The sequence below is a fragment of the Micropterus dolomieu genome, linkage group LG21, assembly GCF_021292245.1.
Source record: "Micropterus dolomieu isolate WLL.071019.BEF.003 ecotype Adirondacks linkage group LG21, ASM2129224v1, whole genome shotgun sequence".
In the NCBI taxonomy this organism is placed as follows: Eukaryota; Metazoa; Chordata; class Actinopteri; order Centrarchiformes; family Centrarchidae; genus Micropterus; species Micropterus dolomieu.
In genome coordinates, this window is record NC_060170.1 from 11,314,776 (window position 1) to 11,386,864 (window position 72,089).

General features: G+C 39.5%; 2 long non-coding RNA genes across 3 annotated transcripts; one reads left to right on the top strand and one right to left on the bottom strand.

Annotated features, from left to right (window-relative positions):
- Window positions 1-24,484: 24,484 nt before the first annotated feature.
- LOC123960672 lies at window positions 24,485-34,612 on the bottom strand. 2 transcript variants are annotated; one of them, XR_006822567.1, is made up of 4 exons: window positions 34,514-34,612; window positions 34,188-34,319; window positions 29,433-29,509; window positions 24,485-25,049 (listed from the first exon to the last, which is right to left on the bottom strand). It is a non-coding gene; the product is annotated as an uncharacterized LOC123960672 (long non-coding RNA). The 2 variants fall into 2 exon arrangements; XR_006822566.1 differs by lacking the exon at window positions 24,485-25,049 and having other exon boundaries at window positions 29,318-29,509.
- A 190-nt stretch (window positions 34,613-34,802) lies between these two features.
- Window positions 34,803-42,682, top strand: LOC123960677. The gene is made up of 3 exons (XR_006822568.1): window positions 34,803-34,910; window positions 37,419-37,959; window positions 39,950-42,682. It is a non-coding gene; the product is annotated as an uncharacterized LOC123960677 (long non-coding RNA).
- Window positions 42,683-72,089: the final 29,407 nt, after the last annotated feature.

Sequence of the window (72,089 nt, forward strand, 5' to 3'; positions counted from 1 at the left end):
TGGGGTTTTTTGTTCCTCTCCGTTCAAATGGATGTTTCACTAATGTCTGGACTGCTTCAAAAAAAGAACGGTGTGTTCATCACTACAGCATATCTTGGGGCAAATCTGATTTGGGAGCACTAGTATTTTCCAGCAGAGTTAAGTTGGTTTTCTGCTTAATAATATTGGATTTTAGGAATGTTGATTGTGGAAAATGTATTTTATCTCACTTCGAGCATCACTTAAGAGGTCATATTTATTTCTTTGTGTATCAATGTGGATTTTACTTAGCATTGAAGGCTATGGTTTGACGAATTCTCCACAAGCGTATACTCTAGATAACACTAGAATTACTGCTGTTGCCTCCACCAACCAGTAAAGTTTACATACTGTACATGTCTGTCCAGACTTATATAATATGTGTAGTGAATACTTGGAAGGAAATTAATAAAAGCTATAAAGTGTATTTTTTTGCGAAGTGAAAGTTATCACTTTTGATGATACATCTGCATCAGGGTGAAAACGCCTGGCTGTGGAAGCTTTGCAGCCTTTCAGTGTCTGTTAAAAAGGCCATACCTTGCTTTGATGGATCTGGGGCAGCACTTTGATCACTACTTTTGCACCTGGCCACCCGTGGTGCTTTGTCTTGACCTACCCTATCCAGTAGGCTGGTCTGTGGTGACACAGAGATGGTCTGCTCGGTAACTGGCCACGACTGCCTCCTCCCTCAGTTCTACCAACGTCACAGCCGGCTAAAGAATCTTGTCCAGGTCCTTGAAACAGCTCCTCATGCTTTTTATGATGGCATCAAGGAGCTGGCTCTTCAGTCTGTCAAATGTAATTTTAAATACTTTTGTCTTTAAGGCAGGGACACCTCTACACCACCACCATCTAATACCAATACAGCTTTGTTAGACCTTAAGGATTTTTAGTGAATAACACTTAAATAAATGACTTGCTACAGTGCTTCATTCTTTTATAACAGGCTATGTTCACTGATGAGATAACAAGATTTGTGATTGAAAACCTCACAACAATATGAAAATGTAGTAAATTTAGATGCATTTTTGTGAGTGGTGGCAGCTTTCCTTCAACTTATTGGCCTTAAAATGCCAGAAGGAGGTAGTGTGAGTAAGTAATGACAGTCATACTTAAGATGCAAATTGTTTTCTGAACGCATACATGAATGAATGCATGAATACCGTAGCCATGCTTTACAATTCTAATGACAACATGTTCCAGTTTACTATTACAGATGAGGGTGTTGTGGAGACATCTGGATGCTATTTATGCATACCGACCTACACACCGGGAGCTGAGGGGTTAGTGGCGATTATGACAAACACTGTGAGATGAGAAAAGCAAACATTATGCTGCCAGCAATTATACTTCCATTAAATGGCCAAATCGGATAATCCGTTTTCTTACGCATATTGCAGAGTTCTATTAATTCTATACTTCAGATGGTTTCTTCACAAACACTTAAGGTAGGCCTAGATTGTGAAGCTGTGCTTTAACCCAACTTTGTGCAGTTTTATTATACACTTATAATATACTATATAATATATATATATATAATATACTTATATATTTTATTACACCCCTTGGTCATGGAATGACTTGAAGTCTAGATTCAATCTAGCCTCCCTCACCTCTTTAACCAGTTTTAAACAAAAGCTAACTGTTTTTATTACAAAATGTTCTTTTCACAATGCATAATATACTTTGTGTTTATTGAACGCCTATTGTTGATGCATGGATATTAGCTCTTATTCTGTAACATGCTGCAGTCTCAGCAATGTCAACATTGAAAAAGATTTTATCCCAACTGGTTTATACCCGGTTAAATACAGATTAAATTCAATAAATAACTTATAAGTATGTGAACCCTTTAGAATTACCTGGATTTTGGCATAAATTGTTCATAAAATGTGATCTGATCTTCATCTGAGTCAAAACAATGGGCAAGCCTCCCAGCGCAGAATGCTCAGTATGGTTAAGAAGTCCAAGAGTGTCAGATGAAGACTTACAGAAATCTCTGGAACATCTCTGTTGATGACTCTACGTTATGTCAAACAATGAACAAGAATGGAGTTCGTGGGAGCACACCATGGAGGAAGCCACAGCTGTCCAAAAAAACCCATTGTTGCACGTCTGAAGTTTGCAAAAGAGCACCTGGATGTTCCTCAGCACTACTGGTAAAATATTCTGCGGACAGATGAAACCAAAGTTGAGTTGTGTGGAAGAAACACACAACCCAATGTGTGGGGGGGCACAGCACACAAACATCAAAACCTCATCCCACCTGTCACAGTGGGGATCACCAACATCAAAAGGTTTGGGGGCTGATTTGATGCCTCAGGGCCTGGAAGGTTTGCAATCATCGACGGAAAAAATTATTCCAAAGTTAATCAAGAAATTTTACAGGAGAATGTGAGGCCATCTGTCCATCAAATGAAGCTCAATAGAAGATGGGTGATGCAAGAGGACAATGACCTAAACCACAGACGTAAATCAACAACAGAATGACTTCAGCAGAAGAACGTACAAATTCTGGAGTGGTCCAGTCAGCGTCCCGATCTCAACCCGATTGAGATGCTGTGGCTTGACCTCAAGAGAGCGATTTGCATCAGACATCCCAAGAATATTGCTGAACTGAAACAGTTTTGTAACTCCCCCTGACTGCACGTGTCTAAACAGAAAAACTTTCCCCACCCTGCACAATGCACAGTGGGTTCAATAAAAACATGAAAACATATAACTGTTTGTGTGGTACTAGTTTAAACAGACTGTGTTGTTGTGACTTTGATGAAGATCAGATCACATTAATTAAAGCAGAAATCCAGGTAATTCCAAAGGGTTCACATACTTTTTCCTGTGACTGTACATCATATTAGCAATACATCAGTATCTCTTTGTTACATATTACTACCAGTGTTTACATCCCTGATGACAAAAAAACACCATGAAAATTAAACATCTACTTAAAATCTAGTGTGAGGCTAGATTTTAAGACGTTTTACAAACTGCTCTATTTTGGGTCTGTCAATCCTGTTTTTAAAAATGTACACTTCAAGTAGAAATATTTGTTTGGAACTTGACCATATAGATAAAAAGTCATATTTATAGACCTATTTTATATTCTCCAGATTTTGCTTACACAAAGTTTGGTTGTATTCATTTAATAAAATCAGTTCAGTGAGCAGCAAAGTGCCCATCTTTTTTTATAGGCCTCAGATTTCCTTATCACTTCGCAAATGAAAATCACACTTTTATAAAATGGAAATGGGTATGTCATTTTCTGCACACACACGAGCACCCTTCTGTGTCATTTCGTATATACTTGTATCAGTTCCAACACATTATGTTAATAGCCACCCACATATTCGCACAATATAATTTCATTTTTAGGTCATTACCTCTTCCAAGGAGGTAACACAATCCAGAAGCAGATAAATACTAAATACTTTTTTTTTATTAAAATAATATGTGTGAGTACTTTCTAGTTAATATTTTACAGCAAAACTCAGTACTGAAATTCAGTTTTCACAATATGGTTGGGAGTTTAGCTCCCATCAAAACTCAGGACAATGCGTGATTGTGTGTGTTTATTTGGCCATTAGCCTCAGCATACTTTGGCACTTTACTTAATTACTGTAAGAAACTTTTGAATTCCTTCAAGCTGTCCTTTTGTTATTTTCCACATATAACGTCAACACAAGATGGACAAAATAACAGAAACACCCCAGCTATAAAACAATTCAGTACAACACTGACACAAACTGCTGCCTTCAAAAATGACCATGTAATGGAATCAGCCCATCTGATATCATTAGGCTCCATTCACTCTCGCACTCGAGGCATTTACCAGCTGGGGGAGACAAACATATGCAATGATGAAGAAGAGTTTTCTGCACCTCATAAGTACTTGAATGAAATATTGTGAGGTTGTATAAGTGCGTTTGGAGAAGCAACGTGGAAAGTGGAAGAAGGAAAGAGTGCAGGCTGCTCTTCCAGGGCATGATAGCATCGGTAAATGTTTATATACCACATGGATCCCTCCATATCCCATGCCGCTCTTTCAGGGCTGTGATAAATGAAAGCAATATTAAGACAGAGTATGTAGCCATTTTTATTTGCTTCTTCACCGTGGTCTTTTAATAAAGACAATAGCTTACACAGGCAACTGGATTTTAAAAACATTCATCAATATTTTGTTTATCGGCAATTTCAAATGAGTTGACTTCATAAGAACATTTTACATATCCAACAATAGTGTGAATCAACCCTGTTTGCATGAGACCCAATGTATTTAATATTTTCTGGTTGTACTATTCACTTGCATTGAACTACTGTGTAGTGATTGGTTCAGAGACGCCACTGGGAACCTGCTGAGCCTCACATTGACATTGCTATGGGATTAATGATATGATTTAGCTCTCTGAAAAAGAAAAAAAACACTCTAATGGCATTGTTGCATGCTGTTCATTATAATTAGCTTTAAATTGCCTCTCTGTTCTCTGAGGGCATGAAGGAGTGTTTTGAGTTGCATTTTTCTTCACTGATGGATAGCCTTGGTGTTGACTGATTTCATGAGGCTTAAATTAAAGCAACAAAATAAAATCTTAAATATAATGTATACCAAGGTGCTGCAACAAATACACATATATAGGTCTCCTGTAATTCAGGATTACACAGAAGCCAATTTCTCTGAAGCAAAGTAATAAAAACACAACATATTTCCTCATAATCCTCACAGACTGTGGACTGTGGTTTTGCTCTTAAAGGAGGGGGTGTTATGACATTAGGGTCGTATGTTTGTTTTGGGGTGTGTTTCTTCTCTCTCTCTCTCTCTCTACTTTCTCAGGTAGTGGCCCTTCCCCTCTGCCTCTGTTGCATAAGAGAGTGGCAGCAGGTGTGCCTGATTACTCAAGGCCTGGATTTTAAGAAGGCTTGGATTTTTCACAGCAGTCTCTCTTCTTTCTTGCTGTTGAGACCACACTGCAGAACAGACCAGGAGCTGCAAACCAGTGAGAAGGTTGCCGTCATCCAGCTAGCCCAACGGATAGTGGACCGGATGGCAGACCGTAAGCCGGTGGGCTGAACGACAGCTTGGGGTGTGACACTGAGCTCAATGAGTCCAGAACCATGTGTCTGGGTTAGCCTCCTCAGTGGAGGGAGGACTTTAGTTGCATACTTTTTCAGTCAGTGTTGAACATAGCCCCTTTTTAGTTTTTAAACCTGTGTTGATTATCGCCTCACCTTGCTTTCTTCTTTTGAGAGAGTAGTTTTGTGTTGGTTTGCACTTTTGTCAATATTGTAATAAATATCTTTTTTGGTTTGCACGTGACCCTGGTTCCCTGTCCTCTTATGCCCTGGTTTTATTATACACATTATCGCTCCTCCTCCCTCTGGACTTTCAATCTCGAGGAACGTAACAGTAGGAAAGGCTTGTCAAAGCATATTTTCATGAAAGACTCTCCTTTTATACACAGTCCTCACACTTGTTATCTCTAACAAGTGATACATGCATACAACCATCACTAAGTTCAATTTTAAGGAGCACACATGGGTTTGAAGATGAGGAAAGGCAGCATGAAGGAGAAATAGCTACACTGTGTAAAGTACCATGTAAAAATACTTGTCATTAGATTCAATAAAGAACTTAAAATTAAATTTTTGTACAAATAAGGTATCTCAAGGAAATGGGATTTTTTTTTTAAATGCTTTTTTTTTTCCAATTCAATACATGTTGTGTTTGTTATTGTTCTGTCCGTAAGAGTAGTGTGATCTTATTATGCATTCATCATGACGTTTTGGATTAGAGTCCGACTGATAGAGGAGTTTTAGGACCGATACCGATTCTGATATTTGAGGATTTTAAAATATTTCAATATATCGGCGATATTATTATTTTCTTTGCAGAAAGACACAACATTAATAAAAATTATGCCTAACATGTTATGAGACCTCATCAAGATAACATGACATAATGCAGTTTAAAAATAAACTTTATTGTTGTTGTTATAAATAGTACTTTGAACAAAAGTTCAGCTGTGTTTGTTTGTGGTCCCAACAACAGGTGTTGCTAACAGTGGAGTTGCAGAGTGCCCTCTGGTGAACAAGCAATGCAACGACATAACACGATGAACATAAACATGAAGGATTTGGCTCTCCCTTTTTTAATTGCCATTTGTCAGATGTTAAAAATACTGATACAAATTTATGTGCAATAAACTCATATCGGCTGATAAAATTGGCACGGTGATTTATCGGTCAGGCTGTAGATCAACTAAGCACTGTACATGTCATGCATTATTTTGGCCAGTACTGTACTGAGGTTTGAGTATTTGATTTACACCGCACTACCAATGAGAAAAAATCGTTTAAAGCTGGTTAGGTAAGATAGACAGTAAAAACTTGAAGTAGGCACAATGGCTAGTGATTGAGACCATAAACTCATTAGGAAAGTGTTTGGTTAGGTAATGAATCACCTGAGAAGTAGGGTCGTTTTACCATTATTTCTAATGGAACCGGACTTTTTTTGCAACCAGAAGAGTCGCCCCCTGCTGGCCGTTCCACAGAATGTAGGTTTAAGGGAAAAATATTTTTGGCTGGTAAATTTTATCAGGTTACCTGCAATTGGCAGATGAGCCAACAAGTTCATTTTGGACTCAGGTCTGGTTTCTATATACAGATGAATTATAAGGTAATTTTAAGTTGACTTAAATGTGTAACAGTAGCACAGTTAAACCCTGGTGAAACAAAGGTGTATACTTTATTTCCCTATTTTTGATTTTTATCAGTTTGTTATTTTCTAAAAATTATCTTTTTTCTTTAGAGTAATCAAATATATTGTATATTATAATATCATACACCAGGTGTGACTGTGTCTTTCACTTCATTGTCCCCCTTGGATGGAGCAGTGACCCCATAGAAAGGCACTTTTGGACCCATTTGACCCCCTCCTGGACAGACTGGACTCAAACACTGCAATATTAGGCAGAATGTTTAAATTGATAAAAAAAGTAAATTCAGTCAAATTCTCAGGCTACCAAATGAATAAGATATTTCACATGTAGTCACGGTAAAGGGTTTCATTCATTTACATATGAAATATGAGCCTTCACCCTTGCACCCTCGCCCATCAGGCCCATGACACTGATCAGCCAGTACTGGTAAACCAAGAGGAGAGATTTATCTACCAACACCTTTTGAATTATTCCAATCTGCAGAAATAACTTCTACCTCCCTCAGTGCCTTAGAAGCATTTTAAAAAAGACTGGTCTCCTGCCGGCTTGGCTCATTCTAATCTACATGGATAATTGCACGACTTGAGGTCTAAATACAGACACAGAGGGCCAGCAGGGTGCCTATTCTTCTCATAGATAATAACAGTGTGCATATAAATATTCCTGTCACAGGCACTCAGTACGTGTTAGACAGAGAATGGGCTGAGGGTGAAGCAAAAGCACATGCAACGAAAGCTATGTTTGCGGTTTCAAATTGTGCTAGTTACTACTCTGCAATCCTAAGGAGAAAATCTATGGTTATTTATTGTGATTGAAAGGGAATTAAGTGATTGAAAAGGAATTAAGTGATCTATAACTCTAACTATCCTATTTATTGCGACTTGTACAAACTACAACAACAGTGTAATGTCTGTGGCATCTTCTTAACTGCTTCGCCCTCCTTGATTTTCAGTGGGTTATAATTGGTCCCAACAATTGAGCCCATTTTCATTAGACACAAATGAATCGGCTTATCACAGCAAATATACAACAGAAAGCTCTATAACGCAAATACTGGACAAACTTGCAATACACTAGTAATACTGCTTTGTGTTGATCTTTGGTGTTTGTCGACAACACTGTTAATCCTTCATGGATATAGTCATTTTGTGCTACAGTGCAGTAAATTGATTACTTTAAAGGATTTAAAGGATGAGCAAACACAGATTTCATGCATTTTGTCCTTACATCCTAAGACAGATCTATCTGCTTTCTTTGTGCGAATGAATGACTCCATTTTAACGCTATTACCTGTGTCTTCTGACTTAGCTGTGGTTTGTCTGGCTGACAACCAGAAACTCCACACTGCCACTAGACCCCTGCCAGACCTGGCGACAGCAGCGAGATTCAAGACCTGGCTAATTAGGCTTGGACTACACTTGCTCCAGGATCCCACTGGCATAATGATTACCAGTAAGTGTAAAGAGTGTTTTGGAAAACAAACTGAGCAATAATCAACTCCAACACTGACAAGTGTTTTATTTATTTAACTCCAACAAAATAAGAACCTAGTATTCATGCTGCATCATTGTTCTCACTGGTATAGCTTTTGTTTAAGTTGGTCTTTCTGTCTCACAAAGGTGACAATCTGAATCCAGGTTAAGTCTGTTTTGTTTAACTCTTAAGCCTGATCATCCTTGACTCATTAAACTATTGAGTTTTAGTATTTAGTATGTTCATTTATTCAATTCCTCTTGTGTTTTTTTAAAATATCTGATCTGCATTTATTCACAGTTTTAAATGATTATGGCCTATTGATGATCCCTTTGTTAGAGGTGTACTCCAGTGATATACTGTAATTATAATACAAAATTCAATGGTTGCTAAATTTCCAATGATGAAACTCAATAGCATCTTTTCCATGTCTGGGAATGTGAGGCTTCAGAGAAGTGGGTATTTACCAGTTTGTAATGCAGGCTTTCTATGAAATAATTTAAGCCCTCAAGCCCAAGCAAAAGTAACCGTAATACTGTACCATTAACTTGTAATGAGAAAAGCCACCTACATGTGTAAAATCAGTGAAATGCCCCTTTTCCAAAAAGGGAAGTTAGCCTAAATGTAAATATTAACAAACCCATTTAAAACCAACAAAGCTGTATCATCCATGGATGAACACTCCATTTGGTTGTTTCTATTGTTAGCAACAACCAAATGAAGTGCATATGAAAATTAAATACTGGTCACTAAATCGGTCATTAAATCATAAAAATGTAATAGTTTATGTGACTATCGTCTTGACTTATATATATTTTCCTTTGTTTTTGGCTCCTGGTAAACCGTGTGTGTGGTACGTTCAGTTCAGTTGTGAGATGAGCTAGATGCTCAGGTGGCAGCCTAACAGTGTTAAGGTTATGTATTGTGTTCGCTGCTGCAGAGGAAATAAAGTTACTGTTTACAGTGTGAACTTATCCACTGGTTGCCAACTATGTACTATACTACTCTCTGTGTGGAGGTGCCAGCTACGAGCCATGCTGAATGAGTGTAAGGAACCAGTGCACTCCCAACTACGGTTTGGACATCTGGAAAAGGTAACACAGTTAAAGCTAGCATATTACCAACTTCAACAACTATTCAGTCATTTGAGAGTGAAGCACTTTCGCTGTATGTCTCTCTCTCTTTGTGTGCGTGCATAGTTGGGGAGAGGGTCTTTCAAGAATAGTTGAACAGCTCCCTGTGACTATTGGATTTTTAGTATTTTTGCTTAAAATCACCATCCCTACTCTAGACTGAAAACACTTCTTTAAAAGCTTCTTAAAATGTTTTTAAAAATGATCCAATTAAGTAGGGAACTGTCTTCCGCTAGACTGAGTAGGCCTACACATTGTGTCTTTGGGTCAGCTGCTACATTAGCCTATTTTCAATTACAATTTCTAATAAACAGGCTAATATTTCATGTTGGAGTCAGAGCAGATCTGTGCTTCTGTATGGAAACATGGCAATGTTGCAGATTTCAAACAATACCAGAAACACTGACTGCTGCTGTGAACGCAGCTGGCTGGTGATGTGCTGGTTGTGTGGGGGTTTTTTCTCCCTCCATTTGGCCACATACCTGAGCCAATGATGTGAAAGAATGTGCAGCTACTTTGATGGAGAGCTTAATGGTCTCTGTATTTCATGTGGTACAGGTATATAATGCCTCCCTGAAGCGAACCACCAACTGTGGTGCACAAAATAGCTTTGAAGTGTTTCCAGTAATTGTTCCTGCTTCACACAGAGACGAAAGGCAAACATTTGTAAGACGAAAGATTTTTCCCTTGAAAGGCATGTATACGGTTTTCTTTTCACATCTTGTGTTAAGATCCTGATTATAAAAATTTGCCTGGATGCTGTGGTCTTGTCTTTGAGGCCATAAGTACACAAATTGACTCAATTTGAAAATGAAAAATGTTTACTCTTACAGGAACTCATGCTTTGCTATTCATCAAACATCTTGCTTATGACTTTGTATGCTGGCTCCATTTGTCTTCACACAGCAGGCAGAAATTAATAAGTCAGTCCTTCTTACTTTCTGGCACACACCTAAGGATATTACTGAGCTTGCATGAAAGACACGGAAGACTGATTCAAATGGCTAATAACTAAGTAAAAAGTGGAAACTGTTTATATGACCATAATTATTTATAAAAAAAAATGTTATATCATAAGAAATAATTACAAAGCAGCTTGTACACGATGAGTAGGTCCCAAACAAGTGTTTAATGAGACATTCACTTTAAAGCATTCTGATAGTTATCATGAAGGAAATTCAGCAATTTTCCTTACATACTATTCTTTGGAGAAACCTTTCAACTTGTTAATTGATTATTTAGTGATTATTAACCTTTTTATTTTCAACAGAGCTGCATGTTAAACCAGTTGCGATGTACATGTCCCGCTCTTTAAACTTTTGGATTTCACTTTTAAGTTTAGCTTTGTGACTTCTTGTCCACAGAGAAGAACTTTTACCTTTACTCTTAACCAACACTAATACCTTTCGACATGTTGGATACTACATCTACATCTACCAACCCAATCACTGTGATTTATTTGTTGTTCCCTTGGTTGTCTCTTTTCTGTTGAGTGTTTAATTCTTCTCTGGGATGTTTGTCCATCTTGTTTTTCCTTATTATCATTTAATCAACCTGGTCTCATGGGATATACGTACATATGACTACATTTTTGCAGCGCCACACGTACCCTCAGGTACATTTTGCCAGAGTTTTGAGAAACAAATGTCCACAGGGGATGCTAAAGAGAAGGACTGTACTGGAACACTACGATCACATTGCTGTAATTGACTTTTGCTGTAGTTGACTTTTTGATTTCTATTATTAAAAAGGCCTTAACCTTTAGACAAGATAGATAAAACAATTTAACAAATAACAACTACTACACTCAAGTGCACCCCCTCCAGCTGATTTTAGTGCTGCAGTGTGTTTTGAATAGCCTGCATACAATAAACACAATTGTGAGAAATGAATTCATACAATACTTATATGGCCTTAGCATCTTTCGATCTCTGAAAGCACTTTATAATAGATGTCACATTCACCCACTGACACAAGGTGGCAACTGCTCATCAAAAAGGAACTAATCATTCACACACATTCACAACAGGCAGACTTAGGAGCCGGGAATTGAACCAGCACCCTTTTAGTTAGTAGACGACTGCTCTACAGCTGCCAAACTATCCCTTCAGGGTAAAAAAAAAAATGTGGCTACTGTTGGCTTTGAAGTGTCATGAAACAGCCGCCTGGATGAGGTGAAAAAGTCAAACCACCATCAAACGATGATCATTATTACCATACGGTGCAGGCAGCATATCTGCAGTCGCCATACACCTTTTGATTATTTATCCACAAATATGTATTAATTACAAGTTTCATGAAATAATAATGCCCCAGTTCAGAAGAGGATTATGTTGCTGTGGTCCTGAGAAGTTTTGATGTTTACCATAAAACTAGTTCAGCACTGAGATCCATTGAAGCCATAAATACAAGCTGACCACAGCTGTCAGCCTCAACAAAAGAGCAACAAAAAGAGCCACACACTTTTTAAATCTACCTTTTTAAAAGGGGAGAGTGTGGCAGTGGAAGTTCTGGATGATTTAAATCGCCACCAATGGGCCAGAATGGGGCCGGCATTTCTTTTAGAGGTAAAAGGTAAAATATCACTGAAGCTAAGCAATCAATTTAGTAGTGGTATGACTGGTGTGAAAATTGTGAGAATAAGTATAAAGTGGGACACTGCTGGTGTCATATATACATTTTTGGATAAAATTGATAAAAAAAGAAATAACGTTTGACATTTCAGTGGGAACGCCCCCTTAGGTTGGACCTGGAAAGTCAGGAGAGCCTCACTAACCCCGACCTAAAAATCCAAGATGGCTGCTCTGAGCACCACCAGTAGTGAAGCTGTAGTACTGTTTATCACACTTCTGTCTTATTTGTGTCTCAGTAAATCAGTCGTACAAACAGTACTGTCCATATCAGCTGACATGTTGCTACGGTGTTTGTATGTGCAAAATACAGCATAATGCATTGTTATCAGCTGGTATTGTTAGCAATGGCAAGAGGCGTCCATCTTTCCAACTTAAATCTGTTGTTGTATTGGAACGTAGCCAAATTGAACATGATGTCATTCTTAGCTCCGACTTCTGAGGTAAATGGAACGTAGAATTAAACTGTATTGTAAAGAAAAATACTAAGCTTATAGTACAAAGTAAATACAATTAAAAGTTTACATTAAAAGGTATCATTGTGTGCATCAATACATGACTTGCACCTTTCTACTTGGCATACAAAAGAAAAGGCTATAAAATAAATGTTATTCAATGTTATTGGAGATCATTACTGCAGCTTAACAACAAAAGCAGGATGAATGTGTGTGTGCTCATACATAACCATTGTAATTGTGTCACCCTGTGATGATGTGAGGCAGGGAACAGTAACAGTTGTTTAACATTATTTTATGCCTCCTTCACAGTAGTCTAAGAAGGGTGTGTAAACTGATGCAGTCCCCACGTAATGAGAATATCCGGTATTATGAAAGCTTTGCATGCCTCCCGAGAATTGCATGCACCTCTAAATAATGCTTTTAAACGCTATAATATCCTTTGTGGGGTTCATCAATGGGGATAAATGATTCTAAGTATATAGCCTATTCTTAATTAGCCTATTCGAAATTAAGGATTTTTTCTGGAGTCCGACTCGACTTTCCAGGTGCCTCTCTTCGGGTTGGCCCATGCAGCGCTGTAGAGATCCATGTCGCCTGACCCAAAGGCAGTGTGCCTTTCCTTTAGCAGATGCTGGACCACTGTGGTCATCCAGGGGTTCTGATTGGGATAGACCTGAATGTGTATCTCCACTGTAACAATATCTGTACAGTTCTTGATGTAGCACAGTACAGTGTTGGTGAAAACCTCCAGGTCTCCATGTTCAAATAATTCCCAGTTGGTGTTGTCGAAGCAGTCCTGGAGCTGCTGAGATGCTTCATCAGGCCGAGTCTTAACAGTCTTCATTATGGTAAGCAGTTTTGATAAGTATGGTATATACAGGGATTAAAAGCAGTGACAAGTGGTCAGTTTGGACCAGGTGTCGTAGTGGTCTAGCTCTATAGCCCAGCACTGGAAATCTGGAATTATGATATAAATATTAACATTTAAAGATTTTAAAGCTGTAAATAAAAATGTGAAAAGAGAGAAGTTTTCAATAAATATTTTTAAAGTGCGTTTTTAATTTCAAAATTGTAACCCTAAGATTCAGTGTGTAAGATTTAGTGGCATCTAGTGGTGAGGTTGTGTATTGCAACCATCTGTCCAGTCCACCACTGACCCCCAACCTTTCAAAGAGCGTAGGACAGCTACGGTGGCTGACACAGCACATAAGGTGTCTCATCTGAGACAGCAGAAAGTGGCCAGTCAAGAAATTAGGTTTCTTGAGGTATATTTATTAAGAAATTATATTTACTTGATTATTCAGTAAAACCAGATGTTATTGCAACTGACAACATGGAAAATGTAAGCGTGCCAAGAGAGTGGAACACTGTCACTGTTTCTGCACCACAGTCCATTATAAACCACACATTAGATAAAGTTTATACAAACACTGACAAGAACGTAGTGACGAAACGCGCTATGTAGCACTGTTTGTCCGTTTTAGACTACTGTAGAAACATGGCAGCACACATTGCGATGTCCTTGAAAGGGGGGACCCGCGGTTATGTTGATTGAAATTACTCATTCTTAGGTAATAAAAACATGATGGTTTATTATGTAAGGTCTTTCCACACCACTGAAAACGCAGTTATAGATCTTATATTGCATTTCTGTCTATAGATCCTCAGAAATATTACACACTGGACCTTTAAGGAAAGGGGTGCACATGTGTGGGCGTATATATGGATGGTGCTGCGCTGTTAGCACAGATCCCACTAGAGGTCGTTGGGCTTTCATGACAGTTTGGTCAGAAACTTGCACAACAGTAGCCAGCTCGTGGTTATTCTGTAGGGCTCTGGCAGTGTTCCTTCTGTTCCTACTCTCACAAAGCAGAAGATACCAGTCCTGCTGCTGGGTTGATGCCCTTTTAAGGCCCTGTCCAGCTCTCCTTGTGTAACGGCCCATCTCCTGGTATCTGCTTTATGCTTGTGAGACTGTGCTGGGAGACACAGCAAACCTTCTTGTGACGGCACACATGGATATGCCATCCTAGAGGAGCTGGACTGTTGTACTGTGATGATTAAGTGTTCCCTTAACTGTTTTGAACAGTGTATATTTTGGATATTGGAAAGCTAATTTTTGGTTTTCCAAAATTAAAAACAAATCCTGAATGCAGGAAATAAGATAAGATAGAACATTATATATCCCGAGGGAAACTGTTATGCAGCAGTTGCAATACAAATGCTAGCGCACATGTAAAAAGTGCAAAATATAAAATGTAGTCTAATATATACACAAGGCCTAAAATATAAACAATGTTAACTGTTAACTGTACTCATATTTAAAGATAAAATACTGGATCAAGATACACAACAAACAGAATCACTTCATTACTCCATGGCCTCATTTTCCATCAAAATTTACTGAAATCTTTTACTTTTTTTTTTTTTTTTCTTTTGTTAGGTGTCCTTCTAACAAACAAACTGATGGCAGCATAGAAATCCAACCACATGAAACTATTGTCAGATTTGCGTGTTTAGGCTCAAAATCTGTGTTAATAGCATCACAGTAATAGTGCCAAGATGACACTAACAAGGAATCTGATCTTTAAAGAAGTAATTTAGAGCAAACACAAGTCAGCTGGTGCCCCCAGCCAGTCTGACATTTATAAAGTGGACATACTGACACAGAGTGCATTCACATGTGCACTGATATTTGATTTGTATTTGATATTAATTAGTTTTAAACAGCCAGTTGTGTTAACAATAAGCTCATATCCTGAAAAGAAACATCTGAATATGATGGCTTTCATATGAAGTCTGTAATCTGGAATTTGAACTGTATCTTGTTTAATTTTGGGTTTGGCATTAGCATATGGAGTCACAAGGATCAAAATAACAGTCCACTAACGGACACAGTTTGAATGTCAAACGGTAGAAAATTAGACTATCTCTGAAAGAACTGGCCAGAATTTAGTTTTATATTTGGAATATCAATATGTATATAATCACACTTCAATTCAATTAATTACATGTTTGACTTTGTAATCCTAAAAAAACATTTTACATTCTCATAACTCATGCTTAATTGTCACATAGTATCATGTTAAAGCTAGAGGGGAAAACTGAAATCCATCTACTCAAAATGTAAACAAACACAGCTGTGTAGTGATATGTATTTAACAGTTTAATCCAAAAATTCAGTTAAAAATAAAACAAACTACTGTGGCTAACTTTTATGGTTTTCAAAATAAAACAAACGTGCAACAACTCAGCTTAGTCCTGAGTCACAATGATTCAATGATGGATCAGGAATCCACTATTCAACAAATAAGGCACAAACACTTACAAAATGTTTGAAACAACAAAACTGTATATTTTAAAGCCCCTGTAGTTCAACCACACAGGTGTTTTCATTTTTCTTGACCTCTTCTCAGACCACGTTGTGAGCCTGTATGTAACATCTTGTTTCTTTGCTCCTGCTACAGTTGTACAAGTTATATTTTTGTCAGTCTTATTAATACATACATACATAAATTTTGAATGACACTGCCAATTAAGTTTAACAAAAAGGAAGCATGTTCTTCCAAAGATTTAATACCTGTTACTGAAGCTTTCTCACCACCATACATAATAAATACATTTTTAAAAAATGGAATAAATTTTTGGAGTGGACTTTTTTGATGTACTTTTGTCTTTTTTTTCCCACTATAAACACACACCATATTCAACATCACCCTAGAATTACAATAGTATGGATTTGGGACATAGCTATACCTAATGCTTTGTGTGGGAGTTCCCATGATTACCACTTTCTTACTAGTAAATACCATTCACATCAACATTCAAGTCATAACTACGTAATTAATAATAATTAAACTTGGTGCAAAATATGTTACCCCACGTGACCTGAATGCAGCATAATACTGTCAGAGATGAGATAAGAAGTTCTCATGTTTACACCTTGGTCATCTGACAGTTTTCCAGCTGCAGAGTTGGTCAGGCCAGGGTCAGAAATACTGTGAATAGACAGTGTAGCACAGTACATTTTTGTACTGATAAGCCCCAAGTCTTGGATGATGAATGATGTGAACAGTCAGAAACTGGTAATTACAATAAGTCTGACATGACATGACATCATACTCTAGTCCTGCCCAACTTCAACCTGAGCAGAGGTCTAATCAGCCAGAATAATTAAAAACACCCGTGTGGGTTATAACTGACAAAAGATACCGGATCACAGATACATGCAGAACTCACAATAGCTTTAAAATTGATGCTATTTGGAGCATTACTTAGCTTGGGTACATTCAATAGTGTAAATTAGCGTTTAATGTATTGCATCTTGCCAAGCTGCTCTCATTACACATAACTTCTGAGAAATGTTTTGGAAATCCTCTCGTTTAGTTTTACCTTGAACTGTCACCGTGACAATTCCTTGGCTTGGCGCCTGTAGCGTTGGCTCAGTTCATTGTTGTCCCTGTGCAAATCCCAGATAATGGAAAATAGGCATTTTCCAGTTTGTTCTCTTCTCTGTAGTGTGTTAAAAAGAAGCAGAGAGTCTGGGGCGTGATTATTGAACATTTTATTAACTGAGCTGTTGTTGGTTCAAATTCTCCTTAATTTTAACATCCTGTGTGCCCACCCGCTCCAAAGCCTTTGTAGTCCATAATACCCTCTTGGTGACCTGCCATTACCGACTGCTTTAAATTCAACACCACTCCACAGTTGTTTTCTTTCATATTTGCATTTCATGGCTTTTCTTTTTACATTTTCACATAAACAAATATCTGTTTTGTGACTGTTGCTGAGTGATAAAACACAGGGATGATTCAGCCCTTAAACAGTTTGTGAAAGCTATTACTTTTAGTTTTCTAAACATACAGTGTCTGCGAAGAAGCCTTTGTTGTGTTGCATCCAGACTATGTTTTTTTAAAATTAATATATAAATAAAGTTAGCATGGGCAATAATGGCAATGGCAGAAATTAGCATCATCTATCTTTTATCCAGTGAGAATTAAGTAGGTGACGAGTGATCAAATATTTCTAAAATCCCCCCTCTAAGGAACCATTTCAGCCAACTGAAAAATGAACACAAACATCACCCCTTTTTAAAGTCAGAGAGAGATTAGGCAAATATTTGCATCCACAATATCAACAGTCCACCTCCCCCACTGCTACCTTTGCCAGCAGTATGCATCAGATTTCTGTCCCACATTATACAAATACCTTTTAATATTCACAAGGAATCCGCACAGTAGCTGCTTGGAAATAACTTAATTCAGACTCCAACTGCTGTATAATTCTGAATCTCAAAATGCAATTAACACAGAGGCCAGCCCTATTATTTCTTGGCAGTCCTAAAGTATTTCTCCGAAATTAGAAGATTGGCTGATATGAGGAGCTGTAAGATATCCCGTGTATATTAGCTGCAGTATTTACTGCATGCACCTGTAACTGTGACTTTGGGAGGAGGGGGAGGGTAGGGCTACTTTCCTGTTTAAATCTGTGTTGGAAGATTCATCTTCCTTCCTGAAGGGTTATGTGTGTCACTGAAGAGGAAATTATTAGTTATCAAGAAACCTTACTGAGCCTTCATTTAATGGTATAATGCCACTGAGCAGTGGTGATGATGAGAACCAGAGAAGCATACAGTATGTTGGTTATATAGGTAGACTGTGCATATAATTCTGCAGCAATGTTTTTTTCTTTTCTGTGTGTGTGTGTGTGCAAAAAAACCCCAATTTTTCTACCTTTAGTAAAATTATAGTGTTGTGAGTTTACAGTTGTCAAGAGAGGCACTTGAAAGAGAAATACCGTCTTCTGAACAACACAGAGGAGGTGCTCTCTCTCTCAGAGAAAGTCGGACTCACCCATGTTAGATCATGTACTTCTCTCATCTCTTTGGGAGAAAGTGATCACAGACTGGACAGGTGGGTAAACATGAGAGTTCAAAACTTACTATCAGGGTAAAATTTCGAGTACATGTTTTTTTCTCATGAAAACAGGTTAATTATCATGTAAATCTAAGATAACCTCATTCGGTTTGTTGAGATAATGGGATAGTATAACACTATTATATAACTCTTTTGTATTCTTGAGGTAATTACTTTGTGATTTTGAGATAACAGGATTAAGAAATAGTTGCAGCTATAACTTTTTACGACTTCAATACTAATGCAACGTGTGTACTGCATATAAAAGTGGAAACAATTATTCTATAGATACACAGTTTTTCAAAATGGATGTTTAACATTTTGATATAATATATTCACCTTCTGCATCTGATACTGCAGAAACATTCGGCACAAACAGCCAGTGGGTTCGAGGGGAAAGTAGAAGATAAGTGGACTAGAAGGATGAGTTGTCTATTTTTTAATTCAATCACACAAGAACATATCACACACACACACCACATTATTTTCATTCTGCAGTGTAAAAACTACAGTATGTTCTTTCCTATTAACTACAGCAGAGATAAGATGTATCTCTGCCCTTAATTAAAATGGCAGGATGGAGAATTTCAACTACTTGAGCAAGTTTTAACCCTCATAAATTTGCTCAGCTCTCTGCTAACTTTTTAAGCTAATAGCTTTAACTATGAAAGCGCAGGCCAATTGGTTATAAATTCAATCTTACAAAACTGCCGAAGACTCTGGAATCAGGTTATGAGACTTTAACATCGACCAGAGAGCTATACTTCTCTATTTCTATCTAACACTTATTTTACTTTAAGATTGCCAATTAGGAATGTTAAAGTCAAAAAACCTCATTGCTCCACAACACAATTTAAAAATAATCATGTGCCAAATGTCCAAACAACAATCAGCCTCTTTCTAATGAAAAACAAACTTGTATGTTCATGTCTAGTGTTTTTCCTCTGGCTACAGAATATGAATGGATATGCTCCCAATAGAAAAGCATTCACCAGTGTGTATGCTTTGTTCAGTGGCACTGGGGTGGAAAGTCAGCACCAGTGAGTAACCATCCTATTTCTTAAGGGTATGAACTTTCAGATGGACTCAAGACTCTTTGGGTTGTTCACATTGTAGTAATACTGGGACTGAAAAAGCAGAGAAGAAATAAAGCATGATGTCTTCCATTATATAAAGTTTTTAATTTAAACAACACCTGTTTTATAGGTTGAAACCGCAAAGTTTGGCTGTAACAGAAATAGGTCCTGTCTCTGTCACTGTTTTTGCTTAACCATTTGATTAGATTAGATTACATTCAGCTTTATTGTCGTTGCTCATGTCACTGGTACAAAGCAATGAAATGCAGATAGCGTCTAACCAGAAGTGCTTAAGCAGTAATTAAAGAGAATATGATATATTATTATACAAAGTGTAAGGTATGAATGATATAAATATATGTCCACATGAATGTTTATTGATACAGGTAAGTACAGGCTATGAACAGGTTATGACTATGGTAGTACGGTATGAATAACTATACAGTATGTACAGTAGTGCAAATGTGATTATTGTGGGTATTATACAATATGTACAGTAGTGAAAGGGAATGATTTACAGTATATTATATATATATACACACAATTCACAGATGAATAAGTTATGGTACACTATACTTGTCGAAAGCCATTCTAGGAAATGTAGGAAATCACAGGGCAGAGGGAACAAAGCTTCATGACAAATAGCTCTTGCAGTGTGATATACAGCATCATCACTGTGTGTGACATTTAGTGTACACCAGTTGTTCAGTGTGGAGTTTACCTTTTAGAGGAATATTAGCTGTCCTAAAACAAGACAAAAATCTGCAGCAGTGCAAGAGACTCTGTGAACAGCTTTGAGCTAAATGCTAATATCAGCATGCTAACATGCTCACAATAAAAATGCTAACATGCTGGTGTTTAGCAGGTATAATGTTAACCATGTTGCATGCTAATAATTGGCACTCGTGGAAAGTTTTGCAGGTATATGGTCATACAACTAAAGTGTTGGACTAGAGTTTTGACCTCATGGTGGCCATTGGCCATAAACAAAGGTACTGGAAAAAGTTAAAGCTGTGGTAGGCAATTCCTTTCAGAAGCATTTGTTGAAATTCTCTTTACATGTGGCTGTCACAGGACTGTAGTAAGCACGGCCAGCGTTGCCTACCCTAGCTTTAAGGGATCACTAAGGAGAATGAGGAACACCCTGACAGAAACATGAACATCTGTACCAAATTTTTTGACAATCCATCCACCAACTGTCGAGACATTTTTCTCAAAACAATGTCAGCCACGTGTTGAGGCCACTGCAAAAACAAACTACAAAAAAACCTTCCCTGGTGTCACGAAACAATAATTTCTCGGTACTAAAGGTTGCAGCAATAGTTTTCTCTTCTTTCTCTCTTTCTCTGGAGCTGAAGATGTTGTTGATGTTCTGCTACAGTTCAAAGTGGAATTATGTCATGACATTATCTTTTCTAAATTGTTCCCAGGATTTCGGTCAGTACACCACACATGACAGAGACTATAACAATGAATCACTCTGCTGGATAATGAGGAGCTGGATCCCTTCATACTCACAGGGTTTGTTGTAGTGAAGGGCAAAGTTGACAGGGGGAGCCAACATTAAAATCAATCACGGGCAGAAACTGATCGATCCGGCCCCCTCCCACCTCCAGTGACACAGTCACTCATACAGGAGTATGGATCAGCTGTCATCAGTAGGATTTGTGGGACCATAATCAGTGAAAGCACGAAGACAGTATATTTTTTCATAAGAAGAGCCAGATGGCGAACAGCTTTCATCTGTATCAGTCCAAATAAGTATAGACGTTGTTGTGCATCTCAGTTCATTTTTTCTTGTTTTGCTATTTGACCAATAAAGCTTATAAATTAGCAGGGTATGTAGAGATAAAACCTGCTGCCATAATTAACATGTATTTACATTCATTCACAAGTGTATCTGAATTGGATCAACTGTCTTCTTATAACACTGTGTTAAAAGGTCAATGGTTTAGTTTGGTCCTCTGGTGTCTCTGCAATGCACTTCTCAGCAACAAGTTCTCAAAACTAAAGAACTGAAATATGTTGTTTGTCATTTTCTGTCAAAACAACACAAATGAGCAAATGCTTAACCATGACATATGTTTGCTTCCCATTTCCTACCAACAATCACACATAGACAGACTTACCGGAGACCGCTTCACACAACATGCTGGAAATTCAGGTAAAGTCCCACTGCAACAGCTTGAGGTTGAAGTAATTCATGATCGTTACATGATAATATTACATTTACTGCATTTAGCGAATGTGATAGATTGTGATCAAATGTGAGCTCGCCTGCCTGTTTATCAGTAACTAAAATTACTATTTGTCTTTTACAGGAGACTCAGCAATGTGAGCAGAGCTAGATGTATTGGATTATAACGAAACTGTTGGTGAGCTAAACTGAATATTATAAATGAGATTGTTGCTACACTTTATAACAGTTAGATCGCAGTAAGTAACATTACTGTAGTGAATGGGTCTTCCACTGTGTTGTTGTCCTGCACCGTTATGTTGCAATATTGTATATTAGGTGGGTCACATAAGTTACAGCGACTGAGGCCAGTGACTAAGCTATATACCCTAGTATCAGTAAAACGTCAGTAAGTCTAAATTGAATGTTATGAAGCGAACAGCGGCAGGTCCGTGCTAACGATCGCTCCACATTTGCTTGTTACCTAAAATCAACACTGTGACATAATACCGGTGGTACACGGGATCGTAATATGGGTCATGTTAGCTGGTGAAGAATTTAGAAAGCCATACAACTATACTATTTTGCACCGGGTAACGTTAGCAACTGTTCGCTTCACTATATATTATACATTTTATGGAGTTACTGGACTCATGGCCGAGCTTCTCACCCTATCTCTAAGGGAGACACCAGCCACCCGCCTGAGGAAACCCATTTCGGCTGCTTGTACCCGCGATCTCGTTCTTTCGGTCATGACCGAGCCTTCATGACCATAGGTGAGGGTAGGAGCGAAAATCGACCGGTAGATCAGGAGCTTTGCCTTGCGGCTCAGCTCTCTTTTCACCACAACGGTGCGGTAAAGCGAGTGCAATACCGCCCCCGCTGCTCCGATTCTCCTGCCAATCTGAGAACCATGGCCACAGTTTTAGAGGTGCTAATCCTCATCCCAACCGCTTCGCACTCGGCTGCGAACCGATCCAGTGAGAGCTGAAGGTCACGAACCGATGATGCCATCAGGACCACATCATCCGCAAAAAGCAGTGACGAGATCCCAAGCACCCCGAACCGCAGCCCCTCCTCGCCACGACTACGCCTTGATATCCTGTCCATGAATATCACAAACAGGATAGGTGACAAAGCGCAGCCCTGGCGAAGGCCAAACCTCACCTGGAAAGAGTCCGACTTACTGCCGAGTACTCGGACACAGCTCTCGCTTTGGATGTATAGGGATTGGATAGCCCTGAGAAGGGCCCCCCTCACCCCATACTCCTGCAGCACCTCCCACAGTATCTCCCGGGGGACCCGGTCATACGCCTTCTCCAGATCTACAAAGCACATGTACCTCTCCGGGAACCATCACCTTACCGTGGTGGAGAGGTTTGCATGCCCCGGTGAACCTGGAGGCTGTGTTGTCGGGAGCTTAGTGCTCCTGGTAGGGTCTCCCAAGGCAAAGTGGTTCCAGGTGAGGGGCCAGACTGAGAATGGTTCACAAAGACCCTTGATGACAAATCGAGGAAGAGGAGGAGAGACCCTGCCCCCGTCTGGAGCCAGGCCCAGAGGGAGTGCTTGTCGGAGAGCGCCTGGTGGCCGGGTTTGCCACGGAGTCCGGCCGGGCACAGCCCGATGAAGCAACGTGGCACCCCCCTCTCCATCCTTTGGACCAACCATCCATCGGAAGATCCGCAGGGGTTGGGTGCGCTGCCACATGGGTGGCAGTGAAGGTCAGGGACCTCGACGGACCAGACCCGGGCGGCAGAGGCTGGCTCAGGGGACGTGGAACATCACCTCTCTGTGGGGGAAGGAGCCAGAACTTGTGCGGGAGATGGAGCGCTACCAATTAGATCTGGTGGGGATGACCTTCACGCACAGTCTCTGTTCTGGAATCGTACTCCTTGATAGGGGATGGACACTAATCTTCTCTGGAGTTGCTCAAGGTGTGAGGTGCAAGGCGGGTGTGGGGATACTCACAAGTCCCCGGCTGAGCACCGCTACGTTGGAGTTTACTCTGGTGAACGAGAGGGTCGCCTCCCTACGCCTTCGGGTACTGGGGGGGAAAACTCTGACGTTTGTTTGTGCATATGCATATGTTTAGAGTATTCGGCCTTCTTGGAGACCCTGAATGGAGTTCTGTATGGGGCTCCAGTAGGGGACTCCATAGTTCTGCTGGGAGACTTCAACGCGCATGTGGGCAATGATGGAGATACCTGAAAAGGCGTGATTGGGAAGAACGGCCCCCCTGATCTGAACCCGAGTGGGTGTTTGTTGTTAGACTTCTGTGCTAGTCATGGATTGTCTATAACGAACACCATGTTCGAGCATAAGGATAGAAAAATTTGTTCTATTTAAATTAGGATGGAAAAATCAGTCAGACCAGGTTGGGTCGTACTTATACTGTTAACTGTTTCTATTCTGATTAATAAAAATATTGGGTTACACTTTACAATATGGTACACAAAATTGTGTGTACTTACTCTGGAACAAGTGTGGAATTAATCTTGATAATGAATTAATTGTTAATAAGTAGTTCCTGAGTATCTCAGAATCAAGGAATGTATAGATGATTGTGGAGAGTTACTAGAGAACAGACTACTACTGATACTGTATCAATGAATCATCAGATATCTGATCACTCTCTTCATGACTAGTTCCTATAGACTCTGAACCAATTACTGAGCAGCACATAACTAGTAACAACTCATGAATTACTCATTACCTAAGCAGCAGTTACTTTTTCTTTTTCATTCACTGCAGAATATTATTTGCAGACTCCTGCAGTATGCCATTACTACTTCTTCTTCTTCTAACATACGAGTTCAACATAGTGATGAGTGTCTACACTGCCTGAATTCTACCAGAAGTAGAACAAGAACAACATAGTGACGAAACGTGCTCTGTAGCGCTGTTTGTCTGTTTTCAGCTACTGTAGAAACATGACAATGCAACGTGGCGACGTCCATGGAAGGGGGTTCCTGCAGTTATGTAGATATAAATAGCTCATTCTAAGGTAATAAAAACGGTAATAATAACGGTTTATTATGTCAGGTCTTCATACACCACTGAAAACATAGTTATGGATCTTATATTGCATTTCTGTCGATAGATCCTCAGAAATGGTACACACTGGACCTTTAAGGTTAAGTTATGGTCATGTAACTTTTTGTGACCCTCTCAAGAAAAGTGGTGCATGCTCTATGTACCACTTTACTTTAGGGGGGCCTAAACATTGAACTAAGAGGAATTATTTAGTTGTGCTTAGTAAGATATTGCAAACAGGGAAAAAAGATCTTTCAGGTCATTTTTTTTCCAAGCAGAAGAAGCATCCCTGTGTGGGAGCGAGTTATTTGGAGTTCTTCAGGAGAAGATAAGGTGCACTGTGCTTCCTACCACCTCATAGATACAGGACCTCCGTATCACTGGAGTCAAATCTCAGTCAGCTCTGCTGGCTGCCTGGAAATACCTGGGGAGAAAAAGAAAATCAATGCCTGCCCTGGTTCCCTGTACACCTTTGCGGTTTTTCATTTGATCTCTATCACATCTTATTAACTTCAAAATATGTTTCAGAGACTTAATATCATAGAGGCGCCACGCCATCCTCTGGTATCTCCTCGCTGAATTCAAAGGAGGTTTAAAATCCAGTTTTCTGAATCCTAAATCTCCCTCTTTCTATCTTCAGTGGTAATAAAAATACTTCACATTAGACTGTTAATCAAAAGTCCAAAATTCTGCCATCGACAGGTGAAAAGTCGAGCGGGACATTGCCATCAGTCAGTATTGCTCCAGCATATCGTCAACATTACAGAGACACATAACTGTGTTAAGGAGGTGATGCTGCTAAATAGGAACAGAATTGTTCCAAAAGTGCAATCCAGCTGTGAAAAGAAAATAGACAGCTGGTAAACAGAGTATCCCATGTACATAAATGCACATTTAAAATAAGCACAACACCTGCAAATTTGCATTTTGGGTGCAGTCATTAAATGACATCCTGGATTTGAATGTTATCCTCAATATAAGCGTACTTCAGTGAAGTGCTGGAATACGCAGATTCACACACATGATGATGACCAACTGTGTGGAAAGTTTTCAATCTGACCCTGAAGCAACTTAAAGTGATAATATTTAATATAGGAATTAAGTGCTGTGTTTTGAAGGACATCTTGTGACTGTGTTCATTGCCTGAATCCTACCTCTATCAACCAGTATTTGATAGGCTGGTGTGCTAGACATTAAGTTCCATGCACAGTGACTTGAGACTCGACTTGAGACTCGTCCGCAAAAGACTTCAGACTCGATTCGGACTCGAGGTGTGGGACTTGTGAACAATGTTTATTTTTAGGAAATATCTGATGAACTTGCTGTTGTTCCCCTCACTCCGTTACCTATAACCTGCCTACATAACTCAACTACGATCAGCTGCGTGCGGCCACACGTGAGAGAGGACAACAAACACCGGCAGCTGCTGTGCATTCATCATTCACTTGGGCTTTAAAACTTCATTCAACAAGGCCCAAACAAAGAAGTGCTGAACGCGAAATAGGTTAGTAACATGAGGTTAGTGAACATGTTAAGCTCAACATTGGCCATCTAATGCTAGCTTGCTTCTTGCTTTAGCTACGACCTACCGGAGGTTAACTCCGACTGTCGTACGTTATGAAAAGATGAATCAGCGTTTGTTTACTTGCCATACTTGTGGTAGTCGATTAACGTAATAATTTATGTCCCGCTGGCTGCCATCACGTGGTTGTGCTCTGTAAGTTAAAAACAGGTTACGGTTACAGAATTCCTTATAGCTAAGCACCATGAGTGGCTAGAGACTTGACTTGGACTCTAGCTCAGTGGCTAGAGACTTGACTTGGACTCTAGCTCAGTGGCTAGAGACTTGACTTGGACTCTAGCTCAGTGGCTAGAGACTTGACTTGGACTCTAGCTCAGTGGCTAGAAACTTGACTTGGACTCTAGCTCAGTGACTAGAAACTTGACTTGGACTCTAGCTCAGTGACTAGAAACTTGACTTGGACTCTAGCTCAGTGGCTAGAGACTTGACTTGGACTCTAGCTCAGTGGCTAGAGACTTGACTTGGACTCTAGCTCAGTGGCTAGAAACTTGACCTCTAGCTCAGTGACTAGAGACTTGACCTCTAGCTCAGTGACTAGAGACTTGACCTCTAGCTCAGTGACTAGAGACTTGACCTCTAGCTCAGTGACTAGAGACTTGACCTCTAGCTCAGTGACTAGAGACTTGACCTCTAGCTCAGTGACTAGAGACTTGACTTGGACTCCAGCTCAGTGACTTGACTTGGACTCTGGCTCATTGACTTGAGACTTGACTTGGACTCTAGCTCAAAGACTTGTGAGCATCTCTGGGAGGCAGTTAGCCTTAGGGAAAAGTCATATACAGTGTATACTGTACATCTACCAATACCTCTAAAACAAACTAATTAACATGTATCTAGTTTGTTTAATCCGTCTAAAAACACACATATATTAACTGCAAGTTGTGGTTTTAGAGGGTTACGTGCTTCAAATATTTCCTTGTGAACAGTGGTCGAGAGCAGTGACAACAAGCTACAGGCTGGCTGTTTCCTGCTGCTTTCACTTATGCTCAGCTTTGCTGATTTCCTGGCCCTAGCTTCAAAACTTAACAGACATGTTAATCATGAGAATGCTATTGATTTCCTCATCTAACTTGGTATTAAAAAAATAAGTCTATTTTCAAAAATGTCCAACATTCATCTTTTCCTCTAAATCCATCCTAACACAATGCTTTCTAGAAGTGAAATCTGTCAAAATGTCATCAGTAGGGTTGTCTTAATAATTCTGTCACTGTACATAAGCAACCACAAACACCTGCCTACACACACACACTAATAAAGTGCCAGTGTAAAAATTGCAGACTTTAAGAACTTGAAATTACCTAAATGCCATTTATGAGTCTAGTTTTCTTCCAGGTATGTTATGATTAATTCACAGAATGTTCTAATCTGCTTAGACGCTGTAGATGTATTTATCTCTTTGCCACCGGTCAGGATTGTTCCCAGCAGAGCCAGAGGTGCTAACAGTCAAATCGACGCGTTGCAGGGAATGGTAATGTAGCATTAATTCAAATGTATTTTTTCCTCTAAAATCCACCACCACACTTTATGAAAATGACTTGTAAAAGCACACTTTAGAGTCAAATAAAAAAATCCTTAAATAACCCAATAAAGTCTTTTGTGAAGTCAGGGGAAGAAAGCTGCCTACCACTGCATCAAGTTTGTGTTTGTGTAAGTCAGTCACACACTGCAACACACACAGAGCTGCATCAGACTCTGTTGTGAAACTAATCCTGTTACAGTGTCTGGAAATGTGTCTGCTCACGCGCACTGTAACCTTGATTTTGCTGAGACGGAGTCGCCCTGGTTACAAAATCAGTGTTTTTTTATCCTTCTCTTTTTCCCTTTTTCCTTTGTCCTTTTATTTTATCTACAAGTGGCATGTGGTTCCCGTCACTGGGCATCCTTATCAATGGCTGTCCAGAGCCCCACCACCCTAACCATCCCTGGCCCCAGGAGCGAGTGCACTAGATGATTCCACACACACATCCACACAATATAAAAACACAAATACAAACTCATCTTCCATGGTTTTATGCGTATGAGAGGCTGAGGGGTTGAAATATGGTGCTCGGAAGATTTTGTGGTCCAAGGTTTTGTCCCAATTCTCAACTCAACCCATCACTTCATTTCATTATCACCCACAGTTGCACAAAGGTGCAACAGAAACAGTCACAAGAGAGGCCATTACAAAATAATTCCACCCAGAAACACTCATGATCTATACACATCATTTGATGTGCAAAACTGGACCATGGCTGAGAGAGCTTAACGCACTGCAACTGAAGAAAACACAAGCAGGTAGACAAAAAGCTGAGTATAAGACTCGCATTATTACTTTATATCTTTCTTTTTGGCTGGCTGGTACTGGGAGTAACTTATTAATTAACCTTGGTGTATTAAGTTCTCATGTGTAGCGGCATTGGGTGTCAACTTTGTTGAGCTGGTTGGACAGAGAGAACCTAGACCTGTTTGCTTACTTTGCTTACCGACCACCAGCAACAAAACTTAAATGTCTTTAACAAACACAGTTTAGCCTGGCTGTCTTTGCGGCCTTTGCTTGAGCTAGCTGCTGATGCCAACTTGGGAACAACCCACTGCCAACCAGCCTTTGAAATGTTTCCTTCTGTCATCATTATTTTCTGTCACTTGCACATTTTATGTTAGAGAGTAACCATAAGCCTAGACACCAGTAACCATTTTCCAGTCATTCTTGAACGTAATGATGATGAGTTCATGAAGTTCGCCCTACAGTTCCCTCATGCTTTGAGTGACACAAACAGGAAGTATAATTTGCATAAGCTACACCTGAGCCCTGATTATTTTCATCTGAAGTTGTAACATTGGAGCAAATCTCCACCATGCCGATTGAATTACACACAATCAAATGGATTACTTTTGATACAGAAGAAAAAGTCTAAATTATGTTAATCAAGCTTATGTTAGTGATTTTTCATGAAAACTACATAGATCAGGATTTAGGACTTAGTGATACATCCAATTTAAAATTACATTACCATCCTTTGCTTTGAGCTGCTCATAAGATGTTATGGGTATTCATGCTAGGTGTGGTGAAACAGAGCAAAAAGGATGTTTCGATGTGGAAAAACCACTACAGTATGTTTGACACAAAATCGGCAGCATCATGTGTTTTTATTTTTGTGTAGCCTGTTAGTGCATAAATGTACTAAATGTACAGTCAACATCAATGTGGGCATTCATATTTCAGTGTAGAAGAACTTGACATACGTCAGTCAGCTCTGTCACCTCTGGCACAGACGTCTTGATCTGGTTCACCCTCAAGCACTCTGACTGACAGTTCTCATCTGTGGTGGGAGAGAGAGAGAGAGACATAGAGGATAAAAATGTAAAACACAACCAGTATATACAGCAGAGTATACAGACACTCTGTGTTACAGGTCATATCGTTTTTGATGTCAACCAACATCTCTGCTGGTTATGATAAACGTTCTTGCTCAGATCTGGGGGTGTAGACTGTGAGGCATAGTTTCACAAGATAGTCCAGCAGCAAGCATGTGACCCTGTGACATTGATGACTACTCTGACACACACTGCTTAAAAAAATTAAGGAAACATTTAATTACACATCAGATCTCGATGAACAAAATAGTTCAAAGTTCAAAGTCTTTACTGCACATAGTGTAATTCGTTGAGAATAAAATGACATAACAACAGTCGATGGAAAATCACCAACCAACTGAGGTCTGGATACAAAATCACACCGAAAATCAAAGTTAAAAAATGGAGATCACAGGCTGATTCAATCTGCCGCAACTCATAATGTGACTCAGTTGTGTGTATGGCCCCCATGTGCTTGTATGCACTCCTGACAATGTCTGGACAGGCTCCTGATGAGCCTGTGGCTGGTGTCCTGGGAGAACTCCTCCCAGATCTGGATCAGAGCATCAAAGAAATGTTGCAGGCAGCAAAACGTTCATCACGTCTCCAGCGTCTCCAGACTCTTTCACAAAGAGTCTGGAGACGCCGTGAACGTCACGTGTTCAATGTGAACCGGCTCTCATCTGTGAAGAGAACGGAACGCTTATGGCAAACCTGCCAATTCTGGTGATCTCTGGCAAATGCCAGCCGAGCTGCACAGTGCTGGGCTGCGAGCACAGATCAGACTAGACGATGTAGGGCTCTGGCAGTGCACAAAGGAGTAAATATCAATCCTGCTGCTCGGTTGATGCCCTCTTATGACCGGCCCGTCTCTTGGCGTCTCCTCCATGCACTTGAGACCTTTTGCAACAGCAGGTATGGGTGTGCCATCCTGGAGGAGCTGGACTACCTGTGCAACCTGAATGGGCTGCAGGTACGGCCTCATGCTAGTAGTGACAAGGACACTAGTAAAACACAAAACTAGAGAACAACCAGTCAGGAAGGATAAGGAGAGAGCAATTGTCTGTGGTCACCACATGCAAAATTGTTGCCTCTCCAGTGCACCTGCTGTCACTTTCATTTGCACCAAAACAAGTGATTCACAATCACTTATGCTCCCTCACTGGACAGACAGGTCTACATTTCAAAAAACATGCCACACTTCTAGTCAACTGAGGATCTCATCTCCAATAACATGAACAGATATGGCGTGTCATAGCTCTTTTTAATAACTATTTACTGTTAATAACCGCAAATTGTTGCCACAACAGTGCTTGATGTGTTTCAACTGATTTGATTGGTCTGAGGTTGCTAAGGTGGGTGGGGAAATTCATTATATGGACACTGGTGGGCAAAACAAAGGGTGAGCGTCTTGACATGTGAAATTACATTTACTTTTCTATAAAAGGTTGAGACATTCTTAAGAAATGAAATATAATATAGATAATGTATCATTAATATTCCAGTAATGTCCTGTGTCACAGAAACATGGTATAGGTACATAAATCAATATATATATTTTTTAGATGTTTTTTGTTTTAAATTTGACAGTTTCATGAATGTGGAACAATGATCTTGTTCCGTGAGAAACGTTTCATTAAATGCAGTCCATTAAAATGTCTCTCTTTTTGGAGACTGCTAACGTACGGGATTTTTTTTTCTTGCAAATTAGGATAATAACATTATATTATAAGCACATATTCCACATGTCCTGTAACGAGTTATCTTAAAGAGTTGTAAAATACTGCACAATGATGAAATGAAACCAAGGTTTGTGCTGCATATCCTCAATGGATGTTACATGCCAGAAAGTCAGCCTGCTGCTCCTGCTTGTCCTCAGGCTGTATGAAATGACCTTTTTGTGACACCCTTGTTGTAAACACAGGTCACTGAAAGATCAACTGAAAGTTGACCAGCAATATTTCCAAGCACCCTGATGTCAAGGAGGCCTTATTAAGACTATAACTCCTTGTACCTGCCAACAGCGCTATGAGATAACTGTTGTTGTGAATTGGTACTATATAAACAAAACTGAAAATTGAATTGAACAGCCTTCACTTCCAGCTGTATTGTGGATCTCACAAAAGTAAGGAGATAGTTGATGCTCAACACCGTGGATTACAAAATAATTTATTTAAAATTGCGGACGTTCCAATGCATTGCAGGAAATCAGAAAACAACAGTCTGCAGCCTAAATCTGTAGAAAAGGTTGGTACCTTGTTTTTTGCTGAATTTCCAAAACCAAAAACACAGGAGCAAAAGTTAAATACATGTTAAAAAAAAAAAAAAAAAAAAAAAAACACACAGTCTGGCCTCACCGATTAAAAATCCAAATATAGTTAGCTAAGCAGCCAGTTATGCTTACTTTTCCTTAATCCTTTTTCAATACAAGAACAATGGTTTCTATATTTACATGTCATGCATATTGCTTTAGCCTAACTCTTTTGGCATGATATTAAGTATGTAGCTATCAAGGCCCCTTTTCCAGAGTTCTCATTCTCAAGTCTGTTGGAGACAGCTTTTTCTAACTCATGCGAGCTGATAAAATCTGCCAGTGACAATTCTCATTTCAGCCGGCAAAATCTATAACTGCCCAGTAAAAAATGCAAAGCCTCCCTCTACCTAACATAAAGGGCATGTTGTTTTAAAAACAGATATCTACATAAGAACGCAGAATGTGCAATCTCGGAATCCATCGGTTATCATCTGCTGATTTTGCTTTTTATAAATCTTGGAACCCCACAGAGGAACTTGTTAACATTTTAATAATATAATAATAATAAAAATATATATAATATATCTGCGTTCAAATCATTGTCATACGATGGCCGATGGGTTCCGAGATTGCTAATTGGACTGTAAACAACGACCGGAGCACACAAAAGGAAGTCTGTCAGGAATTATGCTAGAACCCAGATGCAGACCAGGAGACAAAGCAGTAGTTTAAACAGTTTGTTGATGAAGGCGGAGTGGGTACACTAAGGCAGGGTGAGGTCACAGGGAGTTTCCTTCCAAGTAGGGGAGTGAGGGCTGGGGCTGGTGGCTGGAGGGTGGCAGGAAGGGTTGGATCTTCTAGCGGCTCTGGGGGTTTGGAACCTCAGGCAGGCTGAGCAGATTGAACGGGCAATCTAGAGACTGGGAGACAGGTATTAACTAAGGCGAACAGGTTGCTTGCAGGGTTGGGAGGGTTACTTTATAAATGTAATCCGGTACAATTACTAATTACTTGTTAAAAAAATTTAATCAGTAACGTAATCCAAGTACCACAAAATAAAATTAATGTAACCTGATTACTTTTAGTTACTTTTGGATTACTTCAATACCAAATACGCAAATAAAGACTAGGGAGTATCAAAGATGTGTTATCTGCTCAGTGTATTTTTAAAGAAACATAATTATAAAATATCCCATTCCCATGAAATGAAAATTGATATTTAAATATTTTTATATCATATGCCTTGTACGGGGCCTATACATGGGGCGGCATTAGCTCAGTCTGTTAGGACTCGACTTGGAAACCGGTGGGTTGTCGGATTGAGTCCAGCACGACCTATGCCGAAGGTGCCCCCTGAGCAAGGCCCTAAACCCTAAACTGCTCCCCGGGCGCCGTACGATGGCAGCCCACTGCTCCTAAATAGGATGGGTTAAATCCAGACAACAAATATCCCTTTCCCCCTCCCTTTTGGGGCGGCAGTAGCTCAGTCCGTAAGGATTAGGCTGGGAACCGCCGATTCGAGTCCAGCTCGGACCAGAGTTGTGGAGCGGAAGCTGGAGAGGTGACAGTTCACCTCCCAGGCCCCCTGAGTGGCAGCCCCGTCACTCTGACATCTCTCCCTGTGTTGTTGCATGTACCTGTGTGTGTATATTAATAACAATAATAACACCAGAGTGAGAACATTGAATTTCCCCTTGTGGGATTAATAAAGTAGGTCTTCTTCTACGTCATATGGCAGGATCTGGCCCATCAATGAAATAAAATATTGTTTTGTAGGTATTCTTAATGACAATTTAGTGTGCACCATTTCCTGGAAAATGATTTTAAAATGTTGATGATCATCCTGGATTAATTTAGTGTCCAATGAAAAGCTTTCTTAATTTTTATGAATAGTGTTTCTGGGACGGGCATCACTGATTACTGAACAAAAGCACAACTTTATTCACTGATTTTACTGAAACTGGATCATATTTGATGGAAAATATTTTTCCAGATGTTTCCCGGCTCTGCCTCAACCCTGTGATTTGCTGACTCTCCTGATGGACACATAGCTTTACTTGTTGCTATAGCAAGTCAGCTAAGTGCTGCTAACTAGCTGCCATTGTCAAATTAGCCTGCAGCTACAGGTCAAACTAGCTTACTCTGCCCGTACTGGGAGCTCGGAACACCGGATTGTGTGTTTAGGTTTACACCTTTACTCAAGCACTGGAGGTTTTCAGGCCAGGGGCGGGGGGACCTGGCGAGGAATGATTGCAGGGAGCAGCACCGGGCGAGTGAGCAACGAAACTGCGCTCAGCAGGCTCCAAATCAACAGGACCGAACACAGCCTCATTAGTTGACTCAGCCCCGAGGTGACAACAGACAAACCGGCAAGAAAACCCCCTTTGTACCTCATTCCCAGTGGTGAGACTGGCCTCCGTCGGTCTTGGAGGCTGTGTGCGGTCCTGGATCCGGCTGCCGAGTCTGCATGACGGGGTGTGGCCGTAACCACATTCAACAACTGGCTACACGCCAATCAGTATCTGAAACAAATCCCTCCGTAGCTTTGTGTTTTTACAGGAAACATACACGTAAATAGCAAAAAGCAAATAGTACTTAGTTTTCTGTTTCATGGAAACTTTCTGCTTAAAGTAATCCCTGTGAGCAATCCCTGTTTTTACAAAATGTACCTGTAATCCGATTATGTCTTTATTTACTGTACTGTAACGGAACTTACTTTATTTTTGTATCCTGATTACGTAACGCCGTTACATGTAATCCATTACTTCCGAACCCTGGTCACTTGACAAAAATAGGCGCTGAGCTAGATGTTAAGGCTTAACCTATGGCACCCAACTTAACAATCCAGCAGGGAATGGATGTCACTCCTTAAGAAGTGTTAGGGATGGCTGATCAGGAACAGGTGTGTGATTTCTAGCAGGCGCCACCCAGGAAGCCAGGCAGGCCCAGGACTCTGAGTGAAGGGAGGAGAGAAAAAACAGACCAAACAAAAACACACCAAGCATGCCTCACTCACCCAAAGGGAAGAAACAAATCAAAACACACTCACTCAGTTTCAAACTCAGGTGTCAGATGCAGGAGCCATGACAAAGTCAAGTGAAGGTCACTGAGGGGTGAGTTTTCCTAAAATAGTGCAGAGTGTGTCAAAAACTTGAATCTTCCTCTGTCATTGAGACTGAGTTAGTGCTCATGACGAGCGCAGTACCTACAGTACCTCTGTTAAAGAGATCAGTAAAGTGCACACGCCATTATCAGAGCCCAGTTCCTGTTTGCAATGGATACCAAACTGAAATCAAGTGAAGCAGACGGGGGGATGTTTGATTCGTCTTATACCCTCAACTTCCCCATAGATAAGCTGTGCAAGCGGAAACAAAAACTCACTTAAACATCAGGAGGCCAGGTCAGTTATCAGTATGAAAACAATTTAATTCCTACAAAGATAGAAGGAGACGTTTGCATTAATTCTGACAATGAGAAACCATTTTCTTTTCAGTAACATGAGGTCCTTAAAATTGACAGTGGAAAAGAGATTTTCATGTGGAGATAAGTGGATAGGACTGTAGATTTGATGATAAACATTTAGAAAAAGCAAAGAGGTCATTGATGTTGGGGTTTAATAGCATTTTATCAAATCCAGTACTGAATTTTGCTTATCATATCCAAGTCCCTTCAATTTCCTGGGTCCTACAGCTTTCAATTTTGTAGGTAAAAAAAAGTTTTAAATAACTAAACGTCAAAGATCCATTTGAGATCTGTCATTGTGGTTTTTGACTGACAAAAATTTAACAAAACCAGTGCATCAGGCTCATGACCTTCAAAAGCGTGTTGTTTCATTATCTACACCATGCGTTTGGTCATGTGTGCGCGTGTTTATCTGTCTACAGCTAATCTCACCACCCCCATCAGCAAATTACTTTTCGTACACATATATGAATGTATGCTCTAGGGCAATGGTCATGGACGTGGTCAATGTTTTTGTAAATCCTACTTTACTGACTGAGCCTATCCTAAAGCCAGAGTAGGTAACTTTGGAAATACTAGCAAGAGAGCACACAGGTAGGCAGGCAGACAGGCGAATTAAATGATTGGCCATGCTTATTAAAATCCTGGGACGGATATTGCATTTCTTCTCATTTTTGTGTCAGAGCATTTCATTTATTGATTGTTGTTACATATGATGTAAAGCGAATTTCAACAAATGCTTTCAAAGTTAATTGCCCACTCTAGCTATAAACCTCAGACTCTTATTTTTTCAGTAATATTCGCCATTTTACCTTTTGCGCTGCAACATAGCAAAAGGGCATTTCTAGCAGTTGGGTAGGTTAAAAACAAGACTTGCCTAGTCTGTTGCAGGCCACATTTTGTTGTGGCTCAAAAACTGACATCCATAGACACGTTTGGTCTTAACTTGAACAGGAGCCTCTGCAGATTCATTCCATACTCAATATGTTATAATGCACAAAATTTAGGCATAATACGAGACGAGCAAATCCCTGTTTTTGTTCTTTTCTCTGCCATGTTTAATGTAAGGGAGCAGGGAACAGTTGAGTGGTGTGTTACCAATAAAAAATTAAACATTGCACTCCTTCATTCCACTGCTCTCAGGCATACACACTGGACACACAGCCTGCCCTGCGGTACCTGTTCACCCCCCACATGCCCCCAGGCACACCTGGTGGAGATCTGCACTCTACTGAGGCCTAGTCCGCACGTACACGAGTATTTTTATAACCGGAGTTTTTCCTCCTTCGTTTAAAAAAATAAATAAATCTATGTCTACATGAAAACGCAAAAACACGCTATCAAGCGCTGCCAAGAGCATGCCAAACCACCAGACGGCGATATGACCCTAACCGTAAAGCCACGTGGGCCAAACAGAGACTAATAAAACCGTAAACAAAGCAGGCAGTGGCGCACAATGTAACATCAAACACAGCAGAAAACGACGCACAATCTAACGTCGCAAGGCAAAAACCGGTTTTACTGTCTACACGACAGCACTGCAGCTGGCGTTTCTTAAAATCTCCGTGTAGACGAACGCTCAAACCGCGTAGAAAAAGTCACCCGTGATCCTGTAGACAGGGCCTGAGTCTTGTCATGATCAAAAGGAATATTGAACTGCAGGTACCTTCAGCAACAGTACTTTGCTTCATGTAATGTCACCAACTAATTCTGGAAAAATGGAAATAACCGAGTTGAACTGAACTGATAAAACTTTCACAATTGGTTGGTGATTTAAACACACCTGCTTTTTTTCCCTGAGGTAGGGGCCGTCATATAAGTGTGATAATACACTGAGATTTCTGATACAGAAATAATACAGTATGTCGTGGAAGTCTTGTCACTGCTGAAACTGTTGCAAAGGTTGTTCTTGTTTGAATAAAGGAACATCAGGATACATCCGAGTCTAAATCATATGTAACTGACCATCAGAAAACTCAGCTTTTTTATTTATTTCTTAATTTTATTCCTTCCTTTTCACTGTAATTATGTCACTCGGAAAACCTCGCCAGCCTCTTTGTTTGTCACTTAAATATCTGAAAAGGCACCATTTTCTCTGTGTACAAGTGATTGATGCTTGCACATTCCACAATAATTTCTTTTGCATGTGTTTGTTTCAGATGAATTTCACTCTGGGCAGTGGTGATGAATTCTGATGAATGCTGGAGGTAATGGCAGATGACAGCCGGAGTGGCCCTTGCGCGAGATGAGTCAGGGAACCCGCCAGTCTTTTCCCCAATGATGACATTTGATTTTGTCTGGTGCTTTTTCTTTCAGTATGGCAAGTGCAGAGGCGACAATCAGTAGCTCTCTCTTGTTCCCACTTTCTCCCCTCTCCATCCCTTCGCCCCTCCCTTTCCCCTTGTATGTGTCTGTGCATTTTTTTTCCATCTCTCCGGCTCTACTGAGCCCTCCTTTCTCATTCTTTTGTGTCTTAGCTTATCTCCTACTTTCTCTCTTTCGCTCTCTCTGTCTCCTTCCTTCTTGTCGTCCCCTTGCTCTACCATGCTTGACTCTCAGCGGCACATATCTGTGGATAACTAATGATAATGGACTTTGCTCCCTGATGTGGGAATTCTGCAATCAGCCACACTGCATGACATATGCGTTGATGGCTTTAATTTTCTCAGACGTGACTGCCCCTCAAGATCATCAACAGTGGTGAGACAGAGCACACAAATAAACACTGCTAACAACAAAAGAGTGATTAATTCTGCGATAGTGCACTACAATGATGCCATAGTGATTCAGTCAGCTCTGGAAAATACTGAGCATATACTACACCATGAAATCCATCTCGTAACCATTATATCTTCCTTTGCTGACTTCACTAAGATACAGATACCAGGGAAAGTTAGCAGATTTTGTCACCAATGCTTGACTAGATCATGACACATTTCAGTGTGATTTTCTCCTCAAAGCATCATTCATTAATGTGTCTAGTGTAGATAACTTGTGGTGACTCATGCAGTCCTACAGGGACAGCGTATGAATTTATCAGGCACTGATATTTTAGAAGTAGTATTTATCTTTGGCACATGCATAGAAACATACAGTCATCTAGAGAGGCTCGTGATGCACTTAATAACAGAGTAAACAAAGTGATGTACTGCAGTAAACGAACACAGAGAAATATTCCTCACCTCTCCCCTATTTGCATATTGTAGTAGAGTTTGATCGTTTTCTCTCCTAATTTTCAAACTCAAATACAATGCTCAGAGACATCTCAGAAAATTGTTATTAAAGTGTAATCATATAGAAAATAAAATGTCATGCCTTTCTAACTTGTCTCAAACACTTCTAACACTTAATGCAGATGTACAGCATTTTCTCTGCCCTGCAGGTACACTACATATTGCTTTTAACTGTTGTTTTAGGAAAGAAAGTAAATAATTTTTTATTGCCTCTGCGTTTAAAAAGTGCTTTACAAAAATATGAATTGCTTTCCCTGGCTTCAGTGTTGATACAGGACATCACATCAACTCATCACACAATTGAACATCAACATGTTATGTTTGAGTGTTGTTATTTAAAGAGGTGGTATTGTGCTTTTTGGCTTTTTCCTTCTCCTTTATTGAGTTATATACCTTTTTTGTGCATGTAACAGGTTTGCAAAGTCAAAAAGCCCAAAGTCCAGGCCAAAGGGAGTTCCCATCTCCCACAGAAAACACTGCTCTGAACCGCCTGAAAACGGCTTGTTTGTAGTCCAGCCGTTTTCCTTTCTGTGACGACACAGTAATGAAAGCAAAATGCACCTCATATAATGCTCGCCAAGCGGCTACTCCGGCACGCCATCAAAAATACCTGTTGGAAAAACATCTGTTATACACCACACAAATTCTTATACATTTTACAACTATATAGCATAGTGTTTCGCAGGGACATTTATTACTGTCGCACATCGCGCTTAAGCTGTCAACACGACGTGATTATAATGGAGCTGTTTGCAAAGTGGGGGAAAAGAGAGAAAATAGCGAGGGACAAAGAAGAAAGTGTCCAAAGCATGGGATTATTTCAAGCGCCGCCACCGCCAAGCAAAAGTACTTCTTAAACGACGCATCGATGAATTGTTGAAATAATCTATTGAAGCTTCAAATACTAAAATCATTGTTAGCTGCAGCCCAACACTTAATGGACATACAGTTGTTACTGTGAGACAGAGCTCAGTTAAAACTTTATGGATGAAAGATACTTTTGTTACAGATAAATAACTCACCACTCTGAAACTCTTGCTCCAGTCTATGTTGCCAAGCTGGTGGGCAACATGTATAGCTAAACCGAAGCCGTGTTTACCAGTTTCTCATTGGCCCGCCGGTCTCTGCTTCTGATTGGCTAGTAGTTCTTAACTAGGAACTGCGCATGTGCAACTCCCAACAAAGATCATTTAGAGACAAGATGTATCACTCCATAGCTAAGATGAAGCGTTCAACACAGGGTGAATAGAGGAGCTTGCAGCAATGTGCAGTATGACAAAAAATATGGTATTTTTTGAAAATTAAACCATGTAAACCTGTTCTGGTACAACCGCTAAATAAGATTTTGAACCTGAAAATTAGAAAAATACCACCTCTTTAAAATGACTCTGTCTCTGTTTTATTTCCGAGGGACTCCATCTGAGAGTTGCTTCTGTTTCACCTGTCTCTGGTACCAGGCTCTTTCTACGAACATGAGTGTAAGATGAGTGCTGCTTCTGTGTCCAAGTCCTGGAAGAGCTGCTGTTTCTGCAGCCAGGGAAAAGAAGCTTGAGTACCGGGCAGAACAACAATCCAGCTCTCCACCCCGCTCCACTCCAATCACCACGGAGCAGAGCCAGCATCAAAGCCAGCTGTCCTGCTTTAATCTTCTGGACTGGTCTTGCAAGGATCCTGTCTGCCCGACTGGCCTGACGTTGCCATCCAACCTGCATTTATGTCCCAGTGGACAGAGAGGAAGCGTGAGAGCTGTGGATGGATACCTCTTAACTTTCTCCTCACACAGACTTCTTTGTTTCTATATTTCTTTCTTCCTCTGTCATGCATCTTCAATCTGCTTGTCCCATTTTGTCTTTAATCTCCCTGTTTATCACTCCGCTGCGCACATCGTCATGCACATTATCATCACTGGCAGAAGATAACGTTGGACATGCGATCGCCCAGGGGAGGAAGCAGGAAAATGTTTGTGTGACACCACATAGGAGTAATGGCAGCTAATCAGAGGCATCTGCTCTATCATGATGCCAGCATCATCGCAACACAACACAAGCCAAACTGGTGAAGAAGTGAAAAAATTACAAAAATATCTCTTCACTTTTATCACCTCCAGAAAATAGAACCAGCACATGGTCACCGTTGGCTTTTTGATTGCTGTATTTTCAGTGTTCAGCCACCAAGTCTTAAAACAAATCAAGAAGCCTCAGGCAGCATGTTATTTCTCTCCGCGACAGTGAAAACACATGTCCAGCTACTAAACAACTGTTCTGTGAATGCTGTAGTTTGTGACTTAGCAAGCTTTTGTGTAAGATACAATCCTCCAACTCAGTCCACTCCAGCAGAAAAACATGTTGTCTGTGATCATTGTTGAGAAGCGGGAATGTGACATGAAGGAAAAGGGCATTGGGAAAACAAGAAGTAATTTGCCTTGCTTCCTGACTCTGATAATCTAAAGTGAGATAAACCGTTCTGACTTTATAAATTTAGCTAGTTTAGTCACATACACTTAAGTCAAGGAATTCACATTTACTGCAAAGTTAATACAGATAGATTAAGCAAAAGCTCTGCAGTTAACAAGGACTCTGTTTCGAGAACTAATCCCCCTAACACAATACCAGAGCATGAATCGCACGAGGAGGAGTGGAGTGCCCACACTTGTATGAATGTGACTGGATCTTACTAGTCAGCTAGTAGAAAAACAGATGAAACATTTACTTATTTAACTGACGCTTTTATCCAAAACGACAGAAAATCGCATGCCTCTGGAGGACTTTGATACTCCGCTTGAACAAAGGCAAGCTCAGTTTGAAATTCTCATTCCTGCCCTGTATTTCTTGTTGTAACAGGAATTTTAATCAAACCCTTTTCTTGATGCCAAAAATAATCCTCAAGCTTGATCTCATTTGGCAACAGCAAAGTGCAGAATTGTTTCTTCAAACTCCCGCCTGAATTTTTTAACAAAAAAGAACAGTTTTAAAATGATCAGTTAATTTTGATAACATTAGTTTTACAGTGCAGCACTATTCATTTTCTATGGCGAGTAGGAGATCCGCCCACGCTGGTGTGTGGATTTTGTGTCTGCACCATAACTCCTTTATCAAGCAGAAACCCTGAACGTTTTATGTTTTAAACTGCTCAGATTTGAGGATTAGTGGTTTTATCAGTTTTAAACAATTGTAAATTAAATATATTTGGATTTTGGACTGTTGATCAAACAAAAACAAGCCATTTGGATTTGCCACCTAACAATGAAAGTAACTGATAGATGAAGCTTTACAAAAGAAATGCTCTGTGTACATTTCAGCTCAGTTTTCTTTACAAACCTGTTGTATGATTTTGTTCAATTTAGATTTTCCAATAAAACAGCATGAGTGTAACACCGTTTATGCACTGATTTGAAAGTCCTGGATTTCTAGCGCTGTCTCGTGGGCAAAATGTCAGCATTCATATTTCTTGAAGCTCATATTTTTATACTGTACATTAAAACATATTTTGTGGGTGTCAGGGATAGATTTTTATTTTTTGGCTAATGATGTGTGTGTGTTATAATGATCACCTCAAGGCAGAATTCCCCTACTAACATCACCCCATAATGTCAACTTATAGTTGGAGCAAAGGATATCAGTACACAATCTGTGTGCAACATTTAAAAAAACATGTTGCTGCAATCAGCCAAATATGCCTCAAAACAATACCTCCCTCCAATCTCATTGGCCGAGGTGAAACATGGCTTCACGCTCGGATCATCAGCACACATGCAGGGTGCAGGGGCGCTAGTCTCTAAAAGCCAACAGAGTGTGAAGTGTGCTTTGGGGCTTCTGCCAGGTTTTAACTGTAACTTGGAAAGATGGTTGGTAGCTCCTGAAGAAAACGCTTCAGTTACTGTATGACCGTTCATTTTTATAATCTGTATGTGCAGGCAACTGGTGTGACAGGTGAATTAAGGTGTAGAATAGGAGCCGAAAGAGGGAAGACACCAAGAGTTAAAGGTGGTAGATGGAGCTACGACTGTAAACACATTCAGTGTAATCACCTAATAATTCATTAAGTCTTGCTGCAGTGTCCCATCGCAGAGCACAGATGGTGGTGAGCTGGGAACAGTGTCTTCCCTGCAGTTTTATGTTTTTATCTGGTATGAAACCAATTATGCCTGACAGATTTAATATTATGAGATTTAGTCTGGGTGAGGCACAAGACTATAACTGTTCCCTGTGCATTTGACATGTTATATTTGTCATTGCATCCAGTGAACATTTTCCGATTTCAGGATATTAGATGGAACGTGTTAGTTAAAATGATCTTTCTGCTGAGAAATGCAATAAAGTGTTTGCATTGGAAAACAAAGAAAGTGTGAGATATTTCTTGCCTTCATGGTATATTGGTAGTTGATAAACTGACAGGTTGGGTTTTTATATTTACCCAGAGATTTGCTATGTATCTGATATATTTATGAAATTCTGCTTAATGACAGTTTATAAGTTTTGACTCTGTAGTGGATCTGAAATAAAACTATGACAACTTCTATTTGTTTATGAGAAATGCTGTTTTTTCTTTTATATTTATTTGGATATATTTTAGTTAGTTACATACGTCTTCTGTTGTATGTTTAATGGCCAGTTTTCTTCGAAGGAACAATGAAGTGAAGTGCTTTCAAGTTAGCAGTAAAAGTGTGGGATTTGACAGCGTTTACATTCATATTCGGGGAACAGTATAGGAACTGTAGCCCTTCTTATACATGGTCACCCAAGAGCAGTAGTAAACTGTAATTGGACATGTTACTAAACCTTCGTAACTTCAGTAAATACCTAATGGATGCAAATGGTAACTTCATTGAATCTAGTAGTCTCATTTCAGTTGAGATATGCACTGATAAACATTCATAGTCAGACAACCGCTGAACCACAAGAAACAACACATGTGAAGTTTGACAAACAACAATAAAGCGAAAAATAAAATATTAAACAATAAACATTCACAAGAATCCCTTTCAGCTTGTTTTGGGGATTTTTCCTTCACCCTCCGCACACATATAGAAACTCAAACCCTGGACAAGCAACATGACTGCAGTCATTGTAAAGTGAACCTCAGTTTATGCGCTGTCGCCAGCTGTCAAGACTCAAAAGGCATCCAGCGGCACCACATTGGGTATTAAGAAATTTTAAACTCAAAGCAAATGACCTAACCCTAACCCAAATAACACAGGGGCTGGATCAGTCGTGCCAGCTTGTGCATAACAGTTTCAATTTCAAAAACACATGAGGTAAATATATTCTAAAGCTTGAAGCAATTCTGCTAAGCTACTCAAAGAGTAAATAAATTACTTGCTTAAAACTTAGCATGTCCTTAAGTTGAAGACTCATTTCTTATGTACAGTGACAATGCATGTTAATCAACACTGAAGATGTAGCAGTGTTAGCCAAATTATCAACAATTCTGCCCATCATGATATATGCTCATTGCCGTTCTGTTATGTTCAGCTGTAACAGCGACCTGGCAGAACGTAACAGAACGATGGCAACAGAGGTTTTGGACCCAAATACAGACATGGAGATGAAGCAGGTAAGTTGAAGGTATTCCAACCAAAGGTCAAATCTTGTGCAAGGTGCAACAAGAATGTTCATAAATCCAAATGTGTCCACAAGAAACCGGGAAACTAATTACACACTACTCAGACAATCAAGGACAAGCACAGGAAGTAACATGACAGGAGACACTAGGGCAGATAACTACAAATTACAAAAGGAAGTAAAGCTAACTGAAACACACAAGGAACAATGTCACAAAATGAACCATAACACAGACGACATAAGTGACTTGCTAACAAAAACCAACAAAAGCAAACAACACAGAAACAGTAAAACAAGACCAGAAACACTGACAAATTCAAAGCAAGGAAACCTGACGAATAAGCAAAAGACCAAAGTAACACACACACTACAGAGAAGAGCAAACACAAGGGCAGGGAATGACCACAGAAAACAAACACAAAACACACCCCACCAACCCGAACCCGTGACACGTTCTGTACTAATGCAGGAAGTAGTGTGTTCCATACAGTGCGTAGCAAAGCAGGATATTAAGGTGTGGTGGTCAGCAAGGATGGATGAGGAGACCAAAGTCTTGCCACTGCCTTTTCAGTTGGACTAAGGTCAGGTGACTGACTTGACCGGCCACAGAGATTTTGCTATTTGGCCCTGAAACTCTTTGATTGCCTTTTCTGGTTGTTTGGTTGTTTCCTGCTGCAGTGTCCTAAAACTGTGGGATTATGTATCGAAAGGGCCGCAAGTCCTGCTCACCCAATATAGAGTCAGAACTTCAACCTGCAGTAATATTTTCATTTCAAATCCAATGTCCTGGTTTACGGAGCCAAAGCAATACTTAAAAACTCCACTGCTGACAGACTGTAATAAACCTCAAATCTTTACACCAATAACGATCCTGGACAGCAACCAAAGCTGAATGCTTTGTCTTAACCAGTGGTCCAGAATGGCTGATGGCATCTATATACACTTTAATTTAGAAACCATCACTTGCTTACTCAGTGAATTGCTTGAGAGGCTTTCAGACATCTTATAAAGCACATACACTTAAATGTGTGACTAGCCAAGGCAGGCATTTAAGTGTGTGTAATATTGTTTGGTGTGAAGACATCCTGGTATGAGGAAAATGCAAAGCCAAAGAGCTCAGCCTTCAGCATTCCACAGCGTCTGAAGATGTAATGGATAAAAACATTTATAAAAAAGTAGTTTCTGTAAGAGTTAATGGCTAGTTGCTAAGATGTCACAGGAAAAGCATCAGACAGGCAATATTTAGACCATGAGAGAAAACATTCAGCACTTCTTCATGTCACCATGTAATTTCTGTTGTAATAGATTTGTAAAATGGTGCATTTGGTAATTCATTCATGCAGTTAAAGGTTTAAGTAAAGTTGAATTTCTCTGCTTTATCCTGCTGAAAACAGGCTCAACTAGGCAACAATTTTAGGTTTTGTTTTATCATTTGATATCAGGCTAAGGCTGCAGTACAGAACTGCCTAGAACCTATTCAGAACATTTGCACAGCTTACTCACATGTATTTTTAGGATTTGGATATTGATAATGGTGGGAAATATGCTTTGTCCAAACATAAATAGCAGTGTGTATGTGTTCATCTAAAAGAACAAATCAAATTTGTATAGATATATATCTCCTGCCAAATATGTGGGATCCCAACTAGATAAGTTGCTCACGAAAGAAACAAAGAAACAAAGAAACAAATGCATTGTGTTGTGGTAAAAGCTGCGGTTTACTTTGTGGAAATTTTTAGCCTTGCTATGCTAGCTGCGTGACTCTAGGGATGGTTCGTTCCACCACTTTGCTCCACAACCATTGTGATAACCTAACTTTTCATCAATTCAACTTGAACGAAGGTTGACATTTTTGGCTTTTAGTGAAATATCTTGAAATTTGATATTCATGGATCCCAGATGAATCCTAGTGACTTTGATGTTCCCCTGACTTTTGCTCTAGCGCCAACATGAGGCTCGTATGTGGATTTGAGTAAAATAACTATTGAATGGATTGCAATAAAATTTGGTATACACATTCATGGCCCCTTCTGGTTGAATTTTAATCACTTTGGTGACCCCCTGACATTTCATGTAGCGCCATCATACATTGAAAAATGCAATGTGTCCAATTCTGACCAAATACCTGCAAATTTTATGACATTCCCATCAGTCTCAACAGTGCCAATTAGCAAATGTTAAAGAGGTGGCATTATGCTTTTTGGCTTTTCCCCTCTCCTTTATTGAGTTATATCTCTTTTTGTGCATGTAACAGGTTTGCAAAGTGAAAAAGCCCAAAGTCCAGCCCAAAGGGAGTTCCCATCTCCCACAGAAAACCCTGCTCTGAACCGCTTGAAAACAGCTCGTTTGTAGTTCAGCCCTTCACTTCCTTTACTTGTGACGTCACAATGAAAACGTATCATAAAGCTTGCCATGCGGCTCGCGGGGTCAGGCACGCGCTCAAACCAAACTAGTCTGAGCGGAGGCCCTTTGGCTTGACTCGCCTTGGTTTGGTTTTCCATTGTAGAAATGTTGCACCTGCTTCCAGGTACTTTTTTCGTATCACCAAACCGGGCGCCTGCTCACAGAGCTCTCTGCTCCCGCCGTCACACAGACCGCTGCAGCAACAACGGCAGAGGAAAACACAGCTGGAAGGTTTTCATACCGCTTATCTATCTTTGCATTCTGAGTAATGTTGAAACGTTTTAAGTTAAAAAAGAGAAAGCTGTGTGGATCACTGGTGTGTGTGTGTGTCGCATTTAGAACTCCCATTCTGCAAAGTTGCTTTGTGTAGCTTTAATAAGCAGCGTGGTAGTGATTAGTAACAGTGGTAAATTTTATGAACAGCTCTATTAGAGTAATTGATAGCTTGGAAAGAGCAAGGAGACGATTTCCCAAAAGTGGACACCAGTAAATTCCTATTGATGGATTATTGCCTCATAAAGTCAAGAGTTAGAAATTGAATGAAAGCCTGAGAACAGCAATGGTTAAATTATATAAATTTTTATTCAACAAACAATATATATTTTAATTGTACTTGTGGGTAAAGCAAACCAGACTTGATTTTGATTTTTATTTGATTAAAGACATACTAACATTTTAGTGTGCTTTTGTTTGTTTCTTGATTTTGTTAAGAAATGAACAAAAATATATTTGCTATTATTTCAAAGTGGGAGAAATGTTGATGAAGAAAGTCTCCTTTTAAGGTCAGGCCCATCTGTCAAACACTGATTTATACTTTAGTGAAGTCTAATGAATCCATCCAAGTCATCCCACCCATCAACGTGGTCACCATCAAGGAGGAGAGGGTGGTTATGATCTCCATGTCCCTTCACCTCCTCCTCCACGTCATCTATTTCAGACAATACAGAAGATTATTAATTTGTGCATGTGAGCTTTTGACTGAGCTGCAAATAGGCCCTAACTGCCTCCCTGCAGTTCCTGCCACAGATGATTATCATTGCGACGATTAAAGCACTGAGTAATGCGTCCCTCAGGGGCCACTGCTGCCCGTCTCCTCTATCACTGCCACTGACCCTCTTGTTAGCCCAATCCTGCCCAGTGGAGGGGGGAAAAATAAGTGCCACCAGTGTTCTCCTTGCCAAGAGGTGGTTGACTCTTATGCAACAGGAGTGTCTTAACAGTGTGTTTGTGTTTGTTTTTTTTGCTTTATACTGTTGATTTGACTCAATTCATTTAAGTGGTGTAGTGATTAAGCCATATGAAAAATGCACAACAAGGAGTAACCTAAGCCTCACTATCCCATTTCTTGCTTTCTCGAAAGCTCACACATAATGTTTTCATGAGCTTCACCCACTGACTAACTTCTCAAACCGTCTAATTAACAGGATGCTTGAGAAGTTTATCATTTCTCAGCAGCATACTTGATAATTTCCCCCGCTAAATCTGGGTGTGCTTTTTGGAGTGTGAAATCGCTCAAATGAATTGACTCTCATTTTTTATTTCTACAACGTAATCGCTGGATAATGGGCTCGGAGCTGAAGGCGTGGATGCTAATTTCACATCAATTAATGCTATTCGGGGAAAACCCAATAATTGATAGCTGCTACACTAACACAACCCAACCATATTGCTTTCATTTTCGGTGCAATTAAGAGCTTGTGATTGTATATCTCGTCATAAATCTTAATCAGGAATCCCTGCACTTATAAATGGAAAATCAACTCCTGTATGTATTTATATATCCTTTAAATTCTGCTCTTTGGAAATAGGCAGTAACAACAGAGTAATGCTCAAAGGGAGAAATGGATGGAACTGCACTTGAGAACAGACAGAGTGAAACTTCCACCATGCTAAAGTCAGAGCCTTATAAGATGAAGAATGAGGATTACAAAATGCATCGCCCATATGAATCAATGGGATATAATACATTTAGAAGAATACTATTCAGCAGCATTAATACTTTGGAGAATGCACAGGCATGGGAATATTTCATGTGCCACAACTCACCCGGTGTTGCCAACTGCAACTTTCTCACTAGATTTGAGTGAGCGACATTTAAAAGGCTTTCCTAGTGTCTCTCGTGGCTTTTTGAGCAGGTTTAGCTACTTTCCCTTGAATGTGGTAGGCAAGACTGAACTGACCGTTGATAAGCTCCGCCCCCCTTAATTACTGCTGCTGCGCCGCCGGAACAGTCCTCGACACAGTAATACCCCAAATGATTCATATATGACTCATATTGTTGTTTTTGTTTATGGTTGTGAGTACATGTTTAATTTTTTGTGCACTGTAGTTTGTGTCTGTTTGTTGTTGTGCTGTTTGTTTATGCTTGTTTTGTGTACGTGAGAGTAGTGTAAAGTCAAATTCCTCGTGTGTCTACACATACCTGGCGATTACAGGTGATTCTGATTCTGACATATCACCCCAAATATGCTTTCTGTATTGAAATTATTAATTACCACATCTTCGTATTTGTATTAATTATTAATTATTTTCAAAACAATCCTCTCCAGGTGTAATGATGGTTTATCCAACTACATTAACTCATGGTAAAATAAAATATTTACCACTGTAACATCCTGTTGCCTTATTTTGTAATTTACTTTAATGACTAGTGAGGTCACGTCCTGTTTATGGAAATGCATCCATGCGTTCAATAATACCACTACTGCAAAACATAGTGCGACTTTGAAATTAAGAAGCAAAACTGAAAATCCCTAAAATGATTAAGTTGACCAGACAGAAAAATATTTTTGACTTTCCAGAATAAACGGATCAAATTTTACTTCTTATAGTAGAATTAAAACGTCCTGACAGCTCTGAAAGAGCTCAGGACTCAAGCTGAGGACAGCTGCTATGTAAGAAATGATTAGACTGTAGCCTACTTGGAATCTGTGTGTGACAGCTTACCTGTCTGGAGTCTAGAAAAGTAATGGAATGTGCTAACCCATACTGTTATTGTGTCACGCATAATTAATTATTAGAAATAACGAATATAATGATCCCGTTGTGCCAACTCTCTCACTTTAGAGATGCTCACATCAATCCTGCTGCTGTGTGATGGCTTAGGATATTTTAATAAACTAAGAGGAAACAATCCTACAAACAGTTTTAAGCAACAACAAAAAAAAAACTTCTGTGGGCTTATTAGGGTTTTGGCAAAACCTGAATTACATTCAGTTGCAGAGGAAACTTGATGAGACTCAATAACTAACCTAACAGGCTCTGTCTTAATTGCATTAAAAGTTGCTTTTGCAAGGACATTTCCACTTGTGTTAAATATGAAATTTTAGAGCAAAGTCAATGAGGCAAAATTTGAAATATGCATAAACCGTGCTTAGTGATTTTGAAGAGGTCTGTGTGTGCACGCCTCTGTCAACTAAAGCAACACAAACTGTGTCTTTTCCTCCTCCTTTTCCCACAAAAGAATTTTGAGCACACGCAACCTCCATGACTAAGTGACACAGTCTTATATAATGCTCCCCAAACTGACTGCAGTCACCCACATGACAAAACTGCGACATTGGTCTTTAATCATTGTCATTTGTGAATTTGCCATTGAAAACCTGGCCTTGAATGTGAAACTGTACAGTCTGTGAACTCCACACAGTCTGCAGGAAAAATTTATTGGTCAAATGTCTTGGACACACTACCAGATGAGAGTGTGCTTATGTTGAGCTTTAATAGCCCTTGGAAGAGTGCCGTTGAATTGAAAATGTGGGCCAGTTGAGAGTTACATTCATCATCAACTGTTGACGTTGATGAATAGACAAAGTGACTGATGGAGAAAAAGAATTTATAACAGATAGTCGACCTGTAATGATTCCTGCACGCATGGTCTCCTCTGCTTTTATTTGTGAGCCTCTCATACATGTTTCCCGCATGACAGGGATTTACTGAGTGAAGGGTCATTGTGAGGAGCTTTAGCCTTGCTTTTTCTCAATCCCATTGTTGATTTACAACTGCAATAAGCCCACTCCCCCACCCTGTCTCAGATCAATACCCAGCATTGACTTTGAATGCAGTGTTTGGTCTACAAATTGGCATCATAATACATGCACACACTGTGGAAAATGCTGGCTGGTAGCAAAATCCTGCAAAATAAAAGGGAAAACAACTTTAATACTGAGTAATAAAAGAAAATTAACAGGCAGACAGTGTCTATTTTTCCTGCTTATTGCAGGCTTTTTATCAGGACAGATCAAATGTGATGACAGACTGTTGTGGGATACAATACAGGCACACGGTGGCGGACAGATTTGTTGAGGAACCCTTGTTCAGCAGACTGTTTCAAAGTCATGAGCAGAAACCCTGAAGGACAGATTTAACACCTAGGAAGAAGAATGGGCATCTCTGGTGCATTCACTAACTGGGTGATGAATGAATTACAGCTCCTAAATTTAGCCAGGCAGTCTACCTTGAAATCGGGCTAGACTTCCATCTTGGAAGCGTAGACAGGCTGCATATTACGTCAGAAGCCGTGACCTCTATTTCTGCGTTAAGGAAAAAGAAAGATTGATGTCTGACCAAACATTTCATGGTTGCCAGAATAATATGTTGGAGATGGTGAGTTGCTCACACATTTGTCTGACTGGTCTTGGCAGCATCATTTTGTCTGAGAGGAGATCAAGCATCAGATGCCAATAAGGTGTGCAAATAGGCATCGCTCTGGGAATAATTGTGTAAATGACCTCATTTACTTAATTTCAGTCATTCGCATTCACAATTTAGAAAGGTCATCAGGTTCTCTAAATAGCTGAAGACTAGTATGGCTAGCTTGAAGACAACAAATCCTCATACCTACACAACAAAAAAGTTTGACAATCTGAAAGGTTATGGTCAGAGTTAAATATTTTAAATAGGACACACTGACTCAGAGCATGAGAAAGGATGTAAACCTGTTGTCTAAATCCAACCACCCAGCAATCACCTCGATAATCTTTTTCAAATAGGTGTAATGTAACTGTAATTCCTGCTTTCGAACGAGATAGTTTGATAATTTTACTGCAAAACATATTTAAGTGCAAATTAGCTTCATATGAACATAAATCAAAGGAGACTGTGTGTCACTGGAGACACATATCTTCCCATAAAAGTACACCTACACTTTAGTGGAAAAAAACGAAAATAACGTAGCACACAGCAATGGAAGCAGGGCTTAAAGACAGAAAACATGTATGGTGGAAGAAGTACTAAAGTAAACTTCAACTAAACATCCAAGATAAATCCCTCCATGCATTAAACCACAGTAAATATTTTACATCCGCAACACAGCCACAACTTCAAGTCAGCACTGTTAAAATTGTTATACGCTCCCAGAGACATTTGTAAAAACACAGTCAACTAATTCTGACTGATCGGCATTTAGTTTTTTTTCCTCCAAGAACATGAGTGTCTTTTCAAGAGGTATTGAAATAATTAATATTAATTGTGTATGAAAAAATAACATCAGATATCAGTATGAACACCATTTTATGATTTGTTATCAGCAGTTTTTTGTTTAAAAACAGTATAAAGCTACAAATCCTGGTTGTGAAAAAAAAGTTATTTGCAGGTGTAAGTAGTAAATATATGAACAAATCAATGATTACAAAAACGAGAATAGTAAAATGACAAAAATATCAATCACCGACACAGGAAGTAGTAAATTTATAATCACAAGAAAACTTAAACTCTAATTCACTATAAATTTTGTAACCAACTTTGCAATTGCCCACATACTGTATATGGTTGTGTATTATTATTAACATTTTTTAATCACCTCAACACCGCACTGAATTTCCAGTGCTCACATTATATCACTGCATTTTACAGTTTGCATATGTTAACAGTTGGAAAGAAAATATTCCTGATATTTTGATGGGGAATATATTCTTCAAATTCATGATCATTGCCTAAACTTGCTTTTCCAGAGAGAGCTTTCCTATATTCCAAGACAAATATCACCTGCTGAAGAGGCCACCTTGATGAATAGTTGGACTTCTTCCTGAAATGCCTCATATTTCTCACATCCATCCCATTCTACTGTAAATCCCCTGGCGAAAACAGTTTGGATGATTGACAGTAGAAGCAGGCCGATGGGTCATCTTTTGAAGTAAGGGGGAATTTAATTACTGTGCAAAAGCTAGAGTGGTGAGAGAACCTGATTAGAATGATCCACTGCTCTCATACAGGAGGGGACATGGAACAAAATTAAATTTTCAATGCTGATTGGCACTTAACAGTGAGGGATGTGTGACAAAAGCTGTAGGCACTTGAGGTCATGCACACACACACACACACACACAAAAATCAATTTCACATATATCACATAGATCGACTGACACGCTCAACATGCCAGAGAGGAGAAACTACCCAAAAAGGATTTGTTTAACTTTTATTTGCTGCTATCTTTTTATGCAGAGGGTGAAAAGCATGCTGTTAGAGGCTCCTGAAGTCATGAAACAAAATAACTGACACTTTGCCTTCCTGCTAATTTAAATTAAAACAGACTGGCTTGAAATGTAACTCGTGCATGTTTAATACCGTTTTGTATCTTCTGAATCTGATTTGCATAGCGCTTTAGGGATTTTTCCCCTTATAAACACTTAACATGCTGCTTACCCAGAAAAATCAGGAAACAATGAATAATACAGATGTGACAGGACAGTTGTTATGGATTGTCTTTGATCATGTTTCCACTTGCGTCAATTCAAATATTCCCCCAGACTGTCTGGCATCTGTTGCACTGACGCAATGTTATAGCTTTACATTCAACAGCAAATAATTTGTCAATTCAAGGTTCAACCCCAGAGGATGTGATGATGTGAAGAGCCAAAAACAAGGAGCGCAGAGGCGCTTCTCTCCTCGAAAAATGTTTCCATTCACTTGTTCCTGTTTCTATTTAAATCTGTCAATACGGCAATTAGACGTGAGGAAACACTCCCAAAGATGTGAGCTGCAGAAATAAGATGTAATGCTAGGATTTCAAACACATCAACACATGATTTTGAGGTGATTATATTTATGTGATTGTAGACAGTACAAATGCTGCAGAAGCGATATGGAAAGCACCATGCAAAGTCCAACTTAGAAAATCCAGCTTAATGCTCTAAACTTAGGCTTATCTTTTTAAGTTCTTAAAGCCGAAATTGGTCCCGCCAATGAAGAGACATTCGTGACTGGCAACTTCAATCATATTTGGCTGGATAGGATTAAGAAAAACATTTAGAGCAGATTACTGACAGATTTCTGGATCCATTTTTTCACATGTCAATAACTGGCGTCTTAAAAGTCTAGGCCATGGTGATTGCATGTCATACAGGAAGTTTCTGAATTGTCCAAATCAAAGAATTTGAGAGGAAATCTCTTCTGTTCATTTTTTCTTTCTTCACAGAGAGAGCTAAAAGTAATTTTCAATGTTGACGCCAGTTGGGAAAGGCTTGTTGTTTAAACTGTCATGGTATGTCATTCACTTTAATCTTCGGTCAGAAGCCAGCAGTCAGTTCAGTCTTATCCGCTGGCCTTTCCTGTGACATCGGAGCACTGCTGGAGTAATCCTTTGAAAGTGTAAAAATCTTGTGAGTGGAAGGAAAATGATATGTAAATGAGAATGTTTTGACCCCTGAAAAACCCAAGTGGATCGTGAACATACTCTCAAATGGAGTGTCAAGATAAAGTGACAGAAAGAGTCTACAGCCATGCCAATGGCTCAGTCAGGCTGCACAGTGGAGATTTAAGCTAACGCCAACGTGGTAACATGCTCACAATGACAATGCTAACATACTAATTACAGTAGCAGGTAGAATTTTAACCATGTTCACCATCTTTAACGTGATGGTGTTAGATCACCATTGTCAGTAGGATTCATCTTCTGGGGACCATAAATGTCTGTACAAAAAGTCATGGCTATCCATCCAGTAGTTGTTGACATATTTCAGTCTGGACCAAAATGGTAGACCAACCCACTGACTGCTAGCATGGCTAAAAAGTCAGAAATTGTCAACACACAATCTGGTCAGTAAGCTGCTCTTTTGGGACTTTAGGTTTTTTACCACTGCTTGTACATTTCTAATTTTGCATAGTTTCTTATGTCACTATCAGAAATAGACAGACACAGTGCCTCAACTTTACCTCCTCCAGAATCCAATTTGCTGTTTCTCTCTGTATAAATGTGTTTTCCTCTGAAATGAACAAAAAGCCACACCATAAAAGAGAATCTCTGCCTTTGGATCACTCCGGGAAGAAGAAATGGAGATGACCAGCAGCAAAAGTAATTTGACTTTCACACTTTGCTTTATTTCTTTTATTTCTTCTACTCCTTGTGGTGAAAAGCTTTTTCTATCTTTCAACGGCTTGTTGGCGTGTCAAGCATTCCAACTTGAAGATAAAAAGAAAAAACAGGGCTGTTTATGAATCAGCAATGTGTCAGTATGTGAGTTGACAAGACAGCCTCTTCATGCTTGGTTAGCTTTTCACTCTCATACTCAGTAGGGCAGAAGGTTATGCCCACGGGCTTTAAATCACATTGGAAGGGTCCTTCTTGCCCAGTAAGCTATTGTCTTTGGCTGACATTTTTTCTTATCCTTGAAAAAGAAAATATTAGACAATATGTCACAGTCAAATAAAACAAAAATGACAAAAAGAAGCGCGGCTGAGGGCTGTTAATCCTGGTTGTGGGCACATAAGCCATGCCAAATAAATGTATAATGATGAAAAGATGAGCTGGTAGTCCTTGTTCCTTTTGGTGCTTTGGGAAGTGCCATACTCGATTAGGCCCTACATGTCTGCTTGGGTATTACGGCTGACATTAAGAAAGCTGTTCACCGTCTCTATCACCGCTTCCACACAAGCGTGACTCACCAGCACCCCCACAATGCATTGTGGCTGGGCCCTGAACACTCCCCCAAGAAAATCCCTCCACTGGCCCGGAGCGACAGCGAGTACAGAGACAGGATTTATCCAGTTTGTGCCCTTAAAGCTCCACTCACAGCGTTTAGAGGATGTGCACTGTCAGTCGCAAGCGAGGGCGAGAGGACAGTTCCTCTTGTGTTTGGCAACCGTTCTGAGGGGGGAATGTGCTTTGCTATGACACATTTACGCTTGATTAGTTTACTGTGTTCTCTACACATGTGTGTTCTTAGTCCTGATTTAGTGTTGAAGCCTCTACAGAGTGCCTTTCATAAGCTCTTTATATATTGCCAAGAAGATGTTAAGACACTGATGTGTAAAACATGGGTTGGCAGAGGCCTATTACTGAACAGGAGTTCAAAATGAATAAGTGCACATGGTAGAAGTGTTTAGTACTTTTGATTAAGTGACGGGATTATCTCTTCAGAGGATTTCTTTGAAATTCAGATAAACCAAAGGCAGAGAAAATGTCTCAGTTTGCAAAACACTAAATCTAAAATTGTAAATGCAGTGATTCACGATGAGCACAGAGATGATGTTTACTAGAAGCGAAACCATCGCTTAATTCTTACAGAAGTGGCTTACAGGAGTATTCCTTCTTCTCATATTAATCCTATGCAATGCTTCTCCACCAGTAGAAACTGATGCATTAAAGGATCCCTGAATATATAGGTAGAGAAATAAAGGAATAAAATGGAAGATGCTTCCATACAGGACATGAGGGGTGAATGGTTTGATGAGTATAATAATGATGTGAATCATGTGTTATGGTTATCACAGTCACCAGATCAACAACAATGCATTATGTATCAAGTTTTATTTATCTGCTTGTCTATTTCAGATCAGTTCTCACAGCCCTATGTCCCTCTATAAAAAAACATTATTTGTGTGTGTCAATTTAGAGTAGGTTTGTTCACGAGTTTGTTTTGAAATGGGTCAAAATCTGTGGACCTCCTCATCATGAAAACACTAGATGAGGGCTGTTTCAAGTTCACACAAGAGGATGTCAGCAGCAATAGTTAGGCCTTCCTGGACTGTGCCATACACATTGAAGAGGACAGGTGTCTGCACATTGGAGTACACAACACAAACAGATAAATACCTTCTTTTCTATTCCCACCATCCACTGGAGCATAGCTATGGTTCATCAGAAACCTGCATGACTGAGCTGAAAACTGTTATGGCAGAAATTTGTCTCCGCTTACATTTAATCTTTTATGCATGTTCTTTCCTCTTATTATTGTTACTATTATTAGTATTATTGTTATGTCTTATAGATATATATGTATTGTGTTTTTTTTATCCTTAACCTTTCCTTCTTCAGACGGCGCGGTGGTGCAGTGGTTAGCACTGTCGCCTCACAGCAAGAAGGTTGTGTGTTCAAACCCCAGTTGCCCTGGCCTTTCTGTGTGGAGTTTGCACGTTCTCTCCAGGTGCTCCAGTTTCCTCCCACCACTAGATTAATTGGTCTCTCTGAAATTGTCCTTAGATGTGGTTGTGTGGCCTGTGAAGGACTGGCAACCTGTCCAGGGTGTACCCTGCCTTTCGCCCGATATAATAATGTTTATTTGTAGAGCACTTTTCAAAAACAAGTTACAAAGTGCTTTATCAAGTGTAAAGACAATAATACCCAAAAGACAATAATACAAAAACAATACAAGATAAAAGCAAGAAAACCCTGAAAAGACTAAAATACATGTTTAAGATAAATATAAAATAAGTAAAATAGAATAAAATAAAAGGGATAAAGTAAAGTCAAATAAGATCGGGAAAGGCTCTCCTATAAAAGTATGTTTTAAGAAAGAACTTTGAAAGAGTTCCCTGATTTCCTCAGGCAGGCTGTTCCAGAGCCTCGGGGCCCTGACAGCAAACGCTCTGTCCCCTTTAGTTTTCAGTCGAGACTCTGGAACAGACAACAGACCTCTGCCCGAGGATCTCAAGGTACGTGCTGGTGCCTATGGGACTAAAAGGTCAGAAATATAACAAGTCGAGAGGCCATGAAGAGCTTTAAAAGTGATCAATAAAATTTTAAAGTCAATTCTAAAACATACTGGGAGCCAGTGTAATGAAGCTAAAATAGGGGTAATGTGGTCATATTTCTTTGTTCTGGTTAAAAGCCTGGCAGCTGAGTTCTGGACAGTCTGGAGTCGATCAGTAGATTTTTGGGTTAAACAAGTGAAAAGGCTGTTGTAATAATCCAGGCGTGATGAGATGAAGGCATGTAAAATGGTCTCGGTGTCCTTAAAAGTTAACATAGATCGAATTTTTGCTATATTTCTAAGATGATAAAAACAGGATTGAACAAGCTTTGTGGTGTGCTGCTCGAAATTTAAATTACTATCAAACCAAACACCAAGGTTCTTTTCCACAGGCTTAATGTGATTTACTAGGGAACCAGCAGATGACAGTATTTGTTTTGCCATCTGCTGGGACCCAATGATCAGGATTTCTGTTTTGACTGAGTTCAGCTGGAGGAAATTATTTGACATCCATTTTTTAACTTCACAAAGGCAGTTGTTAAGTGAACTCAGCATTCCAGGGTCTGTGGATCTTATGGGCAAGTACATTTGTGTGTCATCAGCATAAATATGAAAAGAAATACCATATTTATGGATAATATGTCCAAGGGGAATCAGATACAAGGAAAACAAAATGGGTCCTAAGACTGACCCCTGGGGCACACCATATTTAACTGGACAGAACGAAGAGACATAGTTGTTTACAGACACGCAAAACTTCCTGTTTGACAGGTAGGATGAAAACCATTCTAGGGCAGTACCAGAGATCCCCACCCAGTGCCTCAGTCTGTCTAACATGATGTTGTGATCAATGGTGTCAAAAGCAGCGCTAAGGTCCAGGAGTACCAGGACTGAGCACATACCTTCATCAGCAGACATTAAAAGGTCATTGGTGACTTTAAGCAGGGCAGTCTCAGTGCTGTGGTACTTCCTGAAACCAGATTGAAACTTTTCAAATATTTTGTTAAATAGTAAATTAAAGCCCTTTTAATTTAGCCCTCTAAAGACCTTTTATTATACTGCCTCCGTGGGGCTAATCAGAGTAGTGTTTTGAAATGCTAGGTCACAGTTCAGAGATAAACTATCGCTTAAAACACTGAAAAAAATTAATAATAAAATAAAACCTTTAACCTGAAAATGTGCACTTTTTAAAACCTGCATGTGTAAACCCACTCTGTATGCCATGTGTATTTTTACATGAAGGTCACACGGCCTCAGACACCTTTTAAAAGAAAAACAACAAATGACGCACAAACCCCAGGAAAGCCATTGTTAGTGGCCATTAGCCAATGAAAATCAGAGGTTTGGATGTTATTGATCAGCAAACTCTAACTTCACTCTCCATAAACAAGTTTACAACAAACACGCAGCCACTCACACATCATTGCAAGCACACACACACACACATACACACCTCTCCTACCTTATAAAAACTTACAGCATTTGTTGTGTTTTCTTCCTCCAGAAGTCTCATTTGAGTACAATATTGGATCTTTGTCTCAGCTTTAGCAAGACTGATGGCATCGCAGAGACTCAACAAAGGTCTTGCTAATCACAGCTGCTGCATTATTGGAACATTTCTCACCTATCTGTGAAAAGAAAATCCTTCGTCAGCACCATTACCCTTTTTGTTCCCTTTGTCCAGCCTTATACATTAAGATGGCTCGAAAGCTTAAGATGTTTTTTTCTAGAAAAGGACCCAGGACTTGCTTTAAAGCATTAACTGAACAGTATTACTATTGTTGTTTTTGTTGGGGGAGAAAAAAGGCACACTGTGACTTTCCTGTGCATTCACAATTCACAAAGCAGCATTACTTCGCTGGTATGATCTTAATTACAGGAACAGCTCTGCTTTGCGGAGGCAGATGGTGCATGAATCCATTCACATAAATGACTTTTTTTCTATTGTTCTGTTTGTTGAGCCAATTATGAATATCATTTGGCTGTGATGACTGACTGGACTGAGCATGTTGACAGTCAGCAAATAAAGTGTGTGATATGTCCATCCATCCATCCATTGACAACCGCTTATCCTGCGTACAGGGTCGCGGGGGGCTGGAGCCAATCCCAGCTTACATAGGGCGAAAGGCAGGGTACACCCTGGACAGGTCGCCAGTCCATCGCAGGTGTGTGTGATATGTAAAGATTCTAATCTTAAGTCTTCAGATCTTTCAGACCTTTTCAGAGCAAATTGCAGTGCAAACAGTGCAAGCTGGTGGTTGCTGGGTCGCCTACAGCCAGAACTCCAGTCATTACTGACCAGTTGATCAGTGTGTTGTCTAACGCATTGGCGGATTCCCAAAGTATGGTGCACACCATGGCCGCTTGGGCTGCGCCTAGTGGGTGCACGAGAGAAAAAATATAATGTTGTAATAACTACACCAATACTTTTTTCAAATTTAAAAGTTAAATTGAAAAACTTTTTACATTTTAATAAATAAATAAATCTACACAAATGTATACGTAACTAGCTAGCCTAGCTTGCAGCAGATAAGTAGCTTGAGTTAGTTCATTCATATACACCACTGGTTAAAATCAGGGTGCGAGAGAGTGAGGAATCTGAGGCAAGAGAAATGGAGAGATGCGTTGGAGTGAGACCGGGAGAAGAAAGTTAGCGGGAATCAGAGAGAGATGAGACGGGTCAGACCGAAAAACACAGTGTGAGAGCGCATTGTTGTGATCTCTTGAATATTTTGTTACATGTTTCTTGTTATTTGTGCATGCTTAAACTTTATTGTCGCTATTAAAAGGCTATGTTGCGTTTAACGTGTGGGATATTGGGGGTGCATCAACCCGGTAAGGATGTACAAGGGTTCCCTAAAATGTTTGGGAACCGCTGGTCTAATGTATTTTCTCAGCCATATGTTAGTGGAAATAATCTTTATATGTCATTTGTCCAGTCTTTGTAGTCGTCAGCTAGTCTTCACGTTTGTCCCAAGCTTAAGACACTTTCACTATATCTGCAGTATATTAAAGTAACATACACTAGTCATTTCCAACCAGGGGCCCTACTTGTACTCCGGAGAGTAGTACTTCTGCTGCCAGTGGGTACATGGAAAGAGTGGTGTAGCTCAACTATTTCCAAAACACATAATTTTTTGTAAAGAATAAGGAAAAATTACATATTGAGCCAGCTTTAACACAGTGCAAATTAGCAATCACGTTAGCTAAAATTTACAGATAAATCAGAGTAAATGGCTAAAAGTAAGGGATAAAGAGCTAAAAGTTTTTAGCTAAGTTATAGATAAATGGCTAAAATAAACATTTAGAAGTTAGTCAAAAGTAAAATGTTTCAATAGGTGCTTGAAATTGTTGGCTAAAAGTAGCCTTTTGGATAAATGTTTGAAATAGCTAACTACTAACACATAAATTAGCTAGCTAAATGTGAATGGTTAAAATAGATAGCTAACGGTCAGAGTAAATAATGTGAATCATTAGCTGATAGTCATGGATAATAGTAGATTTACATCCACCTTCAGCCACTAAGTGGTGGCCTGCACATGACAGTTCAATTGTATGACAAAACTTTTAAACATCCTGTTCAATTGAACACATTTGTAACATGACAGGTATCCATGAAGGGAGTAGTTCTTCTAACTGTGGGGGCACTTTAGCAAAAAAAGGTTGGGAACTGACGTACAGTATAGCTTCAGTGTGATATTTAAGATGTATTAATTTATAATGATTGCTAGACATATCTGTATTATCCACATTTAGAAATGTGCTTTTATGGATACACAGACAGAAGTATCTACAAGCCAGTCGTTAATCAAAGACATTCATGCCATGCATATGGTAATTATAGTGAAATTATGCCATTATGACTTACATGATTAGAGCTAGTAACTTTTCATGTTTGATAAGGACAATTAGCACACTGGAGGCCACCTACTATGCAGCCCAGAGGGAATGAATATCCTACTTTTGGAATACAGTATGTGATAAATCAGATTAGTCCTTTCTTATCTCTGAGAGTGCTGAAACTGATCTTTGTGGAAATCTGTATCCTGACATTTTCTGCGAGAAATATGACCCAATCTTTTCTCATGCCTATTATAAACTGTGCAATGCAATGGCTCGCCCCCGCCCCCCCCAAGGAATATTGCATTGAATTGTGTCTATGCACATTTTCCTCATACACCGTGTGTCAGGATAACTTTCCCTACCTGACTGTGATTGTGTCTTCATAGCTTCTTCTTTTGCAGCTACATATCTTCAAATCATCCACTCTGGAAAGCTGTTATGAAAAACACTGCTGCACTTCTGTCTTTGTATTAAACTAGTGTGCTAAGCAACTCTGTAGTAGAATTGTTGTGCAAACAGCTCCAGATTTGGTTATTTTCAAATATACAGTAAATTATTAAGAAACTTTCACCTTTCAGTGTAACATTATAACTTTGTATGACCCAATGGCTCTGATTGACTAAAGCATAATGTTGGGTCAGGTTGCATTTGGGTATCAAATTTGGCAGTATGAGTCACACACAAGTAGGAATGAGTCATAAGGACAAGGCTCAGTGCTGGATTCAAATCTCATCTGTACACCCATGCAGTCCGCCGCTATGTAGCTCATGTGGAACAAAATGTGACTTCTACTGTATTTGATTTGTCTTTTCACCTCCCACAGTTTCCTAAAGTTTTGATTTGGGACAGTTTCAGACAAAGTACAACTCTGTTACTTGCCAACCAATATTACTGAACAATTATTCCAACCTATAGTCTAAGTACTCAGTGTGTCATAGCTTTTTGCACTGAAAAATGTATTTTTGTGTATTCATTAATTCACATTTTCTTTTGCTGATTTTCTGGACATTTTAGTTAAATCTGCGCTATATTTGTAAACCAAAAAAACTGACTTTATCTGGGAAAACCCCCCCACATCTTATGAGCTAAATGAAAGCAAAGTCACTAACTAGACTGAAAAGTACAATCTTACGTAGCAAAAGTATTCCAAAATGGCAATACTCAAGTACTAGTACCTTACAGTTTTCTTAAAGTATATCACTTGAAAAATGCATCTACTTACTTCCCATCTCTGCTGATAAAAGACTGTACCACAGCGTGCAGTACATGCGACTTTGCACGTTTAAGCTTCATTTGAAGATTTATGAAGGAACATACTTGTAAAGGAAAACATGAACTAAACTATTTAAATAAGATTTTGGTTGCAGGGTTTGAAGGTGGGCGTACAGTGAACTGCCCCGGGAAAGGTCTCACCTTCTTTTCCACTCTAAAAACAAGAGCTTTGTTAGGCATGTGCGGTACGTTTCCCTGTGCATTTCTGATTGGAGGCAGAGGAAAGCGTCTCCCCTCTCAAGCTGAAGCTCTCAAAGTCAGTCCAGCACCTTGGACAGTGACAAGAGTTTGCTCTCAACAGACCCGTGTGTAATGCTTTTCTGCTTTGTGTTTTCACCCTGCTTTCTTGAGTGCCTGGCTGCTTCCATTTCTCCAACTCCTCTACAGAACAGTGGATCAACTACACATCACCAGATGTTGTGGCAAAGCCTTGAAACGTGTTTGAGATGCAAATCAGTGCTTATCAATAGCTACAGCGTCTCCTTTTCTTTTAAAAGATCTCTGTGCAGAAAGGGCTTCTGGCTTCAGTCAGGCTCTCTCTTCTCTTCATTTACCTTAGACTTTTTTTTTATACCATCACAGGTTTGGAGCAGTGCTTGAAGATGAAGTTGTTGTCTGTATCTAAATGGAATGATTTAGAGGTTAAGGCTTACTTTTCTTTTTTATGGGTTTTATTAACGTTCTTGACTCTTATACATAAATGCAACAGTTGGCTTATTAATAAACATTCGTTGACAATGACTCATTGCACCATCCTTCCACACACACAGTTCACATACGTTTCAACCTACTTCTAATATAAATCTGCCAAACATATTGCAGTAATGAGGATACAGTGCTCCGCTATTCACTGCTCATGTGTTTCTCCATAATTTCATCATCAGCCATTGCTTTTGCCTAATTTCGCTGCCATGATCATCATTATCCTCAGGTTATCCATCATATGATTTGTATTCATAATCAGTATTAAGGGAATTAACATATGTAGTTATTAGTGCATGGTAGGCATAATGAGCATAGAGCCAATAAGTAATATTGTACATAATACAAGACAATGTAATATAATACAATAAACAGCAGTGGAAAGAAAACTGCAGGGAAAAGAAAAGGAAAAACAGGTAAGCAAAATAAATAAACAGCACAGCAGTGTGAAGGGAAATAAATAAATTAACTAAATTAAATGCATAGAGAGTAAGGTAACTAAACAACCTAAGTTTGTATTTGTGTGTGTGTGTGTGTGTGTGTGTGTGTGTGTGTGTGTGTGTGTGTGTGTGTTTGGTGTGTGCATGTGGATGTGTGTGTATAAGCCTGTCACAGAATGTAGTATGTTAGTGAGAGTGGGACACTGCAACAGTGCTGCACCGACCCCAATGGCAGGCAGGCAAGAACCCAAGTGGCCAACGTGCCCCGTAACCCCCACCGAGTGCAAGGACTCGAGACTCGAGCCTCCCAGCCCCGCCAGAAGCAAACCCCCACCAAGTGCAGGCAGAGCCCACCGCCCCAGGGGTTCGTGAACGTCGGGCCCAACTAGACTGCCACCCCAAAGTGAGCGGGCAAATACCCACCACAACAACACCGGCTATGAGCCTTCAGAACAACCAGATGCTCTCGTCGTAGGAGACTTGGCAGGGGTCAGCAGCGGGAGCCCCAACCTACTCATGAAGAGGGCCCCCACAAGGAGAGAAGACAACCGACCCCAGGCCTAGAGCCATGCTGGTTGCCCCAGACATGAGCAGAGGCCTGGGGCCCGAGGTCCCTGGCCACACGGTCCAGGGCACACCCCCACACCAGGGAAATGATGAAACGATATGAGAAGTTTACAGGGGAAATGTCTCTTTTGGGAAGCAACTAAAAACCTTTAACCAGAGGGGTAGCAAACCAAAATGGTTGAGATGTTTATATGTTTTTCTTTATCTGAAAAGTATCTAGTCAAACAAATGTAGTCAAGAAAAAGTATAATATTTCACGTGTAGCATAAAATGGAAATACTCAATTAAAATAAAAGTTTCTTAAAATTAAGTATAGTACTTGAGTAAATGTACAGTAGTGCATGCAGGGATAAACCAAAACACTGTGCTTCTACTTTTTTGCCTCACCCCTTTCTAGAACAATAACAATTTACTGTGTCAATTTCAGCCAATTAAAGATCTAATTTAAATGTACCATGTGGCTTTTTTGACCACTAGTGGCACTGAAGAGAAATGTTTTACTATAGTTGTGTCCAGTGCTGTGTTGTTTGTGTCACCTGTTCTAACAGCACATGAGCCTGACTCCAGTGGCTACTAACAAAAATAGTCACAAGCTACAATAAAACACCAAGAAGAGAAAAAAAAGAGGTGAAAGAAGTTGAACAAGACAAACATTGAATGGAGAAAGGAAAGATGTTTTTTTTTTACATTGGATGCAGAAAAAGTGTTTCATGTAAAGAGTTCAATAACTTGTCCATATGAAGCAGCTTTACAGTATGTAGATACTTTCCTTTAAAACTGAGACTTAGCTATCCATAGCAACACAATAGTGCAATGCTATGATTAAAACGTGTTACATAAAAATGTATAAGCAATAAAAAATGTTTTATACACAGTGATTTATTGTTTACATCAGAGGTTTGGATATCGTCTGCTGTAGACCACAATGAGAAAGTAATGCTGTTTTTGATGCTGTCAGTTATAACACCGACAGGCTTACAGAGGATTGTTTTTAAGTTGAAAACTTGGACAGGATTTAGTCAGTGACATGTCCACCTGAAGCTTCATTACTTGAGCTGACGTCTGAAGGGATCATTGATTTGCTCATGCAGCAGGCTAACACTGACCTGAAGCCTCTGATCACTGGCTGGGATCAGCAGGGCTCATCATTTATCCTGTGGCATACTGCTTACACTGCACCGCATTTCTTCCCCCCCCCTGTCCTCCTGAACACACTGCTCTGCCTCTTCTCAGCTATTTTACGATGCAGAGGCAAGACACAGAAAGATGTTGCCCTCCACAAACTATGCAGTCGCCCTCTCATCTCGTCCAGTGACAGTTGAAGGAAAAGGCTGTTGACATTTTATGTTTTTTCTTATTGTCAAACAAAACCCATCAGACCTGTATTGTCTGTGTATCTAAAGCCTGACATATCTTAGAAAAAATCCCAACTAAAAATCCTATAAACAATACCCTTCTTACTGCCACAAATACTCACTAGAGCACCATTAGTCTATAAGTCCACAGCTGAAAGTAATCCCCAACGTATGCATTATTTCCTCCTTCTAGACTAATCGTTTCTAAAAACTACAGTGCCCATCTGGTTTGGGAAATTTTTTAGAAATTAAACTACTATATATTTGGGAGCTGTGAGTAAAAAGACAACGTAGGTACGGTTATCTCTGTAATATTACCGTGGAATAATATTACTTTTCATCTGCAGCAGTTTCTTCCAGTTACTTTTCATGCTGATGTTTTGGTGTGGTAAAATATTTTTTCTACAACTGAAATGTGAACAAACTGAAGTGCAAAATTGATAAATCAACACTCTGCTGTACAGAGTGGCACTCAACAGGTGGAGCACAAGATACACTAAGCCCTGGTGATACAATTATACAAGTGTTTTAAATTAACTTTCACTCATGACAAAAAATCATGTTTTTTCATTCATAACTTCACAAGAAAACATCCCCGTTAATGAGGTGTCCAATGACACGGTGAGACATTAGAAATAAACAAAACTATATAAAAAACAACAACACAGTAAATGAGATCAATATTTCTCTTGTCTCTTTTTGCTGTAGCTTTTAATACACCCAGAACACTGATTTAATGGGCTGCCCTAAATTAAATGTAAATGGAATGCCAAAATGTAAGCTGAGGATTGCTTTTTGCATTGTTTTGTGAAATCCATTATTTCAATGGAGTGCGTACATTGTCTTTGTCTCTTTTAGACTGATGCCAGACAAAATCTTCCAGATCACTTACCACCAAATGTGTGTTGAGTAAAAATATCTGTAGACAGTTTCAGTTTTTTTTTTCCACTCTGCTTCTAACCTCTAAAAGAACCCCTCGGAGCAGCTTTCACCTAGCAGGGATTAAATGGCTGCTGGCCGTGCAGGGACCTAAAAGTGTCCTCTGATAAAGTCTTTAAAACTGACATTGTGAAGCCACAGAACATATAACCTGTCACAACAGCTGAGTGGTCTGGTTTTGAGTAAAGCTGGGAAGATTCTGGTGGGATTCAGCTCTATTTTCTTTCTCACTGTGTCTTTTCTTGCTACAGTAAATTAGGAAACAACATCCATGCACAGACATAATCACTGTTTCCCTTACCTTCAGGTGAAAACACATCCATCTCAAGATTGTGACTGCCATTTTGAAGTTCTCCTCACTCCCGCGTTCCAGACGTTATCAGCAATGGCAGCCCAGCGCATGTTTGCACCCTTCCTGGCACGACTTCTGATCAGCTGATGATAAAAAGGGAAATGCTTGATAACTTTGGTTTGTTCTGTCACTGCAAAATGAGGGTCTTTTTTGTTGTTTTTTTTGTGAATTAAACAGGCTTTTAATCTCACTGCCTTAAATGGATGTTCAAAAAGTGAAGGGCCTCAACAACAATCAGAAACAACTCTGTATTAAAAGAGTCAGACCATTTGGTGTCATATCAGAGGGGCTGGTGTCTGTGCAACAGAAACTGATTATGGAAAATCCACTCACTGTGAGGATGATAAGAAAAACAAGACGGGGGGGATTTGGTTTTTAAATCCAATAGAATAACAGCAAACAGTTGTTTGGGAAAGAAGAAAATAGACTGTTCCCACAACTCTTTGAATAGACTCTCACTTTCCCTGCAGTTATTCTTCATTTCCAGGCTTCCAGGATATATTGCTCATCTCTTGAATTGTGACGTCATTCAATTTCTGTGACTGGTTTCCTGTTTTCTTTGTGTTTGTTGTTTTGACCTGGTTTTGGCCCATCGAGAGCCGTATATATTCAGTCTTGTCTGGAAATTTAATTTGTGCCGCTTGCAAAGCCCATGTTTCTGCTGAATGGTAGCAAGTGCCGTCAGTGTTCACATATAGTAAGCTCAATACAAGTACCAAGACCACACGCAGTTGTGATAAAACAAAGCATACCAGTGTTCTTCTTCTCTCTGCATTTGATGGAACATTATGTAAACTACTGAGTAAAATACAACAAAATGAACAAGTAAGTGTTTCTGAAATGTTTGTGTCAGACATTTTTGTCACCCTGCTCACTCACATCTCTAATGGGTGCATCATGTCACAGAGTGGTGTGGGAGAAGGCTGGAAGCAGGTGAGGAGCAGCAGCAGGTGTAAATGGAGCTCTAATGTGGTAAAGTGAGTGAGTTGCTGTGTTAGAGTCAAAACAGAACACTTACTTTGTGTGAAAAGCTAGAGCCAGCGAAAAGAAATAGGAGACCTGATTTCCCCTCTGAAGCAGTGCACTGTTTTTTCATTTTGTCACTTTGCTATTATTATTATTTTACAGCTTGTGGATCATTTGAGATTGTCATCACTGCTGTTGTCAGCAAGCAGTACAGGACAGTTGAATTACTGAATGTGTAAATACTGTACTTAATCCACCTAATGTGACATAGCCTTGTCCATTAGTAATTTTTCTGTGCTGACTCAGTTTGTGTGTGTTGTGTTTTTGTGTTGTTACTTATCTGACTTCATCTGTTGGTCTCTGCTAAATATTTTGTTCTAGAAGCTTGATGACATAGTGACTACTCACATGGAGAGTTTTGGTAAATAAAATAAATGTGGCTGGCAAGGTAACGGCTAATGAGCAAATCAGCTGTGAACATGCTAGCGCTGGTCAATCACAATAGCTCTCCGGGCTTTCTTTTCTCTCCACTGAGCTTTACTCCCCCGTGGTATTTTGTTCTCAGGATTGGACATCACTTTATTTAGTAAAAAGATACTTAGAGAGGGGAAAAAACTCTCTGGGGTAGTTAGCAAGCTCGTTAACTGATTGACAAATGGGGCAATAAGTTCACACAGTTTATCGAATTTTTACAATCAGCCCCTGTTTCATTACTGTCTATAAACCATGCCTCTTGTGTGAAGAAGCAGTTCACGCTCTGACAAACTGGATGGTGCAACACAGCTAATGATCAGCAATAGCTCCCTCCATTTTGGACTCTCCATTCAGTTAAAGGTCAGCGCTGTCAAGATGGCTTGCTATCAATGGCTCGAATTTGCGGATGAAAGCTGAACTTGCCGTGAAACATTTGTAAAGATATTCTTCCGCCACAACGGGCAAATCCACCAGTTGCTGACAATCCCAGCGAAATGACTTGACTTTGCTGCAAAATTTAGTCATTTTAAGTGCTGTTGTAATTGCAACATATAGTATGTCCGTACAGCAGAGTGTGTAGAGTTTGCTGTAGAAATCTGTCGATGTGAGAGTCATTTCTGAAAGCAGACATGCTTGCAGTGTCGATCGTATCCTTACTTGTCACTATTTTTTGGGGTCACTACTTGTCTGGGCCTGGCACAGAAAGTTGACGTCCATTCTTAATCCTGCCTACAATGCTCTAATTGGCTTGGTTGGTTTTTTCAGCAGACGGAAACAGCCATCAATAAGGACAAACACCAGACCTATCTGAAAAAGAGAGAAAAAAAATGTGAAATGTGATTTTGCTCACTGTTATTTCAGATTCTATAGTGAAGAATATAACAGTACATTTATGATAACAATCATAAAACCCCTTCATTGTCCAAAACGCCTGCTGACTCCACTCTATGTTGTTCGCTGTCATTCCTGTTACAAAGTGCGCTGTCAAGTTCATGGTGCAGGCGGGTGATGTAGGAAAAAAACACTTGAGATCTGATTTGAGTGGTGAGACTGTAGTGCAGTGCACTGTGATTTGTGTGACCTTTCAAATTAATGTTGTTTAGATTGGACATGAATAGACTTGATTACAGTCTGGTTGTTTATACAGCTACATTAAATTTGTATTATTCACAGCCAAAATCAGTCTGCACAATAGCTCATTGCGTTGCCTTTACTTTAACTGTGTCAAATAAGAAGTCAGGAATGAAAAAAGCTGCTTAATTTTTGTTTGATGCGCAGCTGAAAATTGTCCACAACAAATACACTAGTTGAAACTATATATATGGACCCATTGTTAAAGATTTATGTTGTCAGTAGGACCAAAAGCCACAGACAGTAAAGTAAGGAGTAAGGACTAACATGTTGGTTTTGGTCTTTAATAGGATTTTTAGACAATAAGAAAAATAACTTGGGGGCAAATTGGAAATTCCACGGAATACATAAAATTGCAGATTTTGTAGATATTTATTTAATTCAGTGGGGCAATTAAAAATGTCAAAAATATTTCAATTTCAGAGCCACTCGTTTAGTTTAGTTACTTTCTTTGCTCTTTCTCTTGTTGTCGAATGTGGTAAATATTAATAAAACACACACACATATTCTTGTTTGAAGTTGCGTATACATAAATACATTCATTCAAATAACCACTACAAAGATTATTTAAAACTGACACAAGGATAACTGTATTTATCTTAAACATGCAAATGCACTTCTCCCCACAGTGAAAATAATTTTTTATTTAATTATTTATTGAATAACACTATAAATCAACCAGTTTCCCAACCGCCATTTGTGTCCTTTGTGACACGACGTCAGACGTCTTGAGGTTTTAATATACTGTTACACACTTGGAAATGGAAAGTGGTCATGGACACGCACAATGTTGCATTAAGTAAGTGCTGAGACTCAATATTATAAAAACAATAAATACATTTTTTTGTGCTTGATTGGAAAGTATGTTTCAGGTGAAATAAATATATAAATGTAATGTATGGTTTCCATTTATTTAATACAAACATTTATCTAGCAACCATTGGAAAAGCCCACCAAAATCCAAATGGTACTCCAAACATAATAAAAAGTAAAAAGAAATTAACTGGAAGAGTTAATATTTTTGCTTTAAGATGTTGAAGAGGGCCCTGCGATGGACTGGCGACCTGTCCAGGGTGTACCCTGCCTCTCGCCCAATGTAAACTGGGATTGGCTCCAGCCCCCCGCGAACCTGTACGCAGGATAAGCGGTTGACGATGGATGGATGTTGAAGAGGCACGATGGAAAGAAGGTGGTGACTATCCATCTAAGCACCAGCCCATTCTGGCACACTGGATTTGATATTCAGCACACACACAAAAACACTTATGAGCAACTGACGTGCTTTAATAAAACAATCTGTCGCCAGCAAAATTGATCACTGAAACCTTCTTCCTTTGTTTTGTTTGTCATTAAAGTGTGTGGCAGCTGTCCCATGAGTGCTTGGTATTCAATCAAATCGTAGGTATCCAAATGTCAATTTCACCTCAAAATGAAACTCACGCTGAAAAAATGGAGTTGTTTGTTGCTAAAAAACAATACAGCTGCCAGAGAAGAAAAGCAGGTTCAACCTCCTTTCCCCACCATGATTATATTTTTTAACTCAGCCAGAACCAGAAAGCATTATTTATGTGTTTTATTGTCTATGGAGCTCGAGTTTCCTGCCCATCACTCAGCAGTTTCAACCTCCTCCATCAAGTACTCTGTCCACCAAAGACTCAGAAAATGTCAGCCGTGCAGGAAATGAAATGGTCATAAACTACTTTGTGATATATTTATGGTACTGGTAAAATGATTTTCTTTTGAAAGAACATCCTCATTAAAAACACAGTGCCTGTAAAGACTTTCGTTTTTGTCATTTTTCTCTCTAAAAAACAGAACACTTTTTTGCTCACAGACAAGACAGACAGGGTCCTTTTGAGTCTTTTCCCCAAAGTGAATTCTTATGAAAGCCATAAGCAATCATTTTCTCTTTAAAGATATCCCCTTTTTATTTATTTTTTTTTTTTTTTACCATTATTACATATCTTAAGGACAAAATCATTAAATACAGCTAAGCAGTTGATTTCCCTCACCGCACAGTTTAAAAGCCCAATGGTACCTTTGCGTAGGCGGTTGTGTTGATTGAGCCCATTGAGCCCTTGCCCTTAAGTTCACCCTTAAGAAACAGAAAAATGGTCTCATTTGCACACAAAAACACAGATGAAAGAAGTCAAGAAAGAAACTTTTGAAAAGATGAAAACAGCTTCACTTTTCAGTGCATTTTTTAGCTGGTGTGTGACCATCAGGCCTGTGAAGGTGAGTGAAGATGGAATCTCTTAATACATCTTACCAGACAGACTGGGATTTCAGCACACAGGCAGAACTAGATCATTGATTGAGGTAAAGAAAACATCCTTTACCCTCCTGCAGAAAAACAATTCTCTGTGTGTTGTCGGACATACTTTGCCACCTTGCATCATGTCAATAAAATCTTGTTTGTTATAGGTAATAAAAGAGTTGCTATTGCTCAAAACTGTCTATTTGACACTGGCTATAAGATACATGGGAAAAGAGAAAATGTCTGCCCAGGCTGGGTTATTATTGTAACCAGCAGGCAGCGGCACAGCATGTTCTGCATGAAGATAAGACAATCGCTAAGAAAAGAAAAAAAACTGCTACACCATGAAATTCTAATGAAAGAATAAGTGAGAGAAGAAGATGATTTCAGATGTGTGTCGAATACAATAAGGTCACATTATGCTTATAGGT